Genomic DNA, 58853 nt, shown 5'->3' with positions numbered 1-58853 from the left:
ACATGTGTAGCTAAATAAAAGTTATTTTTTACTTTTTAGTGTTTGTGGTTTTTGAAGTCGGTTTTATTTTGCTATTCAATCAGGACAGTAGTTTTATTTATTTGTGAACTTGGTTGTGGGTAAATACTGAATGTAAATAATATCATATTTCGATATTCGGAGTTGATATTATCACAGATTAGGTTAGTTACTTGATTTTGTAGATTTGTGACGCGCATATTTGTTATTATAGGTTAGGTACATAAATTGTATTGGTCTTTTTGGAAATGTGTGTGTTTGTGTGGTCTCATGATGGAACCGGGTGGGCATAGTGGATTATATCCAGGGTCTCATGATGGAACTGGGAGGTAGCCATAGGAACCGAGTGTCTGTTATAGCTCCGGCGTGCTTGGAGCTTGGGTTGTTCGATTTTTGTATTAGTTTTAGCCGTGATGAAGGCTAAAATAAAAACTCGTTATTAAAACGATTTTTAAATAGGTAACTGGGTAAACTTATCTACTTTTTGTACCTTCTTGACATTTCTTTATCATTCCAATTGTTTTTAATTTTGCATAAATACGTAGGTAGGTATAGGTACCTAGGTATTTAGAGTAAAATTATTACCATATACTATACGTCTTTCGGGATTTCTTTATTGTCATGCTTTTTAGGGTTCCGTATCTGAACCTGAAGGGTGCTAACAAGGAATACAGAATCTATTATTTATTTTTGTGAAGCTTGTAGGTACTTATTGAAGTAAAGGTTTACAAGTGCCTTTGAAATTTGTTGGTACTAGTATATCGTGTTAGGTACTATTTTTATTACTTGAGTGTTATTGAAATGGAGACCCGTGCTCAGTAGTGCGCCGGCGATAAGTTCTCACTTCTTTTTGATGATTCTTATAAAAAAAAATAATGAAAAGAAATAATTTAAGTATAAAAATACAAAATAAAAATTATTTGTTTTTTTAAAGTGATATAATATATTTCTACAGAACCTCCTCCGACACCTCCCAGACGTCGCTTTTAAGGTGGTAATCTGTATAATGGTTCGCTAGGGGTGAAAGCAACAGAAAAACAGGTGCAAGCGATTCTCGACCTTATTGACGGTAACGAGAAAGTTGTTATTTTGTCATATTCTTGCTCAGTATCATTCATAGATTGCTAATATGTGGTTTTCTGAAATATGTCAATAAGGTTGAAAATCGTTTGCATGCAAGTTTCTGCTTGCGGCTTTTTTTTTTGATAGTTAATATATTTTAACGTAAAAAATATTCAATATTTTTCTGTAACAAACATTAATATTATGATATAGGAATCTAACCATATTTGACACCTCTAAAACGAACCGGCACCCGCCGCATCCGGGAGGGGCGGGAAGCGGGGTGCGGCCTGGGTACTATACAGTCGGATTTAGCCATAGCTTGTTAGGTACTACCCTACCGGGAAAGCTGTGCCGCCAAGCAGTTTAGGAATAATATGGGTGCCATACACCTTACCCAGGTTAACCCAACCAGGTGAGATCACAGGCAAGGCACAGAAGGGCTAATTTGCCATAAAAAACTTATAAAGATGCATAATATTATACTCACGTAGGTATATGCCGATAAAGAAGTAGGTACAAACATCAGTATCCTAAGTATAAAAATATTACATTCTGTGACAGTATTCAAGTATCAAACAGTACTTTGAACGATACGCAGTTATCTGCAGATATTTGTAAACATACATAGTGATTTTTCATTTTCACAAACCATTATAATATTATTATGTGCGGACGGAAGCGTTAAAATGACGTGAGTTTAAATATAATTATTTATATTAGAATTAGAATTATTCATATTAGATGATGTCGCGACTTCGTTATCGTTCGGTATTGTAAATTGAATACTTGAAAAGAGCAACCGCCGAGTTTCTTGCTGGTTCTTCTCGGTAGGAACGGCATTCCGAACCAGTGGTAGATTATTTTGATGATTCAAAAGCACTTGTAAAAGTTTAATTGAATAAAAATATTTTGAATTTGAATTTGTAGATTTAAGTTTTTAAAATCCAGTCGAACTCTTTGATTGTCTGGGATAAAATAGCGTGATATACCACTCTCCAGTGGGGTAATACGTTAAGTGTCCATTCAACACTAAAAGACACCGAATGATAGCCACCGAGTTTTTTCGTTTTGATATTTGGTTGGTTCTACATTAAGTACCTACTACATTGAGTGATATTAAAATATTTCTTATACAAAGCCTAGAATAGATTAAAATTAAATATCAAATGAGCTCGGTGAACTTACACGTTTGATCCGTTTGTTGCTCCGTCGCGACGTGATTGGAGAACAAACCAATGACCTTTCATAGTAGATGTTTACAAAAATCAAAACATGACAATTAGTTCAGTAAGCGGCAATTTGGGTATGTTGACTGATAAACTTGCCCTTGGTAGTGATAAGTGTTATCAAGGTGGTTGGTGGCAAGTGACAGTCGGATCACGCAAAAATTTCAAAAAAATACTGTTTACTAGCTGAAGTTGTTTTTTTCTGTGATATAAACACAAATTCACGGTTTTCGGATTTATTCCTTTACTTGTCCTATAGGAGCTACCTACCTGCCAAATTCCATAATTCTAGGTCAACAGGAAGTACCCTATAGGTTTTCTAGACAGACACCACAGACGGACAGACAGACAGACAACAAAGTGATCCTATAAGGGTTACGTTTTTCCTTTTGAGGTACAGAACCCTAAAAAAAGTTTTACTTATTTGAATATTGTTTCACAGCTAATGATGATTTTCCTAATATGGACCGCCGTACTTATAGCGGTGCTAATATTATACTTGCGCAAGAGTTATTCAAGATTCAGTGACTATGGCGTCAAGAACCCTGATATTATTCCGTTTCTTGGAAACATGTCCAGAGTATTCTTCGGGATGGACAGTTTTGCCACAGATCTAGATATGTACTATAATAATTTTCCTGAAGAAAGGTGAGTATGTTTAAAAATATTTGAAATCATCATCATCATCAACGTCAACCGATAAAGGTCTGCCGCTGGGCATAGGCACTAGGTAGGCACTTACCATACGCCACGGTCACCACGCTAAGGTCGCTCTTTGTTTTTAAGTATATCAGAGCCTCAATAACTCAATGGTTGAGGAGCGGACTGAATTCCGAATGGTCGACGGTTCAAAGTTCAAACCCCACCCGTTGCACTATTGTCGTACCCACTCCTAGCACAAACTTTACGCTTAGTTGGAGGGAAAAGGGGAATGTTAGTCATCATTGATATGGCTAGTATTCTTTAAAAAAAAAAGTATATCCTGTATTTTATTCTTTGTCATAGTATTAAGCAATAAAGATGTTTAAATATTAAATAAATAAGTAAATAAGAGCCAGCGCGTGCCAGACCTTCGTTATTTTATAAAAGCTGAAGGTTTAATAATAGACTACAGGCCCATGTTCAAAAATGGATGGGTCATATGAACCACCAGGTGACGTATACAGGACGATATAAGAGCATAAAATAATAAGATTCAGCACTATGCCGTCACTTGTAAGCTGTCCAACAGAGTGCTGGTGAGAATTCAAAAGTGCAGGTAGAGTGAGTACATTTTGGTCATATATTTTTGTACGGCATTTTTACCATCGATAGATCCATGAAAAATAATAAGAAAGCGCGCAGTGCCGTAAAAAAATGGTGCGCCATAAAGTCAGTAAATTTTTTGATTTTCTGACAATTTCCAGGATAAATTTGGTCATTTAATTCTGTACGGCATTAGTTTCATACTGTTTCAATACAGCCTCTAATCCATTATTCCGCAACGCCGTACAAAAATCATGCGACAAGGGGAAAAAATTGAGGGTAGCAACCCCCTCTCTTTCCGTGGTCCGGGGGATGATTTGAAACAACATAAAATTAATTTATTTTGAAAGTGTTTTATGCATAGATAATATTTTTTTACATGCCGTACATTTTCGTTGGTCCAAAGGTTTGTAGGGGATGTGGATATTATATACACACCCGTTCACTTCAGTTAGACGGCATAGTGATTTTATCATATTATTGCTATATTTTATTAATCTATGAATATTTAAACTTTTGCAATAATTTGAAAAATTTCAGTTTTTGTATTTCTCTATAATTTTTTTTAGAACAGTTTCTTTTGAACGGCAATACTATATAACAATAGTATTTTACACTATCATGTTAAAAAAAAAGTTGCCGTACAGAGTCAAATGATTTTACAGCTTTAAAAGTCAAGTATACCATGAAATTAAGATAATTATTGATACACATTCAAATGAACACTAATTTTTTGACGGCATTATTTTTAATAGTACTTTTGAGTGCTAGATAATGTTTTGGAACCAAAGCCGTACTTTTTCAAATCACCCCCCGGACCACGGAAAGAGAGGGGGTTGCTACCCTCAATTTTTTCCCCTTGTCGCATGATTTTTGTACGGCGTTGCGGAATAATGGATTAGAGGCTGTATTGAAACAGTATGAAACTAATGCCGTACAGAATTAAATGACCAAATTTATCCTGGAAATTGTAAGAAAATCAAAAAATTTACTGACTTTGTGGCGCACCATTTTTTTACGGCACTGCGCGCTTTCTTATTATTTTTCATGGATTTATCGATGGTAAAAATGCCGTACAAAAATATATGACCAAAATGTACTCACTCTACCTGCACTTTTGAATTCTCACCAGCACTCTGTTGGACAGCTTACAAGTGACGGCATAGTGCTGAATCTTATTATTTTATGCTCTTATATCGTCCTGTATACGTCACCTGGTGGTTCATATGACCCATCCATTTTTGAACATGGGCCTGTAGTCTATAAATTACAATGGAAATTCCTAGGTCATGAATGGAGAGACATGAGGTCAACTCTGAGTCCTGCGTTCACCAGCGCGAAGATAAAACTGATGGTTCCCTTCATGGAAGAAGTTGGGGAGCAGATGATTCGCGCACTGAGAAAGAAGATAAGTGATTCTCCCAGTAAGAAATAATAAGAGTACTATTAACTTAAGGAATTTTAATTAAAAATTTAATTGCAACTGTGAATATTAGCATTTTGGCTAAACCGAATTTTACATGCTACAACTAAAGCTACGAATGTTCCAAACCAAATATACAAACTTGGAGTCATTTTTAAGCCAATTGGTCTTTATTCTACTAAAATATTGAGTCTAAAGTTCGTAATTTCGATCAAAACGGTATACCTAACTATAGAAAAGTTTTAGAAGCTTTCATTTAGCTTCTAAATAGTACAATTACACCATTTTGTTCGCCAGCTATCGTTTTCTTGATATGAGTAAGTAAATAATATTATTAAAATTGAAATGTTTTTATATTTGTAGGAAATATTGACATCGATTGCAAGGATTTGACGACACGCTATGCTAGTGACGTCATCGCTTCCTGCGCCTTCGGGCTGAAGGTGGACTCCCTTGCCAATGAAAACAACAAGTTCTTCTTAATGGGCAGAAATGCTTCAGCCTTCCAGCTCAGGCAGATTATCATCTTCTTTATTATGTCTGCTTGTCCTATCGTTGCAAATGTAAGTTGTAGTTTTTTCTGCAACAAGTTAGCTATTGCTGCAATCTTACGTCATGATAATGGTGATGCAGTCTAAGATGGGAGTCTTTTTCCATTGGTTCTGAATATTGCATCGTTGTCTACTTTTCCAGAAACTAAAACTCACTTTTTGGCCAAAGAAAACCCAGGACTTTTTCATCGACTTGGTGTTGAATACCATGAGAGACAGAGAAGCGCGGCACATTATCAGACCAGACATGATCCATCTCCTTCTGGAGGCGAAAAAGGGTACGTTTTTATGGTTTTTGTGATAGATCCATTTATGTACAAGTTTATCAAAGAATTCAAAATAAAAATTAATTAAGTGCAGTTGTTTATTTTTAATGAAAATAATACCTGATAATAAAACAAGTTACAGAAGTTTAAAAGCGGATTTCTTTAGGTAGACTTTCGCATGAAGATAAAAATGGCTTCGAAAATAGCAATAATGGTCGGGATGCTGGTTTTGCAACCGTCGAAGAATCGGACGTGGGCAAGAAGAAAACACATAGAGGTTGGCTTTCAGAATACCTTATACCTAGATTATGTTCATAAACATATATATAAATAATTATCATTATTAAGTGTGTTTCACTGTTCGTTTTTCTGATTGCTTGTTTTTTCAAAAGCTAACTCGTTCTGTTTATGGAATAGAACAGGTCACAAAATATTCTGTTCATAGAACTTTTAGACAAGGATTGAATCGTCAATTGAATCTGATACTAGTTCTGAATATCCATCCTAACAAGAAGAATCTAAAATGACGAAAATAAGAAACTTGGTTGTTGCTCTTTTCAAAAATCCTTGACAAAACTATACCTGCGAGTAATAAGACGTTTTTGAAAATTCTTCATTTTACGTCAATTTGGGACAATTTTTGCGGCTTATCAAATAATTTTTTTGTCCCTTGCCAAAAAAAAAGTCGCGATTTTCTTGATAAATAGGTAACGAATTTATGCACCAATCAAACACATAAACACTGGTAGAGATCTCTTATATTATAAGTGCTTCCCTCCCACTTTTTCTTTCTTTTTCTCTTTAATATGGTCTACTACTTTCTGGTACAAATAAAAATGTTCATTTGCCAGTGTGGTCCGACATCGATCTTGTCGCACAAGCAGCAATTTTCCTAATCGCTGGCTTCGAGGGGGTGTCTATTGGCATGTCCTTCGCGTTACACGAGCTGGCTCTGAACCCGGACATCCAGGACCGACTGCACCAGGAGATCAAGGAGCATGACAGAAAGAATGGCGGCAAGCTCAGCTATACATCTATACAGGACATGACATACTTGGACATGGTTGTCTCTGGTAATTTTAGAATTAAATCCTATCCACTTAGAATATAGTTTAAATTTAATTGCAGCAAACTCAAAAGAGTTTAAATCTAAAAAAGCATTTGCAAAATAATTGTGTGATAACTTGCCCATAAAAATTGCACTTTATTCTTTATATAATTTTTTGTTCGTAATTTTGATTGAGTTGCGAGGGAATTTTCCCATCGCCAAACCGTTGAAGGACACACATTCTCCAATTTTCAGTGATATAATCATAGAGATAGAAATAAGTACCTAAATATGATATTTTATTTGTTCATGAACGAAAATTATTGAATAAATGAAATACCTAATCTTTTTATTTGCAGAAGTGCTCAGGATGTGGCCTCCAGGTTTTGCCATGGACAGAGTCTGCGTCAAAGACTACAACATGGGCAAACCTAATGCCAAATCCACCCAAGATTACATTGTACGCACAGCTATGTATAACAAATTGGCAATATTTATGACATGAATTAGTTTTTGATATTTTTGAAAAGAATATTAGCCATACTAATCATAACTAATAATCCCCTTTCCCCTCCAATTAAGCGTAAAGCTTGTGCCAGAAGTGGGTACGACAATAGCGTAACGGGTGGGGTTTAAACCGCCGACCTTTCGGAATTTCGGTGGTATCCATGAGGATTTCCCCACGAAAAAAGGGCTCTCTCTGTTACGTAATCCCATACAAATGACAAAGACAAAAACTCAGTGGGTGTTAACCATTAATCTATCTCGCTATCTATCTAGCTATCGATCCATCTATATTATGCGTATATTGACCAGTTTTTTTTAAGTATAGGTACGTAAAGGAGAAATAATCTGGGCTCCAACGTGGTGCTTCCATCATGATCCTAAATATTTCCCGAACCCAGAAAAATTTGACCCCGAACGTTTCTCGGATGCCAATAAGCACCTCATCAATCCCATGGCGTACATCCCTTTTGGAGTGGGACCGAGAAATTGTATCGGTAAGCAGCAAAAAAATAATAAAAAATAAATTCGAACTCTATTAATATAATTTGTATTTTTATGTGGGCCAATTTGTGGTGCTTATGCTACGTCAAGACTTTGTCAATGATTCCGAAAGCAGATTATATCTGACAAAATTACACTTATCAAAAAACACGATTCAAATAATATATAAAACGAAAAGCAGACTGACTGACTGATTGGCTGACTGACTGGTCTATCAACGCACAGCTCAAAATCCTGGACGGATCAGGCTGAAATTTGGCATGCAGATAGCTATCCACGCTATATTAATGACGCGAGTAACCGCAACAAAGAATTTTTGAAAATTTAGCAATTAGGAGGGTAAAATAAGAGGTGTAACGTGATGGAACTTCGTCGCGTCACTTCACCGCTCTCGTTCTGACAGGTCTATGGGCGTCAACAACTATTTATGGCAGTTAACACTCCTACATTGTTTCCTAATTTTTGTGCATCGGTCTCTCTGTGGTTCTGTGCGCTCTTTACAAAGGTAGGAAAGGCGCATTTGGAACCCTAGTACCTTTAAGTTTACAAAATCAACTTACAGAGGTCAAAATTTGTGTAGTCCGCCTAGACGAAATTGCGGCCATAATGTAATGTTAAAAAGGTATTAATGTTAAAAAATAATATAATTTTTGTACTTTCAGGTTCAAGATTTGCTCTGTGTGAGATAAAGGTGTTCCTATACCAGATCTTGCTGCACTTTGAGGTGACGCCATCAGTGAAGCTCCAGCTGCCAGCGAGGCTGTCGGTGAAATCCTTCAACCCTCGACTTGCGGGCGGCCACTGGGCAACCTTCAAATTAAGAACTTGAGGATGGATATTATTATTATTATCTTATGAATATAGATATAATATGGTAGAGAAGTAAATTTTGACCCATTTCAGGGGAAATAATCGGGGGATTTAATTTTTATCTCCTGCCCATGCTAGCTTGTAGTTTCTTGTATTAGTATTTGACCGATATATTTATAATATAATTGTAGACAATTGTAATTTATTTTATAAACTAGCTGACCCGACAGACTTCGTCCTGTCAAAAAGATTTGTAATGTGGCAGTTTTTGTGCCTACGTATTTTAAAAATTCTCCTGAACAGAACCGTCACCCTGGTGATAGGGCGTTGTGAATAAAAAATAATTAAATAAAACATATATAAGGAGTTAGGAACACACCTACATTGCTTAGACAACAGTGAGTGCTTGTAATTTAATATGAACTTTATACCATAGCAATAAAGCTCAAATTGACTACGTTTTAGTTAGAAATCATTTGTATGGGAAAAAGAAAAGGTCTATTTTTAGGGTTTTTCCAGCAATAATTCTAATTTTTCTCGCCGTAAAAACCATCCTTGAACTTCAACGAACATTTTAAAAAAAGATTTGGCCAAATTGGTCCAGGCGTTGTTGAGTTATGCGCTTACCAACACATTTTGCGATTCATTTTTATATTATAGAGAAGATATATCCATTGCCATGTTTTAATTCGACTGTCAGTGTTTTAATGCCTACAAGGGTTGTAACCTTTATAGTAATAGAATCCGTTATATGAGTGTGTGAAGAAATAAAAAGGTAGTTCCTAATAATTAAGACACATAGTTCAAAAAAAAAAAAGCCGGCCAAGTGCGAGTCCATACTCGAGTATTTTTCATTTCGCACGATAAATCAAAAACTATTATGCATAAATATAAATGTACTTAAATCTGTTTTAGAATATAAAGGTTTTTTATTTTGATTTATTTATTATGATAACTTTTATTATGATACCTACTAGTAATTAGGTATTTGTTCATGAACACATTTTATTTTGTGATCTAACCACAACTTCACGTTTTCGGATTGATTCCTTTACTTGTTTTATAAGACCTATCTACCTGCTTTTCATGATTCTAGGTCAACGGGAAGGACGCTTATAGGTTTTCTTGACAGACTAACCGACAGACAACAAAGTGATCCTATAAGGGTTCCGATTTTCCTTTTAAGTTACAGAACCCTTACAATGATAGACATTGGGGTCGCAAGGTGCTAAAATGGCGACCTCGCACCGGAAAGCGCAGCGTTGGAAGACCCCGCTAGGCGGACAGACGACATCAAACGAGTCGCACGGAGCTGCTTGAATGCGGCGGCGGCAGCGCGAGACCCTGGCGAGTGGAAGTCCCTACAAGAGAGCTATGTCTAGCCGTGGATGTCTATCGGTTGATGATGATGATGATCATCTTCCTGAGTGACATATCATTACCTATAACTCATAATCTTGCAGCAGGTTAACCAACTTCCACTTTAGATTGCATCATTAAGTGAAATCGCAAAACGCTAACTTGTAAATTGTACCTTATCCTATTTTTAACCCCCGACCCAAAAAGAGGGGTGTTATAAGTTTGACGTGTGTATCTGTGTGTCTGTGTGTCTGTGTATCTGTGTATCTGTGTATCTGTGTATCTGTGTATCTGTCTGTGGCATCGTAGCGCCTAAACGAATGAACCGATTCTAATTTAGTTTTTTTTGTTTGAAAGTTGGCTTGATCGAGAGTGTTCTTAGCTATAATCTAAAAAAATTGGTTCAGCCGTTTAAGAGTTATCAGCTCTTTTCTAGTTTTCTTGTAGAAAAGAAGGTTAGATAACCGTTAGGTTCATAATATTATGTCAATAGACAAATGTCAAGCTGTCAAGATGGACGTTGCCTAAATACATAATTATTTATTTGAAAATGATGTTTTGGAAAACTCAGATACTTTGGATCGTCGGGGGTGTTATAAATTTTTAATTTACACTTGTATACAAATATTATAAACGCAAAAGTTTGTATGTATGGATGGATGTGTGAATGTTTGTTACTCTTTCACGCAAAAACTACTAAACGGGTATAAATGGCTGAAATTTGGAATGGCGATAGATTATACCCCGGATTAACACATAAGTTACTTTTTATCCCGAAAAATCAATGAGTTCCCACGGGATTTTTAAAAACCTATATCCATCCACGGGAACGAAGTCGCGGGCATCAGCTCGTCGAATATTAAACATTCTTTTGTTTTTCTTACTTTAACAACATTGCAATCCTAATAATTATAATTGAAAATTACCTTTTATGGTAAAAAATATACTTACCTAAAGTAATATTCAAGGAAGTGGTGTAATGTTTATACTACAGAGATAAATATTAAATCAATTCTGATTCAAAACAGGTTTGCATGGCGCTTGTAATTATTATTTATACTTAGTCTAACGCGCAAATTGTGAAATCACCTACTAACTAGTGTTGTAACTAAAATTATGTACCTACCTTGAATTGTCAATAGCGTATTTGCATACGTCTAATTTAGTAAAAAATAAAACCGACTTCAATAACCACAAACACTAAAAAGTAAAAAATAATTATTGTTTCTACACGTGTAATGTATGTATGAAGTCGAGCGAGCATAATAAAAGAAACTAGAATTCCAAGTGTGAAGCTCGCCCGACTTCATACATACATTACACGTGTAGAAACAAAAATTATTTTTTACTTTTTAGTGTTTGTGGTTTTTGAAGTTGGTTTTATTTTTCTTTTCATAATTTTTTATTTCACAATTTTTAGTGGCCCCAACGTACTATAATATCCATTGAGGAGTTCTGTTCTCCATCTCAGAAGATATTTATCAGATCTTCACCAAATTTATATGGGACCACCTGCAAAGTCCCTTTTAAACAAAAAAAATATTTAAAATCGGTCCAGGTGACTTAGAGTAATCGGGTAACATGCATGATTCAGACGAATTGAGAACCTCCACCTTTTTTCGAAGTCGGTTAAAAATTATCTTTCATTTCATATTCTAGCGTGAATTTGCGTGAGATGGAAAGCACATCCGTTATAATATATTTGTTGGACCCAACCAAACCAAGAGTTCCAAGTCGACAAACCAGATTTGATTTCAATTTTAATTTATTTCAGTACTGGTACTTTCAACGCATTTTTTATTTTTAGGGTTCCGTACCTCAAAAAAAAATGTGTTTAAATTTTCAAAGTAAGATAATAAAGGTTTTTAGCTATGATTTTATTATTTGTTTAAAATGTTCATGTAAAAAAAAAACAGGGTTTTTCTTCTGAATGCTACCAAAATTATTCGATAAATGTAAATCAATAATGATACCAAATTTTACCCAATGGGGCTTACCTGATGAAGATATCAAGATCAGACTAGGGCTCTCCGCCTACCCCAAAATTTACATCTGGATCCTCTACTTTTTAAACAAGTCATGGGATCAATTCTACCAAAGGAAATCTCTTGTTCACGAAACGATATATAAAGTACCTACGCTAATTATAATTGTGAAAGAATTGCACAAATTAAGTAGTTGTTTACCAATGTGCAATGAAAAACAACAACATAAATTATTTGTCAGATAAAAGACTATTTTTAGATAATTTCCTAGTAAAAATTTCATTTTTAGATAAGTGACTTGTATATTTGGAAAACACAATAATATTACCTATTATCATAATAGGTATTTAAATGATAAGCGATTGAAGTATTTTGATAATTATCACACGTGCATACGTATAGACATCCTGGTATAGTACTATGCGTTCCAATTTTGAAGACCAAAATATCCATATTTGAGTTTGAAACTACATAATATATGATACTCGTGAAGTCCGCGTGGACTTAGGAGTAAAAATCCAAGGGAACTATTTGAATTTCCGGAATAAAACGTAGCCTGTTACGTTCCAGGTCTTTAACTTAGTACCTTTATCATGTAAATTATCGCTTAGATAAAAAATAATATAAAAAAAACAGACTTCATTATTGAAGTCTGTTTTTTTTTTGGTTATCCACAAACACTAAAAAATAAAAATCTATTTAATTTATTACCGAATACATTATGTAAACAAGAGTTACAATATGGTTGTATATTAACATTTTTTGGAGTCGGTGCTAAGAGATGCCAATGTGGAGTCTCAAACAATATGAAGAGTTCGTGCTGTTTTTTTTTTTTTTTTAATTAGTTTTCTTTAAAAATAGAATTAGGAAGTCAAATGCGATAAAATATTATATCTAAGTACTTAAATGGTATAAGTTTGACAGGTACACAAGAGTAGAACTTACGAAGTACCTACCTGTCCGATGTTCTTCATATTTGAAACGCATAGTACATAATATTTCGAGTCATACAATGTGCGTAGTAGATATAGATGTTGTAAATTGATATAAAACTTCATCCTCCGTCGAGAGGTGACGTACTCCACAGTAGTGACAGGTTTCTAACGGTTTTTTGTATATAAAGTGTGTATATTGAGAGCTAATAAGTTATAATAATTATCATTTATATTAGTTTACTGTAATAGAAGAAAAACTAAGCAAAGTAAGTTTTTTAATTTTATTTATATGTGGTGAAACCAGTGTATATTTTTTCGTATTTATAATGGAATAATCACTTATGTAATTGATTTATAATTATTTATAGACAGCGTTATAATAAAATAAAATTTTTGAAATAAGTATAAAATATGACCTTGAGTTATTAAAAATAATTTAAAACACAAATGTTTTATCACTATGGACAATAACGTTTATTTCAAATATTTTATCAAATAATATCAGTTGTTATGATAAATAATAATTGATAATAATAAATAATAACACTGTTAGGATAATTATTACAACCTAAATTACATCATAATCACAGACAACAAAGAACCGTGCTATTCAAAGTTCAGCTCTACGCTGTAGACTTTATGGTAGAATTTTAAACTATGTATATTCTAAATTTATATGTATAACTTCAGTCTTCAAATGTTTGCTATTTACTTTTATTTTTTCCGTACCTCAAGGACAAAACGGTCTAGTGCGAGTCAGACTCGCGCACCGAGGGTTCCGTACTCGCGTATTTTTTTCGATATTTTGCACGATAAATCAAATATTATTATGAATGAATAAAAATCTATTTTACAATGTGCATGTAAAGCCCTTTCATATGATACCCCATTTGGTATAGTTCTATTTTTATTTACTAATTGTTTGTTCATGAACACATTTTAATATTTTTTTTTATGATGTGACTACAAATTTCTGGTTTTCGCCAGCCACCCTATTCCTGCCAGATTTCATGATTCTAGGTCAACGGGAAGTATCCTATAGGTTTTCTTGTCAGACACGACAGACGGACAGAGAGACAGACAACAAAGTGATCCTATAAGGATTCCGTTTTTCTTTTTAGGTACGAAACCCTAAAAACATATTATCACTGACAGACCGTTGAGAGGATGTAAGGTATTTTCGTTATTATTCAATGAACTGAAATAGTCTTACATTTGTAGTGTCGTAAAAATAGCAAGACATCCAAATATAATCGCGTTAAGATTATATAGAATATTATTTGAAGCCATTATCATAATCATAATCATATATAAAATACTATGTTTCTATCTGTGTTTGCCATAGAGCCCATCCAACCGATGTGCTCCAAACCGGTTTCATCAGAAAGTCAATAATGCGAAGTTTTTTAATCGTAGTAGCACACACCGGATATCCGCTAGTTATACATATTATTATACATATTTATACACAGTAAACAAATATAATTAGCTGAAATATCAAGAAGCGAACTGAAATCAGAACGCTACGAAATATTTATTTTATTTATGTTATAAAACTAAATTAAATTACAAACTAATTATAGGTAATTTAAAACTAAAACAGAAACATTGAAAGGACGTGCGTAAGGATAACTGAGATTTCCAAGAATGTGAGAACAAAAAACTTATATTTTGTCACAGAGGAAAAGGAAATACATAAATTCGATTCAACAAGCTTATATTCTTTAAAAAAATTAGCCAGACGTGTCAGTCGTAAGAAACTCCTAATTTCAAAAATAAATAACGAACTTTATGCAAGATATCCATATTATAAATGCGAAAGTGTGTCTGTCTGTCTGTCTGCTACTTTTCACTGCCCAACAGTTAAACCGATTCTGAGGTTTGGTACAGGATTAGCTTATATCCCGGGGACGGTCATAGGCCACTTTTTATCCCGGAAAATCAAAGAGTTCCCACGGGATTCCTAAAAACCCATCCACTTAACCGATTTGTATGAAATTTGGTACCGCGGTAGCTTGCGTCCCTGTAATTAACATAGGCATTATATCCCGGAAAATCAAACAGTTCCCACGGGATCTTTAAAAACCTAAATCCACGCGGACGAAGTCGCGGGCATCCTCAAGTCACTAATAGATAGCCCTCTGAGAAGGTCATCTATGAAAAGCCAGGGCAATGAGCTAGTGTGATATTCTAAAGGATAGTTATTATTACAATGTAGAGTAGATAAGAAGATTGTTAACTTAATTATAGTGCTTCGCTTATCAAAGTTATAATAGAGAACAATAGAATATATCAAGTACGAACTTTACTAGATTCTGTTAAAAATACGATTAAATGAAAATATTAGATTACAAGTACTATAATTTGATATCACTAGTGGTAGAGTGAACTACTTTACTGTGGTAACAACGTTACGAAGATCTTCTATGTAGACATTTTCTCATAAGAAAAATCTTGCTCAAAATATGTAGGATTTTAAGAATTGCCTAGGTACTACAAGAAATACTAAAATTTTATTTAAATGCCAACAATTTGACCTCTTCAAGACCTGTATTTACGTCCTAATATCACAAGGTCATCGGTTAACTATGACCACTTTAGGCCTATTAAATCCGGACACTTTGATCTTGGTAATGAAAAATGAACTTGATTAGTACATCATTGCTATAATAAATCTAAATTAAATATGTTTATGTTCACATTGATACGGCTTTCACTATCATTTAAATAATAACTTCGGAGGGTTTATAAATAATAGGCAGGTACGTCTAGTTTACTTAATATGGAAATATGAACCATCCATAGTGCTGTTTTTAAAGCAGTCGGTAAAAGTTTTTGAACATATCGAACCATTGCACGATTGAAGATGAAGACCCACACCATTTTTATTATACCTCTTGTTTTGTATTTGTTACAGAAAATGATTCTCTTAATATGGATAGCCGTCTTTATAGCGGCGGTGCTACTATACTTCCGTCAAGTCTACTCCCGATTCAGCGAATATGGGGTGAAGCATTTCAGACCGATCCCATTCTTTGGCAACATGGCAAGGCTTATTCTGCGCATTGACGGTTTTAGCGTTGACCTGGACAGGAGTTATGATTCTTTTCCAGAAGAACGGTACGTCAAAGATCTATGTTTTGAAATTGCTTCATTCTCGTCTAATTCAACCGATAGATGTCCATGATGGTCTTGAGTTGCTTAAATCTTCAACACCACCAAATGATTTAGCATTCTGGCATGCTGGGTGGAAATTGATGAGGGGAAAACTGTCAGATATGACAGTGAGTAAGGGGACTTCTAAGTTAGCCCTCTTCCAAAACTACATCTCCCAGATGAGATCAATAAAAGAAATGAAGCTGAATTTTTTTTAATGATGCAATTTAGCTAAGCCAGATTTTTTTAATGATATAATTTTTATTCTTTTTAAATGTTTCTATTTTCTTAAAGATTCATCGGCCGTTATGAGTTCACGAAGCCAATCCTAATGATTCGAGATATCGAACTGGTGAAGAAGATTACAATAAAAGATTTTGAGCACTTCCTTGATCATCGTAATTTTACTGATGATAAAGTCGAACCGCTGTTTGCAAGAACTCTATTCTCTTTGAAAGGTGAACTTTTAAATAATTTTAGTGGAAAGAAGAAAGAAAAATAAGCCGGTTTTTAAGCAAACAAGCAAAAGTGAATTTGATTTAACAATGCCATCATACCAGTAGCTATTCTTCTTGCAAAAATGCATTGTAGAGCCAATAGAGAGCGACCGTCAACCAATCAGAGGTGATTGCGATCGTGGCATTGTAGCTGTCATTTTATAGCAATCGAGCTGCTGATTAATGATTTGTTTATTTTTTATTATTTGAATTCGCTTAATCATTTTTTACCTTGATAAAAGGTACATTTGAGGTTATCGGCTATCCGAGAAGAAAACCACATATTCAGAAGCATTAGCCGTTCTAGATCAGAGATTTGAGTATATCTCAATTTATCTGTAATACAAAACTTTTTGAAATTTTTAGGTCAGGAATGGAAAGACATGAGATCAACTTTAAGTCCAGCGTTTACCAGCTCAAAGATAAAACTGATGGTTCCCTTCATGGAAGAAGTTGGGGAGCAGATGATTCGAGCGCTTAAAAAGAAAATCAAGGAGTCTGAGCGTAAGTGGTACATTTTTATTCCTGAAATCACAACTGATATTCAGAACTTTGTAATCTTTCAAATATTACTTGCTTTGAGAGGGGTCTCTCCGTCACTCGCTCCATACAAACATAATTCGTCTCTCAATGGATTACTAACCAATCATACTCAATGGAATTTTGTAGAAACGTTCCAGGTACTAATATCTATGCCTGTGGTTTTCCAGATTTCCGTTAAAATATTCGGTTTCAAAGTTACGCGGTCTTAAAAATTCACATACAAATCTTTGAGTCCCTGTAATTTGAAAACTACATATTTTTAGAAAAATCTAAAACACCACAGGCACAGATATTAGTTTCTAAAATATGTCTGCAAAATTTCATGGACTTTGGTTGGTTAATATTCAAATTAAATTGGGGCTACGATTGTATGGAGTAAGTGACGGAGAGAGCCCTGTTAACGGTGAAGGAAAACATCGCGAGGAAAACCGCATGCCTGAGGGTTTTCTATAATATTCTCAAAGGTGTGTGAAGTCTGCCAATCCGCACATGGCCAAAATCCTATGGCCGAATCCTTCTCATCAAATTTTTTCAGTAATAGATTATGAATAATTAATGTAAAGATATAAACATTGAATACGTTTTTAATCCTGTACTTGTTCAAATGTTGATGCAAATATTAGTGGTAATGAACTTTTTAATCTGGTTTCATTTGCTGTGCGTATTTAGGTATTTTGTTGTCATGATGATTTTCAATTTTTGCTTACTGGTTTATTTTATTATTCTTTTGATAAAACATTATTTCATTATTTTTAGGGTTCCGTACCGCAAAAGGAAAAACGGAACCCTTATAGGGTCACTTTGTTGTCTGTCCGTCGTGTTTGTCAAGAAACCTATAGGGTACTTCCCGTTGACCTAGAATCATGAAATTTGGTAGGTATGTAGGTCTTATAGCACAAGTACAGGAATAAATCCGAAAACCGTGAATTTGTGGTTACATCATTTGAAAAAAATTAAAATGTGTTTCAATTTTCAAAATAAGATAACTATACCAAGTGGGGTATCATATGAAAGGGCTTTACTTGTAAATCCTAAAACAGATTTTTATTTATTTTTATGTATGATAGTTTTTGATTTATCGTGCAAAATGTTGGAAAAAATACCCGAGTACGGAACCCTCAGTGCGCGAGTCTGACTCGCACTTGGCCGGTTTTTGTTTGATACCAATGTCTTTGTTTTCGTAGCCATTAAAGCATGTCATTATTTCATGTTTTTATACTATACTAATTGACGTAAGCGTGTACAGAGTGCCGATATCAAAACAACACTTGAATTCTTAAACGGTGTTAATAAAAGCACTAGCAATTACCATATTATCATTATCTCATATTTTTGTACTTTGCCAATTTACATAAGCGTGATATAGTACAGATTACCGATAATATCAAAACAACACACTTGAATTCTTAAACGGTGATAGTAAAAGCCCTCATAATGATGATAAGCGTAAAACGATATAACCACAGAATTCGAAATACTGTAAAAGAGACTTGGGCGCGTTTGGAACCCTCGTAGCTTTAGTTTTAAGTTACGTAATTAATTCTAATCACTATATCGTACAAATTTAACAATTTCGACCATCAAAAAGAGTACAATTGTACCTTCTTTGAATAAATGATTTTGACTTTGACTTTGACTTTTGTCTTTCAGATGGTGTTTATTGTTTGTAAAGTTCAATTGAATAAAGACATTTTGAATTTTGATTTTTTTGGATTTTAAATTTTTAGTAATGGAGGTTCTAGTAGGATCTTCAAGTGGTTTTATTCCCATGGTAAAGAGCAAATTGCTCGCGATCAGTGTAATAGCTTAGTAAACAGTAGGGGTTTAACTGGACATAGCATGTTATAGTACAGTGGGGCCACTAAAAATTGAGAAATAAAAAATTTTCAAAAGAAAAATAAAACCTCTTACATCTGTAGTGCCGTAAAAATAAAAAAAATATTTGAAGCCATTATCATAATAATATATAAAACGCAAAAAATGTTTCTATCTATGTTCGCCATAAAAACTATCCAACCGATGTGCTTCTAAACCGGTTTCATCAGAAAGGCAATAATGCGAAGTTTTTTAATCGTAGTAGCACACACCGGGCATCCGCTAGTTATACATAATATTATGCATATTTATACACAATAAACAAATATCTGAAATAGCTAAAATATCAAGAATAGCTAAAATATCAAAAAGCGAACTGAAATCAGAACGCTCAATCGACGAAATATTTATTTTATTTATGTTATATAATTTACAATTTACAGATTACCGATATCAAAACAACACACTTGAATTCTTAAACGGTGATAGTAATAGCCCTCATAACGATGATAAGCGTAAAACGATATAACCACAGAATTCGAAATACTGTAAAAGAGATGGTGTTTATTGTTTGTAAAGTTTAATTGGATAGAGATATTTTGAATTTTGAATATTTTTTTGAATTTCAATTTTCAGTAATAGTTGGAGGTTCTAGTATGATCTTCAGGTGGTTTTATTTCCATAGCCGGGGCAATAGACGTAGACTGCAAGGATCTAACGGCGCGCTACGCGAACGACGTGATCGCGTCGTGCGCCTTCGGGCTGAAGGTGGACTCCCACAGCGACGAGAACAACCAGTTCTTCGAGATGGGGAAGACGGCTGCCACCTTCAAGTTCAAACAGATGCTGATGTTCTTTGCTATGTCTGCCTGTCCAGCACTTGTTAAGGTAATTAGGGTTCCGTACCTCAAAAGGAAAAACGAAACCTTTATAAGAACACTTTGTTGTCTGTCTGTCTGTCGGTCCGTCTACCGTTCCGTTTTACACTTTACCCAAAAACCAAAAGTCCAAGATGATACAATTGAGTTATTGATATAATACTTAATAATAATAATCAAACAATACTGGTGGGTAGATACCTACTAGGTAGTTACCACGTAATGCTGTGAGTTGCAAGGTGAAGGTCAAAGTGAATCAAACCCCTAATTTGAAGCACAACTTTGAATTAAAACGCAATTACATGCCTGCTGCCACTCGTAATTAGGTACCTACCTACTCATATTGTAATAAAAAAATCTGATATAGGTACAATACTTTATACCTAGTATATACATTTTGAACATAACTAGGTACACGACCTTAGGCCAAATCGACGCACCTAATAATTATATTAATGACAGGTATATGTTATTTTTGTATCATATTATTATTATTTAATTTTTGAAATAGCTGTCATAAGTAATTATAACACAGACTGTTTTAACCGGTCAGTACCTATCTACGTAATAAAGTCATTCACATAAGTAAATTCATGAATCATATAATCAGAAAATTGTTTAAAGTTTTTATCTGCCTTCCATTGTGGTTATTGCTGTCGTTTGGGATTTAAACACGAGATAATTTTACGAATCCGATGCTCAATGGCATTTGAAGGACTCTGTAAAATCACGTGTCTACTAGGAATAAAACTTGCAACAGTTAGTTTCCAAAGGAAAAACTTGCAGAAATCACAGTTTACCTAAGTGTCTTCCCAATACTGGCTTCAGCAAATTTTATTGCTAGCGGGCGCTTGGCATAATAACACTCACTAGGCAAAAGCACCTGCAAGACATACCTAACAATATGGTTGACATTTCCTCTACACGCACGACGCCGACGTAATGATTTGCGGCATCAATCTTCATACGCATGGCTAGAGTTTCCTACCAATTATAATTCGGGCATCTTTAAAACAAGAGTGGAATAGGCATCTTCTAGGTAACGCTTCCCATCTTAGGGTACATTATCTTTTTCCATCAGGTGTGTGGTTTTGGTCAAGTGTGTGATAATGTATAAAAAAAAGAGTCGTATATACCTGACACCCGGATTTCAGTGGATACAATGTTCTAGTACCTACTGTGTATGATTTGAAGAGATACAAAACTTAGTCAAAAGTTGGAAAGTTCCACAACGAACATGATAAGAATCTTTTTTCTCTTTCCAGAGATTGAAACTAACTCTGTTCACGACCCAAACCAGAGACTTCTTCGTAGACCTGGTGATGAGCACGATGAAGGACAGAGAAGCCAGGAACATCATCAGACCAGACATGATCCATCTTCTCATGGAAGCCAAGAAAGGTATTATAGCTCACTTTAAATTCTATGTAATATGAATTGAGGAGGAATTGGTATCATTAATGACTTTAATAATTTTGAAAGACGTGTGGTGAGTGGTCTAGTTGCAAAAGTGTAAACGTATACTCAGGTCAGTAACTGGATGTGTGACCGATTTTAGAGGTCCAAAAAACTATATATCAGCGTCATTCATCTTGATCATTATTTGCTATTATAAATCTATACTAATATTATAAAGAGGAAACCTTTGTATTTTTGTATGTTTGTATTGAATAGGCTCACAAACACAAAAAAAATTTCTTTTACCATTACTTAGAGGGATTCTTCCGAATCCGTATAGGCTATAATTTATCCCGGAACACCCGTGCGAAGCCGGGGCGGGTCGCTAGTAGTTAAAAATAATTCACGTAGTAAACGAGTGCAAGCGCGCAAATTGAAAAATCACTCTTCACGAATAATCGCCTAGGTATGGCATCTGCATAAAAATAATAATTTCACCACATGAAATGATTTAAAATAAAATTAGCGATCATGCCCATCGCTAATGACTTTAATTACAATCTAAGGTATCCATCGTACATCTTGTTACTGCAACTTGTTGTAGAATATACCATTGTATTAGTAACAGTATTGTACACTGTTTACGTTTAGTTGATTTGCAAGTAAAGATAATTTGCGGTTACGTGTTTGTAGTGCAATTAAATACTATTTACTTAAATCTTTTACGTCTATTTACTTGCTATTGCAATAATTAACAGAAGATATTATGTTTGCAAAACGCGTAACTGGCAAATGCATAGAAAACTATGAAATATTATATAATTATTTTTATCTCTTAGTAATATGAACTTAGGTATAAATTACACAAGGTTGAAACTGATACCATGTTATATTGTTATCATAATATTAAAATGATAAAATGGAAACATACAGGAAACAGGAAGTCTACATTTTTATTATTTTTTATAGAGCAAAAAGTAGCCAAGTAGATTTTTTATTTGATGTTTTAGTGTAGAGAAAAAATTCCTAAAGATCAAATCCATACATCATAATTTTAATTACAAAAATGAGGACGTAACAAAATCAAACAAAATGCGTAAAAAAAATGGAAATGAAATTAATGTATTTTATATGTAGGTCAACTTGTGATATTTATGATTTGTCAAGATTGGTTCAGAAATCAGAAAGAGCCAGCAAGAAACTCAGCGGCTGCTCTTTTTAAAAAGCTAAATGATATACATACGAGTATACATTGACAGCCTCCCTAGCGCAGTGGTAAGCGCTGTGTTCTTATTAGTGGGAAGTCGCGGGTTCGATTCTCGGCAGGGGTTTGGAATAATTTCTCTGGTGTGTTACCACCCTACCGGCAAAGCCATACCTCCAAGCGATTTAGCGTTCCGGCATAATGCGGTATAGAAACCAAAGGGGTACATGAGTTTAATTGTAAAAAACTGTCATACGCCTTCCAGGTTAGCCCGCTTACATCTTAGACTGCACCATCACATACCACCAGGTGAGATTGCAGTCAAGGGCTTACTTATATCTGAACAAAAAAACCTACATTAATATTACAGTTATGATTAGTTTGCATGTGTATTGTGATGGTCAGAAAATCGTTCCGATCTGGAATAATATTCTGCAGATTGCAGTTTGTAGTTTACACAATATTTGTAGATGGTCTTTGATAAGATAGCTGGAACACAAACGTAGTCTGGTTATTGCACAGACCACTATTATTGGCAGAACTAAAGACTCCATCCAATATTGAGGTATATGTCGGCTCTCCGGAGTTGCGAATTCAACGATACCGGGCAAAATCTGTGATTAACACGAAATAGCATAGCATTTACAGCAGCATTGTAACATACGGTCAGGTCTTACCGGATTGAACCTAGTAATTGCAACCGCAAACGTTTAGACCAAGAGACCATAGGCAAAAGCAAGTCATATTTTTAAAAAAACCGACCAAGTGCGAGACTCGCGCACTGAGGGTTCCGTACTCGGGTTTTTTTCCGACATTTTGCACGATAAATCAAAAGCTATTATGCATAAAGCTAACTAAAAATCTGTTTTAGAATTTATAAGTAAAGAGCCCTTTGATATGAAGTGGGGTACCATTTGGTATAGTAATCTTACTTTAAAGGTTGAAAATACTAATTATTATTTGCTCATGAACACATTTTTTTTTTGTGATGTAACTACAAATTCATGGTTTTCGGATTTTCTCCTTTGGGTATGTGATGGGGCTGACATGTACAGAGCTATTGACCTTTAAAAAATAAAGCAGAAAAACTTATAGGTTAAATATATAATAGGTTTACCGTATTGTTAGTTGTCAATAAAAAAACTGTTACACAAGTAACAAAAACCGTTTATTTTTGTTACAAAAAGTGTACAGCAAAGAAATAGAAACCAGCCATTTCTCGTTTGAAAAGCTAATTCACAACGCTCTATCAATAGAGCTCGTCAAAAGACTGAAAATACGGCAGCAGGCAGCTGCAGCCAATTTTTGAGTACACGGTTTCCATGTACTCAAAAAATACATTTTGTGACGGTCGTCTCTCGAACAAGCGAATTCACAAAGTGCAACGATATGTAGGAATTTCAGTTCTGTCAGGATGCATTTACTGAACTGTGCAATCGGCATGTGATTAGTTTTGGGCCTGGTTGTAATTTCGATGGACCAGTTATTTAATGACTGACTGATCCGGCCTGATCGTTTGAAGAAGCCATCTAGTTTTCAGCATCATCACTATCAATCTTCAAGGTACCTTCGAGTCAAGGCTGAACAGGCATCTTCTACACAAGCGTGCTCCATCTTAGACTGCATTGTCACTTGCTAGCAGGTCTGATTGCAGCCAAGCACTTCAAATTCAAATTCAAATTCAAAATATTTTTATACAATTAGACTTTTACAAGTTCTTTTGAATCGTCAAAAGCATTTACCACTGGTTCGGAATGCCTTTCCTACCGAGAAGAACCAGCAAGAAACTCTGCAGTCTAGTCACTAGTCTGTAAATTAAAAAAAACCGATAAACGTATAGAGACATAGCTTTCTTTTGTAGGGACTTCCACATGCCTTCATTTTACGCTGCCTGAATCCAGCGGTACCCTGTAACTCGTTTGATATCACCTACCCACCTGGTAGGTGGTCTTCCAACACTGCAATTTCCGGTGCGAGGTCACTATTGTTGCACCTAAAAACCCCAACATCTATCGGTTTTTCGAACTATGTACCCTGTCCATTGCCACTTCAGCTTCGCAACCAGTTGAGCTATGTCGGTTACTTTATTTCTCCTGCGGACCTCCTCATTTCCGATTTGATCATATTATAGAGAAACTGCAAGCATAGCTGTCCATCACCCGCTGAGTGACCATCTAGTATTAATTAAAACTATTTCCTTCACTCAGGTCAACTTATTCACGACGATAAAGTGACGACAGAAGATGGCCACGGTGACCAAGATGCTGGTTTCGCGACCGTTGAAGAATCTACTGTAGGGAAGAAAAATACTGATCGAGGTGAGATAAGTATAAGGCAAATGATTATTATTGGTATTGGATAGTGTATTTTTAACCCCCGACCCAAAAAGAGGGGTGTTATAAGTTTGACGTGTGTATCTATGTATCTGTCTGTGGCAACGTAGCTCCTAAACTAATGAACCGATTTTGATTTAGTTTTTTTGTTTGAAAGCTGGCTTGATCGAGAGTGTTCTTAGCTATAATCCAAGAAAATCGGTTCAGCCGTTTGAAAGTTATCAGCTCTTTTCTAGTTACTGTAACCTTCACTTGTCGGAGGTGTTATAAATTTTTAATTTACACTTGTTTCTTACACAGTTTGGTCTGACACCGACCTCATCGCTCAAGCAGTCCTTTTCTTCATCGCTGGCTTTGAAACCATCTCAACCGCGATGTCCTTTGCCCTGCACGAGCTGGCTGTCCACCCAGATGTCCAGGACCGCCTGTACAAGGAAATACAGGAGTATAACGAGAAACACAATGGCAAGCTCAGCTTTAATGCTATTCAGAACATGAAGTACTTGGATATGGTTGTTTCAGGTAATACAACTTTATTATTTTGTTAATAATGCAGAAAGAGAAACAAAAAAATTTTGCATTAAAAAAACTCGAAAGTCTAATAAACAATGGGACAATTTAAAATTGATTGATTGAAAAAAAACCGGTCAGGTGTGAGTCGGACTCGCACATGGGTTCTGTACCATCGTACAAGATATACACTAATATGACATATTATGTAACACCTTTATATAGAACTCTGCAAGTAAATGACGGTCTGCGCCATCTATATCTTGATTTAGTAATTTTTTTTATTGTGATCTGAGATGAAGATTTATCACTATCCACGCAGTATTGTTATTTATCTAAATCTTACCTAAACGTAGCATTGGTGCAGGGAAAAGTGCTAATTCAGCACTACCACAAAGCTAAAAAACATATTTAAGAGAAGTAGTATTTCTCTCGAAAATTATGGTGATTTAAATTTTTTCCTTTGCAGAAGTCCTCAGGCTCTGGCCCCCAGCTATGGCCTTGGACAGGATCTGCGTTAAAGACTACAATTTGGGAAAACCTAATAGCAAAGCAACCAAGGACTATATTGTAAGATTTTCTCTTGTATTCCCTGTATTCTATTGTATTCCCTACCCTCCTGTACTCTATTGCATTCCCTTCCTTTCTTATTTAACACCTAAATAGACCCTATTAGATGGACAGATACTATCAGTTCAGTCATAAACAATTTCTGTACACAAAAATGAAAGTACGGAATTTCTTACAAAGTTCTACGCTCTGTAGTGAATTTAATTGGCTGAGAGTGCTGAGACGATGGCATTATTTCGATTTTGGGTTCATATCCTAAGGTAGCATTAAATTTTTAATGGTAAAATCACTTGCCCACAAAATGGTAGATCTGAAATTCCCCTATTACTCTATAAGGTTGGGTGAATTTACTGAGCTATAGAAGTTAGTGTGGTTTCTTAGAATCGGGAAAGATAGGCTGATCGTTAAGGGTAGTATAGTAGAACCTAAATAAATAATTTTCTGTTCCCCTAGATTCGCAAAGGAGAGATCCTGTCAGTCCCATCGTGGTGCTTCCACCATGATCCGCAGTATTTCCCAGACCCCCAAAAGTTCGACCCTGAACGCTTTTCGGATGAGAACAAGCACCTCATTAACCCTATTGCCTATATGCCATTTGGACTTGGACCTAGGAATTGCATAGGTAAGACGAGCAGATATTTATAATATTATGATTTTTAGCAAATCATCTGTACCTATAAGTTGTTCTGGACGATCTTTGTGACTAAATTGGTAAGTTATGGGCTGGGCTGACCATAACTTACCAAACTTATAAAACTGATTTTGTGATTTCTAAAATATGATCTACTAGCGAATTACCCGGCAAGTGCTACTACGCTAAAAAATAATTCTAAAACCATCTTCGCATTATTACCTTTCTAATTAAACTGGTTTGGAGAACATCGGTTGGAAGTCTATAACGGACATGGGTAGAAATATTTTTTGTTACAAGGTACTCTATAGATTAGGCAAAAAAGTGATGATAGCGTTGGCTTTCTATTCGGGCAGTCAAGAGCTACTGTATATCGAGTAAACAACAAACTTCAATGATAAACATTCGATATCAAGGCGGATAAGATATAAAGTTATTTAAAACCGCTTAAGATAAGGAAAGTCATTTAGACATTGAGGAAAAGCCTGTGTGGATAAGGTATTGCCCCGTGAGTTCATTGACACCTAATTACATGATAACTTTATAATTTCGACCGTGATGACTTCCCCAGCACAGTGGTGAGCGCTGTGGTCTTCTAAGTGGGAGGTTCTAGGTTCGATTCAATGCAGGGATAATTTAGGAATTCATAATTTCTAAATTATCTCTGGTCTGGTCTAGTGGGAGGCTACGGCCGTGGCTAGTTACCACCCGACCAGCATAGCGCCGATAAGTAATTTAACGTCCCGGTACGATGTTGAAGAAAACTGTCATACATCTGCATTTTTGCGCTGGATAGCCAGGTTGATCCTTTGCGCAAAAATGAGCCAGCCAATCACCAGTTGAGGGTATTGACCGCGGTGAATTTCTTGTCAATTTTTTAGCACTAAGACTCTATGGCCTCAGGGTCTCTATGGCAAACGGAACAAAACTTTCTGCTGTGACTCCTGGTCTTGATGTTGTCTCCCTTATATAACATGGGGTCAATATGTCAACGCACGTTGCGTCCCACATTAGGTCCTGTCTCCGTTCCCAGGGAACCAACGTCAATCCATCAGGTCTCTTGACGAAATTTTCTAACTTCTCAGGTGTCAAGAAGTTTGAACCTACTGCATATTACTTTTCAATGACAACATGAAGCCGATTACATATAGAGAATTATGTAATGCACTATGAATTTGTCATATATTTGGTTTGAACGCGGCAGGCAGGCGCAGAGGCGTCAAAACACATATTTGGTTAGGCGCCTGATTTATTGCCTCAGATAAATTTCACAAGTAAAAACCGGCTGGCGTGCGAGATTTATTTGTGTGAGCAATTTATTTCAGTCTAGATAACTTTTGTAGTTTTTGAAAAGCTAAGGTGCAAAGGGTTGCTTTGTATTTCAAATGAAATGGACGTCAAGAATAATTTTCTGCATGGCATACTTACTATGTTCTAATTAAAACTGATGTTGCACGTACACGTATTAGTAGGTACGGGACAGGTCGAGATGGCAATCGGGGTACGAGGTGGGGGCACGCCCCGCACACCCACACATCAACCGAGTTTTATCTTGTATATTTTTCAAACCCGCATTGTAGGTAAAACTCGGGTCCAACTACGACGCAGCGTTGATTTCGAGTGGCCTATTTATGGACTGTTGACCTCTTGCGTCAGTCAGATGTTTTATTTGCAATATGTTGTGAACTTTAAAAAAAACAGGTTTAAAAAAAATTGTTTTCGTAATTTATTTTATGGTGTCTTATCAGTAATCATCAGTACTTAGTATTTAGAAAGTACAGGATGTATTTAGAAAATTCTAAATACACCCTGTATTTTAGAAGTCCACAAAACAGGACAGCAGAAGTTGTTATATATTTTTTTTATAACTTGATATGTTTCTATCACCAGGTTCGAGATTCGCCCTCTGCGAGCTGAAGTTCCTGGTGTACCATATTCTGCTGCACATTGAGGTGTCGCCATCAGTGAAGACCCGTCTCCCTGCGAAGCTGGGCTCGGAGTCATTCAACCCTAGACTTGAAGGTGGTCATTGGTTGAAGTTTAGGCTACGCGCTTAGGAAGTTAAATTGTTTATTTTTTAAGCAAGGAATAAAATCTTAATTTGCTATAATAATCCGCTGAAAAAGGCAAAGTATGGTACAATATGCAGCAAGTGACATGCACCGCCCGCCCTTCCACTGCTAAGCATGCAGGAAAAGCCAGCCACCAAGCAAGCCTCAAGTACCACCACGCAACACCACACAAATCCACCAGAACACACTCGATGCACGTTTCTGGTGGATTTGTGTGGTGTTGCGTGGTGATACTTGGGGCTGGCTTAGTAGCAATTTATGGTTTTTATTCCTTGCTTATCATGGACTTCCGCAAAGTAACGCCTGCTTCTATGCAATATTTTTTAAGAAATATTATAATACCATTTACTGTATCAAACTATAATAAACCACCTAAGATTATTCTGAGTCAGAATTTTTACATTGTTTAGTTAAGTAATTGAAGGGAGATTATTTTATAATGATAATATTTTAATTGAAGTTTTTAAGATACATTTAGGCAAATTGGTTTATATATTATTTAAAAATAATTATTTTTGGTACACGTAGGTACCTACCTATTAGAAAAAATAAGATAAGTAACATTATATTCACAATACAGCATTTTAAAATTAATCTAATTGTAAGGGTTTCATTTGAATAGTATTATCGATAAGGCTAAATTGCAGTTTGGATTGAATGTGTCAACTATACAATCTGGAAAGGGTAGGTATAGCATTTTTCTTAAGACCTTAATCCAATAGTTATAAGATTATTCATCCAACCGGGGTGAGCGCGGGTGACGTACGGCTGTGCAGGGCGCTGCTTCGCCTCATGCCTCGCCTCGATGGCCATCTCAATCAACTATACCTACCTAACTAATTACGTTCTGTGACAATATTGTCTTTCAGTATTAATTCAGTGGCTTCCACTTATTAGATAAATGGCGAGTTAGGTTACCGATTCAGTAGACGTTAAGTGGACTTAACTGAAGTTTGTAACTTAAGTCTCTGGGTAGTTACTTAACTAATGTGTTCGCGCATTAGTCAACAGTACCTATCGCAATGGATTAGCTTAAGCTTATTTTTAAGCAGTATTTTGTTAATATTTTAACCTTTATAATAATTTAAAAATTCCATACTTAGTATGATAATATATTATTTAAATAATAACACAAGTCATCTTTGAAGCGTTCGTCAAAATCAGTTGAACGAATGGGGCGTGAAAAAGTGACAGATTCGAATTTATACCTATTATAGCTAAATCAGTAGATTTTTATTATGGATGGATAGATAACACTTATTTTTTTAAAGATTTTTAAGAATTAGTTTATACTTAATTAGATTTTAGTACCCAGTAGGGCTAATTAATTTCATATTGTTTAATATGAAATTAAATAGCCCTACAATTATTTTCAACTTCGTACACAACTTCAACAATAGAAAGTCGGTAAGAGCCATGAAGTTCATCCTATGATAGATTTCATATAAACGGGGTAATGTCGTAGATTTTAGAATGTAATCAATAAAATACTACTTATAATTTGACGTGAATCTTTACTTTACCTCTTCTACTCGCGTCGGTTCCTCAATTTTGAGGAATCCCTTGAGATATCACATTCTTCACGATGTAGTGCCCTTTTACCCTGTTAGAGGCTGTGCGGAAGACATTGGAGAAGGATGTGCCGACCGCTTCTCTGATCTGGCCGGACCAACATCTCTGGCTGCGATCCGTAGGGTCTCTTTCCTCTGATCTTGCCAGTGACCAAGAGTTTCTACATGCTACTTCGTGTTTTTCCTAGCCGGCCGTCCAGTTCGAGCCCCATCACTAACTTTCAGGAGTTATGTGCGTTATTAAGCAATTGCTTGAGTATTGAGTTGCTTGAACGGTGAAGGAAAACATCGTGAGGAAATCTGCATGATCTCCTTCACTTATCTCCATAATGTTCTCAAAGGTGTGTCAAAGAATATGCCTAACCCTTTTCATTCTGGGAGGAGACCCATGTTCAGTTATAGGAACCAGGGATGGGTTGATCATGAACAGATACTGCCGATCTGATGCCAAACTTCTATCTCGTTTTATTAATGGAAGAACACGACATCATTCCAAAGCACTACGCTAAAGGAAGGTATAAAATTGCGGGAAGATTTCCGACGGTCCCAACCTCAATTTATCAACCTCAGCTGTCAGATAGGCGGGAGGGAGCGGGGAGAGGGGAGGGAGGGGATCTGTCACTGGGGCCGTGAAATTTTAAGAGTTGGACATCCGGATGTTTAGGGCAATTGAATCTATATTGATTTAGCCGTTTAAACTACTGTGAGTTATCACTACTCATATTACAAATGCGAAAGTGTGTTTGTTTGTTGGTTTGTAAGTTTGTCCTTCAATCACGTTGCAACGGAGCAACGGATCGACGTGATTTTTTGCATGGGTATATCTCACTATGTAGATAAATCTCAAGAAAGCATCATCCAAACCTGCGCGACCAAAGCGATTACGAAGCGGATAATTCAGCCGCGTGGCGTCGCCTCTCACGATATGAATAATTATGGTGCCAGGCACATGCACACCTACGCGACTACATAATATAATATTACAAAAGTAGCGTTCATTATGCGCAGGTGTGGCCATAGCTTGAGTACCTACCTAGCAAATTATTATTCTGACCTAACAGCAATAATATATTGACATGCGGCACGCATCAACGGCGGCATGTGAATGTGGTAAAAGGATGCAAACCGTTATACAAAAGACTGCCAAGTCCACATCACACATTCCGAGATCGAGCATCTAAGGTCGACATCTATAGAGCGCACTTCGGCTTTGCTCAGACTTAAGCTTCAGTTAAAATGAGACGGTTCTATGTCAGCAGCATAGCGCTGTCTCGTTTTAACAGTGTGTTAAGTCTAAGGAAAGTCAAAGTTCACTCTATAGATCTCAACCTACGCATGGCAGCTAGAGTGCGACGATCGCACCTCTGATTGGCTGACAATGGCACCGATTGTGATGTTTTTCTCTGAACTAAAACGGTTTGAACATTTTGTATGCAACCTGGCTTAACTAGGAGTCCGCCATTTGAAAAAAAAACCTCGTTTCGTCGGCCAGTGTTCGTCGGCCAGTGATAAAACATAATATTATGTCCAATCGATAGACTAAATTATTTATTAAATCAGAAAGTGTTTGCCGCTGGTCGTAAGTAATATCTTTCTGAAATATTTGTGTTTCAAACCGTGGAAATCAAAGTATTAACAATTTTCAATGCAAGTATCTCGGCCCGGAACTCTACTTCACAATATTATTCAAAACTTATTAGAACTATCAAAGCTCTGTTATGCAACTCATTCCCAAACTTTCTTATGATCATTTAAATAATTCTTTACATTGTAATAGATAACATTTTATGAAAACTTTCGCTAACACGTGCTTACGTTTTGGTCAGAACTCAAAGTTCAATCTATAGATTTCATCCATGTGAATATGGAAGTGCGATCTTAATATCGTGTCGTACGATCGGATGGTGTAACGCAATTTCGCACGCACGTAGAATAATCGTTATATTTTGATCAGTTAACTGAATAATGATAATGGTTTTCCCGTGGCAAACTTAGTTGCATCGCGTACGTTGTGTAGTGACGACTTTAGCGTGTTTGGTGATTAAAAGGTAATAATTAATGAGGAAGTGCAGAAGTTACCTTATTAACCCCCGACCCAAAAAGAGGGGTGTTATAAGTTTGACGTGTGTATCTGTGTATCTGTCTGTGGCATCGTGGCGCCTAAACGAATGAACCGATTTTAATTTAGTTTTTTTTTGTTTGAAAGGTGGCTTGATCGAGAGTGTCCTTAGCTATGATTCAAGAAAATCGGTTCATCCGTTTGAAAGTTATCAGCTCTTTTCTAGTTATTGTAACCTTTACGTGTCGGGGGTGTTATAAATTTTTAATTTACACTTGTTATTATTGTAATGAAAGGCTTCAAAAATTAAACAAACAAACAAACAAAAATAATTGTTATGTCATTATTCATTATATTTTATATTGCGTAGTAGGTATTTGTATTGTGAACATAATATAGTATTATGTATTTAATTAAGTATTAAAACACTCGTGTGATAAAGGTTGTATAGAAGCAGGCGTTATTTTGCGGAAGTCCATGATTGATGAACCAAAAGCTTAATTTGCTATAATCTGCTAAACCAGACAAATCTGTATGATGCACCAAGCAAGCAACACGCACCACCACCAATTGCAAAGAATGCAATTTGGCCTAAGAATTTGGCATTGAAGCTCTACATCTCCTGAGGGCTCTGGTGTCGGGGCGAAACGTGCGTCGAGTAGTTTGGGATTTGTGTGGTGCTGCGTGTTGCTACGTTCCGTTAGTCCGTTGCGACAAACTATTAAACAACAAACTACAACTGCAAAACAAAACAAAAAACTAATATACAAGGAACCAAAAGCTTAATTTGCTATAAACCCCTAAACCAGACAAATCTGTATGGTGCAACATGAAGCATGCTATACCGCCCTCCCACTGATAAACACACAGGAAAAGCAAGCCACTAAGCAAGCGATACGCACTACCACCACGCAGCTCCACACAAATCCCAAAACTACTCGACGCACGTTTCACCCCGACACCGGAGCATCCTCAGGAGATGATCTATATGCTCCATGTTGCAATATACAGATTTTTCTGGTTTAGCGGATTATAGCAAAATAAGCTTTTGGTTCCTTGTATATCATGGACATCCGCAAAGTAACACTTGCTTCTATACAACAAACTAATAAACAAACATACTTTTACATTTATATTATGTTTGTATCATTTGCAAACGCACAAGCAACATTGTACCACTTTATGGAGACGGACCGTTTCCACTTCCCACCATTAAACACACGGGTCGCTCTTGACATGCCAATGCAAAAATGCGCAGTATTTTGTGCTAAAAAAGGCAATCTAATTATGTAACGAGACGTCCCTCTTTCTCAGTTAACATGAGTTATAGTGAAAGCATGGAGGCTGTTGGCCTCTATGTATCAGTAAGATAACGTGAATCCCCACTGACAAAAGATTTTCATAAATTTCTTCCAAGCGAAGCCAAGGCGGGAGAGTTAGTTGATTAAATAAATTAAATCAAATTTCTTTATAGCAAATATGGGTAAACGATGGAGGTGTTATAAAAACAAAAAGGGTATACAGCCAAAGATGTATCGAATTTAAAAAATTGCTCCTATTGTAGCAAGTATACAAGCCAATAGCGATAAGACTATCAAATTCATATATCTCCTGCCTACGCATATCAAACTTGCAGAGATTTAAACTTGTTCTTCTTATTAAATTCCGTTTTATTTTCGTTTTTGTGTGATAAGCCGAAGGAGAAGGCACGTAATCGCTCTTTCAATACTATGAACTCACGTGTATCTGCTATTAGAAATTAAAGACGTCTGAACTATTATCTTTGACAAAATTGCTAATATATCTAATAAATAATAATAATGCATCAAGAAGGTCCTACTTTAAACTACTATTTTACATATTTAGTAGTAGAGCAGCGGTGAACAGGATCCAGTTAGCCTAATGATTGTCAACCTCCGATAGGAGATGGCAGATGAAGATTTAGTAGCACTGCGATTTCTCAAACCTTTAAACTAGTGTGTGTGTGTCGGCGGCATCAATCAATTACTCTGTTTGCGTCCGCTGCTGGGCATAGACCTTAACGAGAGCGCGTCACTAGACATGGATCTCTACCTTTCTTATCCACCCACTTCTCGCTGCGCGCTGGAGTTCTAAATACATCCGCCCAGCCGTTGGATTTGCGACAGTACGGCCTATTATTATAGGCCTAATATTATACTAGTATTACCACTACAGCTTGCTAATTCGTTGAGCTATGTCGATTACTTTGGTTCTCTACGGTTTCCTCGTTACGGATTTTGTCCCTCAGAGAAACTTCCACGCGGCTTTAAAATCCAGCCTTAGCCCTTGTAAGAACTGTTTACTTTTTTAGAAATTTTTGCTAAGTAAATAAAAAAGATTCAGATTTTTAGCTCATTTCGTCTACGAGCTAGAGACCTGTGATTTGCACCTGACAGACAGACGGATACGTAGACAGACAAACAGCAGAGTGACATTAATAGGGCTCCGTTTTTACCCTTTGGGTAAGGAATTCTAAAAATACGCATTTATAAAATGTGGTAGCATTTTTTTGTGTTAATTTATTAAAAGTACGAATTTTAATGTACAGAGCACAGCTAATATTTCTCCAACAACAGTGGCGTTGAGATAAGAAAGTCCAGACTTAGCAAAGCCCAAGCTGGCTTGGGGCTGTAAACGGTTCACGAAAGAATTGACATAAACTGTGAGACCGGCACAACAACCGAATCCTATTAATTTCATGGTTTATTAACGATTAACTTTTTATTTTACAAGCACAATAGATATAATTTTAAACAAAACAGTGTGTAACATAATAGACTGTCATTTGTGTTTTGTAATGCAATAAAGTATATACAATATTCATACATACATACTATTATCTAAATCCCTACTTAGTTATTATATAATTTTGAAATGATAAACCTGTCGTCATACGAGTAGTTCCTTATCGGATAAAAACAATATAATATTGATAATATTAAGGCATTTTATTTTATTATGTTGCCATTGTAATAAAAATGGAAAACCGTTCATTCTACTTTAGAAATTAGTTAAGTCAGCTACAGTGAACATGGCTCGTGACGTGAAGGGAAAAGTTGTGGTTATAACGGGAGCAGCCGAAGGTTTGGGGCTGGCTATGACCAAAAGCTTCCTACAGAAAGGCGCCAAACTAGTGATAAGCCTCGATGTCAACGAAAAAGATGGAAAAGAAGCCGAAGCATCTTTGAAATTTGAATATGGAGACGAAAGGATTGTTTTTTACAAATGTAACGTCCAAACTGATCTGGAAGCTATTTACAACAAAATCATTGCTGAATACAAAAACGTTGATCTCCTTATCAATAACGCAGGTGTACTTGGTGACATCAGACGTACAATAGAGGTGAACACCATAGCCCTAATGGAGTGGACTGTGAAGTTTTATGAACACATGAGGATTGACAAAGGTGGAAAAGGTGGTACTATCATAAATGTATCATCAATTTTCGGTTTCAGAGTCCTTCCCTATAGACCTTATTACCATGCATCTAAATTCGCTGTGGTTGGATTCTCGAGATCTCTCGGTCATGAGGACAATTTTAAAAGATCTGGCGTTCGGATAGTCACCCTGTGTCCTGGACTGACATACACAAATTTGGCTAAACATTCTAGGATACAAGAAGAAGATATGATACCGCAGTATAAAGAGTATTTGTTGGCAAATGACTGGCAAGCTCCTGAAGATGTCGGTAGAGGCACAGTCGAGATTTTTGAAGAGGCTGATACTGCTACCGTGTGGCTCGTAAAAGGTGCAAGACCAGCCGAGAAATTGAAGTTATGATAATTTACTTCACAAAAGGATGTATTTTGTAACTGTCTTGTGATTGTAAGCGTATCGATTTAGTATTCTGAAGTGTTTAGTTATTCGTTTTTGAAAGTTTTGCTTATAAATAAAAAGAAAGTGTACATTTATAAAATATGATAGCATATTTTTGTGTTGATTCGTTAAAATTATAAAATACTAGCTGACGCCCGCGACTTCGTCCGCGTGGATTTAGGTTTTTCGAAATCCCGTGGGAACTCTTTGGTTTTCCGGGATAAAAAGTAGCCTATGTGCTAATCCAGGATATTATCTATCTCCATTCTGAATTTCAGCCAAATCCGTCCAGTAGTTTTTGCGTGAAGGAGTAACAAACATACACACACATACACACACACACACACACACACACACACACACACACACACACATACAAACTTTCGCCTTTATAATATTAGTGTGTTAAGAATAAGTAAAACAATCGTTTAATAGATATAATTTATCGTCATTATGTTTAATAAAGTTTTATGTATAATACAGGAGGTGGATAAAAATATTCCAAAAAATTTTATTCAATTAGACTTTTACAAGTTCTTTTGAATCGTCAAAAGCATCTACCACTGGTTCGGAATGCCTTTCCGACTGAGAAGAACCAGCAAGAAACTCGGTGGTTACTCTTTTCAAAGATTCGATATACAATATTATGCCATGTATAAAAGCAATTGAAGTCCCGGGCATTGCTGGAGCGAATTGCAGGTCAAATCCACGCTCTTTTATTAACCCCCGACCCAAAAAGAGGGGTGTATCTGTCTGTGGCATCGTAGCGCCTAAACGAATGAACCGATTTTAATTTACTTTTTTTTGTTTGAAAGGTGGCTTCATCGAGAGTGTTCTTAGCTACAATCCAAAAAAATTGGTTCAGCCGTTTAAAAGTTATCAGCTATTTTCTAGTTTTCTTGTAGAAAAGAAGGTTAGATAACCCTTAGGTTCATAATATTCAAGTGCCAATTAACAAAATAATGTCAAGCAGTCAAGATGGACGTTGCCTAGATATACATAATTATTTATTTGAAAATGATTTGTCGGGGGTGTTGAAAATTTTTAATTTACACTTGTCATTTACATAATCTTCGATTTCATAAAATGCTTTTCTCAGGAGCATATTTTTAATAGATTTTTTGAACCTGTGTAAAGGCAAGTCCAAAATTGATTGAGGAATTTTATTATAAAAGATTATACCCATTCCCACAAATGACTTTTGGACCTTCCTGAAGCGGAGCGTAGGAGTTGCAAGCCTGTTACGGTGTCTAGTCAGCCTGTTGTGTAGATCGCCAACTCTCTTGTAACTAAGAATGTTTTGTTTTACAAAAATTATGTTGTTGTAAATACATTGAGAGGCTACTGTAAGGATACCCATTTCCTTAAATTTTCTCGAAGTGAATCGCGTGGTTTTAAGTTATAAATTATTATAAATAAATTATATTAGTTGGGTTTATATTTTTAAGTCCAAACTCTCTACCAACACTGACGAAAGAAGACGGAAAACATTAGGAAGAACTATTTCTAAAAGCAGTAAATGAGACAAATGTAGTCCAAACACAATACAATAATTTAGTGAGAGAAATAAATAACGTTGTAAAAGACTTTTCTGATAAAAAGACAGAAAAACTATCACAAATAAGTGAGCACACACATCAGCTTCTAATAGAGAGGAAAGCTTTATATCAACTAAAACGAACACGTAAAATAAGAAAGGAAATAACAGTAATAAGCAAGAAAATAAACAAAAGCATATCTAAAGACAAAAAATTACACAGGACAAAAACATTCGAAAAATTTATTGAAAAGTCAGGAGCTATTAAAAAGGCTTACAAAGAATTACGAAGTACAACAGAATGGGCAGCAAACATAAAAAGCAAGACTGGCAAACAACTAAGTAGACGTCCAGACATTTTAAGGGAAGCGACAGATTTCTATGTATCGTTATATTCGTCGGAAAAAGATAACTCCCTTTGGGAAGAGTATACCGATTACGTGAGATATAATCAAATTGACATTAATGACATCTTACTATCAGAAATAGAATATGCAATAAGCACCCAAAAAAAGGACCAGACTCCGGGTGAAGACAATATAACCAACGAGCTCTTAACATCTCTCTGTGAACCCTTAAAACCAGCATTGAAAGTATTATATGATAATATATTAAAAACAGGAAAGTCTCCAGAACAGTGGTCGAAATCAACAACTATTCTTCTGCACAAGAAAGGAGATAAAAGTGATTTATCTAATTATAGACCGATCAGTTTAATGACAAACTTATATAAGGTATTCGCAAAACTCATACTACACCGAATCACGAGAACCCTTGAAGAAAACCAACCTCGTGAGCAAGCAGGATTTCGTAAGGGTTGGGCTACTACGGACCACATTCAAGTTGTATCCCAAATAATAGAGAAGACAAAAGAATACGGAATTACTTTATACATCTGCTTTATAGATTTTACTAAAGCATTTGATACAATAGAACACTCAGAAATATGGAAATCACTTAAACAGCAGGGTATTGAAAAAGAATATATTAAAGTACTATATAGCATATATAGAAAAAGCTCAGCAAAAATTAGACTAGAAAAAATAGGACCTGAATTTCCAATTAAAAAGGGTGTAAGGCAAGGGGACCCGTTATCCCCGAAAATATTCTCGGCAGTAATGGAAACGATATTCAGAAATATAGACTGGTCTAACAGGGGAATAAAAATAAACGGCGAATATCTGAGCCATTTAAGATTCGCGGATGACATCGTACTTTTTTCAGAGTGTCCTAGAACCCTAAATGTTATGATATCAGAATTAGCTCGAGAAAGCAAGAAAGTAGGGTTATCACTTAACAAATCAAAAACAAAAGTAATGACAAACGGTGACAAGCAACATCACTTTATCATAGAAGGGGAAGAAATAGAAATTGTCAACGAATATATTTACCTTGGACAATTAGTATCATTTGATGACCGAACGGAGAAGGAAGTGAAAAGACGTATCGCCCTAGCTTGGAAGAAATATTGGAGCCTAAAAGAAATAATGAAAAATAAAGACATAAACATTAGGATAAAAGCAAAACTATATGATGTCGCCATACTGCCATGCCTAATTTATGGCTGCCAAACATGGGCACTCAGAAAATCAGACGAGGAGAAAATTGCGGCGTGTCAAAGGAAAATGGAGAGGAGCATGTTAGGTATCAAACTATCAGATAAGATTAACAACCATAAGATCCGAAAGAAAACGGGAGTTAGCGACGTCATCACGCAAATAAGGTTACTAAAATGGAAATGGGCTGGCCACATTAGCCGAGCGAACAATAGCAAATGGACAAAAATACTTACAGAATGGCTACCACGGAATGGAAAAAGGAAAAGAGGAAGGCCCAGAAGACGCTGGGCAGATTTGTTTGCACAAGTCATGGGACCGCTATGGATGCGGAGCGCACAAGAGAGACGGACTTGGAGAGAACTGGGGGAGGCCTACGCCCAAGGGCGACTTCTACCATAAAAAACATATTATACTATCTCACCTACGTACACTACAATATTTGTTATACCACTTTTATAAATACACTGACAAACAATCATAAATAAATATAATAATGACATTAAATAACATTGTAACATGATATATAGTAATACTTATGATATTGTTGGACTTTTCTTATAATAATGACGACTAAATTATTATGACTATCTAAAATATTAAAATGTTTTAAAGGAATAAAAATGTTGCATGTAATTAATTTAAAAAATGTAATGAATAAATTAATGTAATGAATGGTAGTAGAATAAATGGCTATTTTATTTTTATTATTTTTTATTATATTTTTAAGTGAAAACGACTTGGTATTTTTATAATTACTATTTTATCCACAAAGAATGTTTACCTTAATGTTTATATTTTCGACGCGATGTAACTTATTTACTAATTTTATTGTGTGGAGCACAGATATTCCTCCCACATCAACGCGGGAGTTAGAAAGTCCGACTTAGCAAAGCCAAAGCTTGCTTGGGGCTGTAAACGGTTCATGAGAGAATTGAAATAAACTGTGAGAAGGGTACAACAACTGAATCCTATTTATTTCTTGGTTTATTTTACAGGCACAATATTAATAGATGCAATTTTAAACAGACCAGTGTGTAGCATAATCACTATTATCTAAATCCTTTCGTAGTTATCATATAATTTGGAAATGATAAACCTGTTGTCATAGTTATTCCTAAACCTTATCGGATAATATTGATAATAATGATGCATATTATTTTAGGCAACCATTGCAATAAAAATGGAAAACCATCCATTCTATTTCAGTTATCAGTTTAGTCAGCTACAGTGAACATGGCTCATGACGTGAAGGGAAAAGTTGTGGTTATAACGGGAGCAGCCGACGGTTTGGGGCTGGCTATGACCAAAAGCTTCCTACAAAAAGGCGCCAAACTAGTGATAAGCCTCGATGTCAACGAGAAAGCCGGAAAAGAAGCCGAAGCATCTTTGAAATCTGAATATGGAGACGAGAGGGTTGTTTTTTACAAATGCAACGTCCAAACAGATTTGGAAGCTATTTACAACAAAATCATTGCTGAATACAAAAATGTTGATCTTCTTATCAACAATGCAGGTGTACTTGATGAACTGAATATTAGACGTACAATAGAAATCAACACCATAGCTCTAATGGAGTGGACCGTACAGTTTTATGAGCACATGAGGATTGACAAAGGGGGGAAAGGAGGAACGATCATAAATGTATCATCAATTTATGGTTTCAGAGTCTTGCCCTACAGTCCTTATTACCATGCATCTAAATTCGCTGTGGTTGGATTCTCGAGATCTTTGGGTCATGAAGATAATTTCAAAAGATCTGGTGTTCGTGTACTTACCCTGTGTCCAGGATTGACACACACAAATATGGCTAACGATCCTCAAATTAAGGAAGAAGCTATGGTGCCGCAGTTAAAAGAGTGTTTGTTGGCACATGACTGGCAAACTCCTGAAGATATCGGTAGAGGCACAGTCGAGATTTTCGAAAACGCCGATACTGCTACCGTGTGGCTCGTAGAAGGTGCAAGACCAGCTGAGAAATTGAAGTATTGATAATTTTCTTTACAAAAGGACTATTTTGTAACTGTCTATTGTTAAAGAAATTAAAATTTTGCGTTATGAAATATTTTGATGTTTGGTTTTTTAGTAATTTTCCACTCGGTGAAAAAAATTGTGCATTTATAAATGTTACCAACCAATCACCTACTTACCTATGTATAAAATTAACTTAACTCATTCAAAAAACTTTTTTTAAAGAGTTTTTGTTTTAGTTTGTTTTGGTAAAAAAATATTGGCATTTGTAAAATGTGAGATCCTACTTTTAGGACAAACAGGTACATGTTGTACAGCAATCAATTTTTAAGAGAAGAACAATTGATTTGCTATTTTCGTTAACACTATAACAACAAAAATAATGTGTAAAGTTATATTTTCTACGCTATGCTTAGTAATTTAATGAGTGAAGTTAACTCGGGAGTTAAAAATACCAGACTTGGCAAAACATAGCTCCAAGCTTGCTTCATATAGAAAGCTTCATTATTAAAGACTAGCGACGCACCTCTGTTACGCACGGGTAGCTTATTACAATTTTCATAGGGATCTGTAATTTTTTGAAAATAAAATATAGCCTTTATTCTCAAGAATAAAGTAGCTTTTTACTAGTGAAAGAATTTTCAAAATCGGTTCAGAGTTCCGGAGATTATCGCCTACAAACAAACTTACCAGCTTTATAATGTAAGTATAGATGTAGAGCCGAAAACAGTTTATTTTTTATTTTTGTGAGTCTGTCTGTCTGTGCGCGCATCATGCTGCTATTGCTGAACGCATTTCAATAGAACTTGGCTATTTAATTAGCTAAAATTTTTTCGAAGGAAGCAATATTGTCGATAAAATTGCTTTCAAAACTTTATTTTTAAATCCTTGTCTGTCTGTCTTTATGTCTCTCTTAGAAAATGTTATTGTAATTAAATTACTGTTTTGATAATCAAGGGCTATAGGGCTCTCTATCACACTAATATTATAAAGGCGAAAGTTTGTATGTGTGTGTGTGTGTGTGTGTATGTTTGTTACTCCTTCACGCAAAAACTACCAGACGGATTTGGCTGAAATTTGAAATGGAGATGGATAATATCCTGGATTAGCACATAGGCTACTTTTTATCCCGGAAAATCAAAGCGTTCCTACGGGATTTTGAAAAACCTAAATCCACGCGGGCGAAGTCGCGGGCATCGGCTAGTTGGTAATAAATCTTGCATATAGGACTGCAGCAGTAATTTTCCATAAGCGTTATCTTTGATATGTTTATGGCTTATTCTTTTATTACAATGTGTTGGTTGGTCGACCAGGTTTTCTTCCATCGACAGGGTGCCAACGCCACTTGGCATTCGTAAGATTATGTTTGACAATTGCATATAGACTTTTTCTAAATAGAAACTTGTGCGATTGATTTTGTTGCCGTAGCATCTTAGGTTGAGGTAACTCGAGAGATGCGATCGTAACTGATTTGATTAGATTAGTTGCTTTATTATTCGAGGAGTAGTTACCTTATAGTGTTTTATGTAAATAAAGTAGGTCATTTAAGTTTAAGGCTGTTAGTTGTACATAGTAAAAGTATGTAATAATAAGTAGATATAAATAATTTAAGTTAACTTAGCTATCGCATTAGGTTAGCCTGTAATGATAGTTTTAAGTGGTCAAAAAAAAAAAAAAATGTGCCGCCAGGTTATGCTTACCACAGTTTTGAAGACAGTCTAATCGATATAAATAAATATAAATAAATAATTGCACTTTTTATTGCTTCCAACTCACGTGTACACTTACTTATCTGCAACTACGTAAGAACATAAAGTACGTGTGAAGTATTGTCCTTGACTTGACTTGATTATGAAAATGTTAATTAATAATGTATCAATACTTTACAATTATTATTATTTACATAGTATCAAATACTCGAAATTTTTCAGTACCTTTAAATTTGTGCCTGAGTCATGAGTATTGGGAAATATTATTATAATTTTAGGTAATTTTTACCTAAATCCTGTTATTTGTTTGTTACTATAATATAATATTTGGAAACAGTTTGGTAGTTAACATTAACTATCGCAGATAAAAACGACATACTATATTTATGTATTTTACTTTATCATGCTGTAAAGTTAATCATTAAATATATAAATATGAAAAATGTTTACTCTGCTTCAGTGATCAGTCAAGACAGTTATAGTGAACATGGTTCGTGACGTTAAGAGAAAAGTGGTGGTTATAACGGGAGCAGCCGACGGTTTGGGGCTGGCTATGGCCAAAAGCTTCCTACAGAAAGGCGCCAAACTAGTGATAAGCCTCGATGTCAACGAGAAAGCCGGAAAAGAAGCAGAAGCATCTTTGAAATCAGACTATGGAGATGATAGAATCGTCTTTTACAAATGTAACGTACAAACAGATCTGGAAACTATTTACAACAAAATCATTGCTGAATACAAAAATATTGATCTCCTTATCAATAATGCAGGTGTATTTGACGAACTGAACATCAGACGTACAATAGAAGTTAACACGATAGCTGTAATGGAGTGGACTGTGAAGTTTTATGAGCACATGAGGATTGACAAAGGTGGAAAAGGTGGTACAGTTATAAACGTGTCATCAATTGATGGTTTCAGAATTCTTCCCTACATTCCTTATTACCATGCATCTAAATTCGCTGTGGTTGGATTCTCGAGATCTTTGGGTCATGAAGATAATTTCAAAAGATCTGGTGTTCGTGTAGTGACCCTGTGTCCAGGATTGACACGCACAAATATGGCTAACCATCCTAAAATTAAGGAGGAAGATATGATGCCGCAGTTAAAAGAGTATTTGTTGGCACTTGACATGCAAGATCCTGAAGATGTCGGTAGAGGCACAGTTGAGATTTTCGAAAAGGCTGATACTGCTACCGTGTGGCTCGTAGAAGGTGCGAGACTGGCAGAGAAATTGAAGTTTTGATAAATTCTTTTGTAACTATTTTGTAACTATTTTTTAAGAAATTAAAATTTTGCGTTATGAAATATTTTGATATGGTTTTTTAATAATTTTCCACTCGGTGAAAAAAAAATTTGCATTTATTAATGTTACCAATTACCTACCTACCTAACTATGTATAAAATTAACTTACAATGTGAAATCCTACTTTTGTGACTAGTTAGCAAAAACAGGTTCATGTTGTCCTGCAATCAATTTTTAATTACAACAAAAATAATGTGTTATATTTTCTACGCTATGCTTAGTCATTTACTGACTGAAGTTAACTCAGGAGTTAAAAATACCAGACTTGGCAAAACTCAGCCCCAAGCTTGCTTGGTAATATATTATAGAAAGCTTTATTATCGACTAGCGATCCACCCCGTCTTCGCGCGGGTAACTTATTACAATTTTCTTAGTGATCTCTCATTTTTTTGAAAATAAAATATTACTTATGCCACTCAGGAATAATGTAGCTTTTTAGTGGTGAAAGAATTTTCAAAATCGATGCAGTAGTTCCAGAGATTACCGCCCACAAACAACCTTACAAACTTTACCTTTCTTTATAGTAAAAATATACATGTAGAGCTGGAAACAGTTTTTTTTTTTAATTTTTTGTGTGTCTGTCTGTCTGTGCGTGCATCATGCTGCTATTACTGAACGCATTTCAATACAACTTGGCTATCTAATTAGCTAAAATTTGTTTGTAGGAAGCAATATTGTTGATTTGTACTGTCCTTGAGTTGATTACGAGATTGTTAATTAAAACTGTATCAAGATTTTACAATTATTATTATTTACATAGTATCAGATACTCGCGATTTCTCAGTACCTTTAAATTTGTGCCTGACTATTGGGAAATATTATATTACTAGCTTTTATAATATCATGTTGTAATTTTTTATCTAAATCCTGTTATTTGTTTGTCACTATATAATATTTGGAATGGAAACAGTTACGACATACTATAGTTGTGTATTTACTTTATCATGTTGTAAGGTTCCGTGAAATATTAATCATTATATAAATATGAAAAATGTTTACTCTGTTTCAGTTCAGTTAGATCAGTTAAGTCAGCTACAGTGAACATGGCTCGTGACGTGAAGGGAAAAGTTGTAGTTATAACGGGAGCAGCCGACGGTTTGGGGCTGGCTATGACCAAAAGCTTCCTACAGAAAGGCGCCAAGCTAGTGATAAGCCTCGATGTCAACAAGAAAGCCGGAAAAGAAGCCGAAGCATCTTTGAAATCTGAATATGGAGATGACAGAATCGTCTTTTACAAATGTAACGTACAAACAGATCTGGAAACTATTTACAATAAAATTATTGCTGAATACAAAAACGTTGATCTCCTTATCAACAATGCAGGTGTACTTGACGAACTGAACATCAGACGTACAATAGAAGTTAACACCATAGCTGTAATGGAGTGGACTGTGAAGTTTTATGAGCACATGAGGATTGACAAAGGTGGAAAAGGTGGTACAGTTATAAACGTGTCATCGATTTATGGTTTTAGAGTCCTTCCTTACATTCCCTATTACCATGCATCTAAATTCGCTGTAATTGGATTCTCGAAATCTCTCGGTCATGAGGACAATTTCAAAAGATCTGGCGTTCGTGTCATTACCCTGTGTCCAGGGTTGACATACACAAATATGGCTAACCATCCTAAAATTAAGGAAGAAGATATGATGCCGCAGTTAAAAGAGTGTTTGTTGGCACATGACTGGCAAGCTCCTGAAGATATCGGTAGAGGCACCGTCGAGATTTTTGAAAAGGCTGATACTGCTACCGTGTGGCTCGTAGAAGGTACAAGACCAGCAGAGAAATTAAGATTTTAATAAACATTTCTTCACAAAAGGATCTATTTCGTAACTGTCTAATCTTTATAAGATTCTCGATTTTGGCTTCTTAATTTTTTCCCGTATTTGTTTTAGAGTTTTTTTTTGCTCAGTTAAAATTATGCATTCTATTTTACATTATCTTACTATTAAGTCACCTGTTACTTTAAGTGATGAAATATCTTTTTTTGAAAGAGTTTCAACAGGGCTCTCTCCGTCACTTACTCTATACAACCGTAGTCCCAATTTCATTTAAATATTAGGCAACCAAAGTCCATGAAATTTTGCAGACATATTCTAGAAACTAATATCTGTGCCTGTGGTGTTTTAAATTTTTCTAAAAATATATAGTTTTAAAATTACAGTGGCTCATAGATTTGTATGTGAATTTTTAAGACCGCGTAAGTTTAAAACCGAATATTTTAACGGAAATCTGGAAAACCACAGGCATAGATATTAGTTTCTGGAACGTTTCTACAAAATTCCATTGAGTATGATTGGTTAGTATTCCAATGAGGGACGAACTACGTTTGTATGGTGCGAGTGACTCCTCTATTCGAATATTGTGAAGTTTATTTTTAAGAAGAAAATTATACTTACTTGTTATATTATATACACTATATGTTATAATTTTTTTACTCACTATTTAGCTTTAAAATGAAAATTTATTTTGTAACGTTTGTTACTTTTTTATTTATAATCCCAATCCGTTTCTAGTCCAGTACTGAGACAGATCTCTTCTCAAAATGAAAAGACCATAATCTACCAGACTGCAGTGCAGATTGGCAGGTTTAACACCCTTTGAGAAAATTATGGAGTACTTTCATGCATGGAGGTTTTTCACGATGTTTTCCTTTACCGGTTAAGGAATTAATATTGCTACAGCTCTATTCTTAACTATGGTTATTTTGAGTTAATTTAGGAGTCATGGCTCAAAGCTTGCTTGTAGATAAGACCAATACGAAGGGTTGCATGAGATAATTGAGTTAAACTGTCAGGTGGATACAACAACCAGGCCCTGTGCTTCATTAAGAAATTGCATTGTCGTAAATCCCCGGTGAGTGTAGTACTCTTGCCAGGGTTGTACAGTGAAATGGGCTATTGGGTGGGATACTGTACGTGTGCGGACACTACGTAAGATATCGGACGCCTACCATAAATTACAATGTCTCACAAATTGAGATTGACCGAGTTACCTTTAGTAGTCTTTGATAGATGAACCCTACAAATTACCTTACTTACTTAGATTTAGATAGTGTCGACAGTTATTATATAAATATTTATAATTGAATTTAAATTATAATGCCTGAAAATATTAGGCTTCCTCTACATGAAGCCGGGCCGCAAGTAAGTGTAAATAAATAAAAACCGTACTGGCTCAACCATAGACATACAATTTTCGCTTAGGCTCAACGGCGTCATTTAGTGCATTCCCACTACACGCGGATAGTATCATGGTGCCAGCGCAAACTTTACTCATGCATTCCGCAAATAAAGACTATGGCGGTCGCCACAGTTGCAAAAAGATGGCGCTTCCCAGTCAAATAAGCCTCTTTCGTCGAGAGTTACATTTTTGATCTGTTTACTGTAGAAACTCTGGCGCTATAGTCTTAATTCTAAAAATATCAGGTGAAAAATTAGGACGACTTATTTTATGCTCAAAGGATCAGCCTGGCTGTTCGGTGTAAAAATGCTATAATATAATTTATTATATATAATTTATAAACAAAATAAAAAAGCATACGCTTTGTAATAACAATAAGTTCAATCTTCCAATTAAACTTATTCAATAACAGCAATATGGCAGTAGGTTATGATACCATTGTTTTGTTTCCGATAAAATTCAGATAAAAATGATAAAAAGTTGCTTTTCGAGGATTGTTTCATAATAAAGCGAGTTATGAAATAATAATGATAAAATTAATTAATCAGTTGCTTACCTAAAGTTGTTTCCAGTGCCAAAAATACATCTATTAATTAAAACTAAGTAGGTAGGCACCTACTTACTTTACATACTAAATAATGAACTTTCAAATCTCTGGCCGTTATTTTTTCTACCAACTAAGTCATAACCGTAAAATTTTAATTACATTAATATAGGTTTTCTTATTCAGATACCAGTTAGCCCTTGACTGCAAACTCTACTGGTGGTAAGTGATAATGCAGTCCAAGATGGAAGCGGGCTAACCTGAAAGAGGTATGGCAGTTTTTTCTTTTACGCGATGCGCCCCCTCGCCTCGTACCCTGATTTCCATCTCAATCTGTCACGTACTATACCTACCTATTGATAAAATCGCGTACCGGTCTATCCGAGAAAAATATCTTCGTATACGTAACGCCTATATCATGTCAATCTATAATTTATGGATCAATATAATCACTTGCATAGTAATTTTGCTAATCACATTGTTGTTTGTTGGATTTGCACCGTTTGTATTAAGACGCATTAAGTTATTACGATTGTTAGTAAACACTGGACCGTCGATTAAAATAACCACGACTTATCTCAACACAGCGTATATAAAGACTTTGGTAGCATTTCATCTGCATTTATAACAGATTTTCGTTAGATTCTAGTCAATCTTGAATCGCGGTTAGCGAAGTCAACATGGCTAGAGACTTGAAAAATAAAGCTGTTGTTATCACCGGTGGTGCAGTCGGCATCGGGTTGGAAATTGCTGACAGGTATTTACAAAAAGGTGCCAAAGTTGTTGTTCTCCTGGACATTGCTGAAGCTCAAGGATTGGAAGCTGCGAAGAACCTCTCCACCAAACACGGCGCAAACAAAGCAGTATTCATAAAATGCGACGTTACAAGGGACCTGGATACCGTATCAACTAAAATATTAGACACGTACAAAACTGTGGACGTGCTGGTCAATAATGCTGGAATTTTAAACGACCAGCTCTCCAAAAAGACTATTGACATTAACGTTCAAGCTCTGATCGATTGGTCTATGAAGTTTTGGGAACACATGAGGACGGACAAGGGAGGAAAAGGTGGAACCATCATAAACCTGGCATCGATTTACGGATATAGAGTCGATCAGTTCCTCCCAATCTACCAGGCTTCGAAATTCGCAGTGATGGGTTTCACAAAGTCCTTGGGTCACATCTATAACTATAACAGATCTGGAATAAGAGTCGTGGCGATTTGCCCAGGATTTACGGAGACCAAACTGACAGCAGACCCTAAGACCTGGGATGATGATAGCATAGCTAAAGATTTTGCTGCGTTCGTGAAGAAACAGGCCTGGCAGAAAGTGGACGCGGTCGGCAAAGCTGCTGTGGAAGTTTTTGAGAAGGCCAACAGTGGGACAGCCTGGCTGATTGAAGGCGCTAAGCCTATTGTCGAAGTTTGAGGTTATATGTGATTGTAAGGGAGTAAAAGCTGTTATACCTATTGATTATAATATTATATTATGTTGATATGTAATATAAATATTTTTTACTTTTACGGTGGCTTTTTATTTTTTTTCTGAGTATTACTTTATAATAACTGAGATAATGCTATATTTTAATATTTTTGAAACATACGTAATTTAGTCATCATTTATCTATGAAAATTGTGATAGCTGACTGTTTATTTTGTTTCGTATCAAAACCACTGTGCACCGAACGGAGCTGTTTTAGGTACTTAAGCTTTAAGTTCAAAAGAAAATTTTAGACTTACACCTAGCCACGCTCGTAAAACCTGAATTAAATAATGATCCGAATTTCATGCATTTCATTTTTAAATGCAACAAACTAGCTCTTGCCCGCATCTTCGTCCACCCTACATATCATGTGATTTATAGTCTTTGTTACTTCTGAATTTAGTAGCTTTCTAATGGTAAAAGAATTTTTAGAATCGGTTCAGTAGAGTCAGAGTTATCGACTACAAAGACACAAATTTTTCCGCCGCCAAGCGATTTAGCGTTCCAGTACTTAGCCGTGTAGAAACTACAACTACCATATCTTTTACAGGTTAGCCCGCTTCCATCTTAAACTGCATCATCCCTTACCACCAGGTGAGATTGCAGTCAAGGGCTAACTTGCATCTGAAAAAAAACGCTATGCATATGTATGTCGTAAGTACAATTTTTTTAAATATCACCAAATAGACAAAGATGCTAGCTCAAAAAAAGAACCAACAAAGCTTTGAATTCAGGACAATACAGTCACCACCATTCCTTTTAACGAGTGAAATACAAAAACGACGAGAATAGAATTTATATAAAATGGGTCAACATTTTCGACCCGCGCTAAGACTCTTAAAAATATTTCAAAAGCGTGAAAATTTGTAGTCGCAATGAAATGACAAGGTGGCTCAGCGCACCTCCGCTTGAAGACTTAAAAGCCGACCTTTGCGAAGGGTGGGTATTTCTGACGCTGCCACCTCATTAACTCGACGGTTGTTGAACGTTTGATGATTGAGTGTTTCTTGGAAATGATTCTTATTATTCTTGTTTTTTGGAGCCGTGTATCTTAGTAGTGGTGAAGGAAAACATGGTGAGGAAACGTGCATGCCTGAGAATTCTCCATAATGTTCTCAAAGGTGTGTGAAGTTTGCCAAACAGCACTGGGCAGGTTTGGTGGGCAATTTTTTCATTCTGAGAGGAAACCCGAACTCGGCGATAGGTTGATGATGATTTTATCCTGACAAACCCATTACCAGTCCGTTGCTGAGCATAGGATGTAAGGACGGATAGGGCATATTAATAGGACATACCTTCTTTTTATAACTAAATGGGTTTGAACTTGACTGCAATCACACCAAGTAGGAGATGATGCAGCCTAAGATGGAGCACGCCTGCCCAGAAGTTGCTTATTCACTCTTGACTAGAAAGTGCCCATATTTAGAAGAGAAAACTGATGCCGGAAGGGCGTTCCATATCCTAGCGGTTTATATTAGAAACGAGGAAGCAAATCGCTTCGTACGTGTCCGAGGAATTTCAACTAAGTACGGACGCAGACCTTGAGGATGCCTTGCAGTACGATGGTAGAAAGGTGAAGGAAGAACCAGGTCAAAGAGAAGAAGTATATCTTTTAAAATACCGATAGACGGGCAACCTTGGGCTGATGCTCCAAACTTTGAAGTTTAGAATTCACCAGTGCTTCGTCACCAATGAGTCTTACGTGCTAGCTACCTAGAGAGTAGAGACACGTACTCGTAAGGTACAAGTAAGCTTCTGTTTTATACAAATTAGCACAGCGATATATCTTTGCTGGCGTAACCGCGTAATGAGGTATGGTAGCGGCAGGTGAGGGGGAGGAGGGGGCTAAAAGCTTTGTAACATTAGTTCACATCAACTGTGCTTCAGACTTAGCGGGTGGGTTCACAGGGGAAGAAAAACCACCAAGCATTCTACTATTATACAGCTTATTTACGTAGTTAACCTGCCCGACTTCTAAAAACCGGCCAAGTGCGAATCAGACTCGTACACGAAGGGTTCCGTAACTTATAATTTTCATGGCGGTCATTTCGAAATTCTTATTATTCGTTCTTATAGTTATAGTGGCAATAGAAATACACATTTTCTGAAAATTTCAACTCTCTGCCTGTCACAGTTCACGAGATACAACCTGCCAGCAACGGAACGAGACGTGTGATTGAGGGACAAACCAACAACCAATAAACCAACAAACACACTTTAGGTGATAGGTAGTGATATAAACTTGATATTAAACTGGATATTTCTAGTTGTACAATATTTTCAATAAAACAAAACGAAAAATAAGATAATGAGATGTCGCGAAGGTCATATTTACAAGACTTTTACATTTACGTAAATAAGTACGTCTTCAATTACTTATCGCTGGGAATTATAAACATTGCGGATACGTCAAAAAAGCTTAAACTCGTGTAAAATAATGTTTTGTAAAAAATGTTTTGTACCTCTACTAGGTACTCTCGAAAATTTCTGTTAAAAAACAGGGTAGAAAAATTGCTATTGTACCTAGGCACCAGCGCACTAGGTATTCTGAGCCTAGGCGTCCTATTCAGGGGGTCCAAGTTCAATCCCACGCTCGCACCTCTAACTTCACGGAGATATGTGCATTTTAAGCAATTAAGTAGGTACCTATCACTTGCTCTAGTGAAGGAAAATAAGTGGGGTAACTTGCACGCCTGAGTGTTTTCCATAATGTTCTCAAAGGTGTGTGAAGTCTTGCGATTCGCATTTGGCAAGCGTAGTAGACCATAACCTATGGCTTTCATTATGAGATAAGACCTGTGCGGTGTGTGGACCGACGATGGGTTAAGATGACCTAAAGAATTTTAGAATTTTCAGAGAAGCGTGGGCCGTTCAGCTAGTAAGGGATAAACTACATTAATATCAAGTGAATACCAATTAGTGAGGTCAGGGTCAATTGATAAGTAACGAGTCAACCTGACCTTGATTCGACGTCCTTGATAGCACTCAAGGTTATAATACCTAATTATAATTATTATTCGAAGATTATTAATTATTCGATGATTGTAACATTGTTACAATCTTCGAATGCAAATTATTGTGTTATTAATTATTTAGGTATCTTCTTCAAGAGGGCTTTTGTTACTTAAAATTCCTTCAAGTAAGTTTGGCAAGCCTAAGTCAAACCTTTAGTTCTGGTAATGACCAAATACTGAACTAAGGAGTTGTAGTCAATTTCTAGAGTGCCTGAACTAAAAGAGAAAAATTTATCGTAAACTAGAGGATGCCTGCGACTTCTTCCGCGTGGATTTAGGTTTTTAAAGATCCCGTGGGAACTGGACATAGGCATTTCATCCCGGAAAATTTTGATTTTCCGTGATAAAATGCCTATGTCAATTACAGGGACGCAAGCTACCTCGGTACCTTTCATACAAATCGTTAAGCGGATGGGTTTTTAGGAATCCCGTGGGAACTCTTTGATAAATCTGTCTCACTTTTACTCTATCTTAAGTTTGATCCAAGTTAGAGATTATACTTACGCTCTATAGACTTCAGTATTAGTGAGTTTTGCTTTAGAAATATAAAATGTCCCTGCTCCGACTCTGCCCCCGTATGTTTTCACACCCTAAGGCGCCTGTTACACCGAAGTCGCGCTTACACTTTTATTACGCCTGCGTAAGTGTGCCGTGGGATTTTTGCCGTAATTCTAAACTTATACAGACGAGGACATTAAAATTATATTTAGATAGGACAAAGTTATAAAACCGTTTCAACAAAAGTGTATGTTGCTAATGATAACACACACATGTTGTGTCCCGGCCACGTAGATTTAGCCACGATCAACGTACAACGGCATTCACAATGCCGTTTGGCATTAGACGATTTTAACTCCAATTCAATTGACATTACGCGTTATGTTCAAGTGTGGCCACTCAGTTTAACGCGTTGATTATCGCGATAAATTATGGCGTTGTAGGCATTGACGTTAATCATAATGTGGCCCGAGCAATAGATAATAATGTATGGAATAACATTTGTGTATCTGTGCTCGTACGTGTCTGCTATGTAAAATGTCTGTAGATATATTATGAAGGCACCACAAAGCCGCTTTATTATTTAAATATCCCTGTAAACAAACCGACATTAGGGATGGCGCTAAGTGGACGGCTTTACTTTGTAACTGTTAGGTACAATGGATGTGACATTTTCATTACCCTCTGCCCCTAAGTTATATTTGTTCCTCCCTGACTTTTTATAACTCTTTTTATACTTTTGGTTTTTAGTAACAGGTGGTTTAAAAAGGTTTGTTCACCCGACTGAATTATCTCTATCTCACTCGCCCTTATAAGTAGCAATATTAAACCGGTAAAGGAGTGGACTGAAACCCGAAAGGTCGACGGTTCAAACCCCGCCCGTTGCACTATTGTCGTACCTACTCCTAGCACAAGCCTGACGCTTAGTTGGAGAGGAAAGGGGAATATTAGTCATTTAACATGACAAAAAAAAAAAAATGAAAACATGTCCGCGTGGAATAGTGCCAAGAATACTGACCGCACTTTCGCACTGGACAGCCAGGCTGGTCCTTTGCCTAAAAAAATGAGCCAACCAGCACTTCTGTCGGCAGATGAGGCTATAAACCACAGTCAAATGTCTAGTTCGTTTTTTAGCACGAAGACTCCATGGCCCCAGGGTCTCCACGGCAAATGGAAGAAAAATGTACCTCTCGATTGAACTTTATTTCTTAGTTGTATACATTATCATGTTATTAAGAAGTTTTCCGATAGCAAGAAACTCTTTATTTTATTAGCAATTGTCTTAATCGTGCGCGATTCGATTCGAAAAGTTTTGCCAATCTCCCGAGTTGGGCCAACTCTACCAGGGGCAGTTATCCTCAAACCGGGTCAGGTGTAGATCAGGAGCTGGTGGAAATTTTAAAGAGGTTAAAAACATACCAAAAAATCTAGTACTTTGAAAGCGGATCTTCACGAAAGAGTTGTGAATTCATATTTCAAATAGGTGACTCTAAAAAGCCAGCAAAAACCTTTGCTGAATATATTTTACTTAAAAAAAATATCAACTTTTTATTCCAAACAAAGCCATTTATTTATTTCTAAATACATAGTTTAAAAGCTTTTGGTTTGAAGTGTTGGGAAAAACACTTTCATAAAAATTATAAACAGTTTGATCCATGCAATGAGACTAGACCTTAAGGTCTGTGTTTGTATAAAGTGGCCCTGAGCCATTTCGGTCAGAATAAAATAATCTGGCTAGTTTAAGGTATCTGTAAGTACAAGACCGGTAAAGGGGGTTGGCCCCCAGTTTCTAATTCGAACTGCTAGGATATGGGAACGCCCTTCCAGCATAGTTTTCCCCTCCAATTTTAATATGGATACCTTCAAGTCAAGAGCGAATACGCATCTTCTAGGCAAGTGCTCTCCATTTTAGGCTGTATCATCACTTGCCAGCAAGTCTGATTGCAGCCAAGCGCTAGTCTATTAATAAAAAAGTCTCGAGGCCCAAAACCTGACAGATTTAGACCTGCCGAGGAGAATCCATGACTAAGTTTGCTTTAGGTAATACGTAAGGCAAGGAGCTATATACTACAAATTCAATGTTTATCAAGTGACCCCTAAAATACCCCACAAGCTTTCAAGCTAGGTCCCCCGTCCCTTAATATCCACATTACCACGGATTTACGCGCTTTCTTTTACTTGTTCGCAGTGATTTAGATACGGCCTTCAAGGTTTATGTGAGAATCGATTTTATGTGTATCTTATATACTTACAGTTGATGTAAGACGTCGATTTACCAACTGGTATACTTATTTGACAATTCAAATTAAATCATGACTAACCCATCGCTGGCCAACTACTGAGCACGGGTCTCCTCTCTGAATGGGAAGGGCTTAGGCCATTGTCTGCTACGCTGGCTCAGTGCGGATTGCCGATTGGTAGACTTCATTATGGAGAACTCTCGGGCGTGCAGGTTTCCTCATTATGTTTTCCTTCATCACTAAGTTCTATTTCATTACTAGACTTCTTTGTACTCTGTAAATGTGTGATTATGAGTTTTTTTTTTAATTTATAGACTAGCACTTGGCTGCAATCAGACCTGCTGGCAAGTGATGATGCAGACTAAGATCTTGCCTAGAAGGTGCCTATTCTTGGTAATTGGAGGGGAAACCAGCTGCTGGAAGAGCGTTCCATTTCCTATCAGTTCGAATTAGAAACCAGGAGGCCGTCTTATCAGATCAGGTGCATTTAGGCGTATTATATCTGTGGGCTAGGGTTATAATTCAGAGGGTAGGCCGCTAATGTTGTAGTGACAGTGCATTAATCATATTATAACGTCGCCGTCGCGAGCAGGCTGACATGCGTCATCGGGATAACAGGGGTAGATGCTCCGGCATCAATGGAAGCGACGCAGTTTTGTAGTTCAAGTTAAAACAGAACAATCAGAAATGTTTAAAGTACATTATGGTATAAACATCAGTCATCAAATGACTTGATTTTGATTTTATCAGATAGGTATCAGAGGATGCCCGCGACTTCGTCCGCGTGGATTTAGGTTTTTCGCAATCCCGTGGGAACTCTTTGATTTTCCGGGATAAAAATTAGCCTATGTGCTAATCCTGGATATTATCTATCCCGTAGTATCCAATAGTATTTGCGTGAAGGAGTAACAAACATATACACACACACACACACACCCACTCATACATACACACACACACACACACACACACACACATACACATAAACTTTCGCCTTTATATTATTTTATAATATCAGATATATCAGATCAGTATAGAGCTGCTCTCTACATCGCCCTATCTACGTGATAAAATCAGGAATGAGGAGATCCAAACAACTAAAGTAGGTAGCTCAACGGGTTACGAAGCTGAAGTGCAAATGGGCGGTGCACATATTATTATTTCGAAGTCCCTTGTCACTGGGGTCCCTACGTGCTCCAGTGGCAACCTCGCACCGGAAGTACAGCGTTAGCAGATCCCCTACGTGGACAGATGACGTAGTTGAGAGATGGACTTATAACAAACAGATCAGAGACAGATTAATGTTACGCCACGCCGCCACAGCCAGTCGCAACGTGCCATTCAAACCAGCCGCTCCGAGCTAACTGCCATGACAGCCAATCATAGCCAGTTACCGCCATGACAGCCAATCATAGCCAATTACCGCCATGACAGCAAATCATAGCCAAATACCGCCATGACAGCCACTACTACCGAATGCCTTCGGTGGGGATAACGCCATATAAAGCCATGCGAGCTCATTTTTAGTGTTATTATTGTATCATACGCATTATAAGCTGAAATACTGCCGGTTTGTGTAAATAAGTGTAAATTAGTAACAAATATATGAGAGTAATTATTAGTGTGTTGAGTGAAGTGATAAAATAAATTAGTGCGATTATACTGATTTGCTCTTTTTATTTAAACCCACTGTTTCATCAGAAATAATAAATACCCAAATAGCCAGGAATGGAACCCTGGACCTTCCATTTACAAGACAGTGCTCACTACTGAGCTAGGGAGGTCTTCATAATATTTTAAGTAGAGAAACTAGTTCGCGCTTTTCAAAATTAGGACTTTTGAAACAGATTGTCGGTTTACTTAATTTGTTACCTAATTAAGATTTTCACCTCGCCAATTGAATTCAACCCGTCTCGAGAAGATTTTAAAAGGCTTTGGCAATTTGTCTTCAGCTTCAGTAATTGATTACCGCGGGCAATTGCCCTGCAAATTTCGGGATGGAAGGAAATTTATGTGATGCTACTCTTACTTTGAGCATATTTTTGTTTATGTTAAACTTTTTAATCTAGGCGTCTTCATCCTAGGCTGTTTTCTTTTGATTAGGTTGTTTTTAATGGCTTGACGGCTCACTACTAAACATGGGTCTCTTTTGGGGTTGGCTTTGGGGATAGGCCATGCAGGCCAAGTGTGGATTGGCAGACTTCACACACCTTTGAGAACATTATGAAAAAATCTCAGACATGCAGGATTTCGCACGATGTTTTCCTTCACCGTTAAAGCAAGTGACATTAATTATAGCTCCATAGTTGCATGTTCGGAATTGAACCCGCGACCCCAAGAATAGAAGCCAACGTTTTAACCACTAGGCTATTATCACCCAAGTAAAGATATAATATTCTTAAATGGAGATTGGAGCCATGACTGTACGATAAATATAGATAAATGGAGAGTGACAGCTTAATAATATTATTATAGTAGGTATAAACACCACTGATATCTATCTAATAACATGTCTATTTATTTGCATAATTGCACTTCTCATTACGTTAAAATAGATTGTTTACGGTAAATGAGAATCACGTCTACAATCCCAACTGTCATGATTAATTGATTTTTTAACCCCTGGCCCAAAAAAGAAGGGTGTTATAAGTTTGACGTGTGTATCTGTGTATCTGTCTGTGGCATCGTAGCTCCTAAATTAATGAACCGTTTATTTTAATTTAGATTTTTTTGTTTGAAAGGTGGCTTGATCGAGAGTGTTCTTTCTTAGCTATAATCCAAGAAAACTCGGTTCAGCCGTTTGAAAGTAATCAATCAGCTCTTTTCTAGTTACCGTAACCTTCACTTGTCGGGGGTGTTATAAATTTCTAATTTACACTTGTTAAATCTTTTATTTATAGGCTTTAATTGAATTTATAGTAGGTATAATACGTGACAGGTAGAGATGGCAATCGGAGGGGCACACCCTGCACACCCGCACAGCCCCCGCACACCCGCACAGTGACAGACATCTGTTTTATACTTTGAGTACGGAACCCTAAGTAAAATAGGTACCAACTTCGCAAACTCACAAATCACGATCGTCTCCAGGATGCTGCAATTATTTTTGCGTTACGGAATTCGATAGCCGAGGAAATGAGCTCACGGTACATTAAGATAAGCGTTTTCCAATCTCTTGTTTCGTTTCCACTATCTATCCTTACTTAAACTTGTTTTTAATTCGCTAATTTAGGTGACTTACTATAAAACTTTGACCTGGTTCCTCCTTCACCTTTCTACTATCGTACCGCAAGGCAAGTTCTGCACCCGTACGTAGTCCAAATATTAGGGTACGAAGCGATTTGCCTCCGCATTTCTGATTCGAACCGTTAGGATATTGAACGCCCTTCCAGCATCAGTTTTCTCCTCCACTTTTACATAGGCACCTTCAAGTCAAGAGTGAATACGGCAAGCAAGCGCGCTGCATCATCACTTGCCAGCAGATCTGATTGCAGCCAAGCGCTAGTCTATAAATTAAAAACATACATAAGTCCATAGACTGCTAAAATCATAACCCTTCCTTTTGGCTTTGGCGCAGTCGGGTAAAAAAAGGTATCATCTGGACAAGCGCGCTTCATCTAGGCTACATCATAACTTGCCAGCAGGTCTGATTTTAGCCAAGGGCTAGTTAAGAAATTTAAAAAAAAGAGTCGGCCCAGTTAAAAATCATTGAAAACCAGATATGACAAGACTTTATTCGACTGGGTATCTGTTTTGCTAGGTATCTTTTCGTCGAGCGTCAATCTCGGTTATTTGCC

The 58853-nt window shown here is 36.3% G+C and overlaps 2 protein-coding genes and 1 pseudogene across 6 annotated transcripts; all 3 read left to right on the top strand.

Annotated features, from left to right (window-relative positions):
- Window positions 1-1660: 1660 nt before the first annotated feature.
- Window positions 1661-30051, top strand: LOC123872094 (annotated as a pseudogene).
- A 1916-nt stretch (window positions 30052-31967) lies between these two features.
- Window positions 31968-45947, top strand: LOC123871808 (15-hydroxyprostaglandin dehydrogenase [NAD(+)]-like). 5 transcript variants are annotated; one of them, XM_045915770.1, is made up of 4 exons: window positions 31976-32164; window positions 32871-32880; window positions 35204-35508; window positions 45414-45947. In XM_045915770.1, exons 3-4 carry the CDS (start codon window positions 35229-35231, stop codon window positions 45887-45889), a joined length of 756 nt encoding a protein of 251 aa, XP_045771726.1. In that variant the 5' UTR covers window positions 31976-32164; window positions 32871-32880; window positions 35204-35228; the 3' UTR covers window positions 45890-45947. The 5 variants fall into 5 exon arrangements, with proteins under 5 accessions (XP_045771729.1, XP_045771726.1, XP_045771725.1 ...); XM_045915773.1 differs by lacking the exons at window positions 32871-32880; window positions 35204-35508 and adding an exon at window positions 43248-43998 and having other exon boundaries at window positions 31968-32165; window positions 45858-45947; XM_045915769.1 differs by lacking the exon at window positions 32871-32880 and having other exon boundaries at window positions 31977-32165; window positions 35202-35508.
- A 2471-nt stretch (window positions 45948-48418) lies between these two features.
- On the top strand, window positions 48419-49345 carry LOC123871809 (15-hydroxyprostaglandin dehydrogenase [NAD(+)]-like). Its single transcript, XM_045915774.1, has one exon. It carries the CDS (start codon window positions 48498-48500, stop codon window positions 49248-49250), a length of 753 nt encoding a protein of 250 aa, XP_045771730.1. The 5' UTR covers window positions 48419-48497; the 3' UTR covers window positions 49251-49345.
- Window positions 49346-58853: the final 9508 nt, after the last annotated feature.

Source organism: Maniola jurtina, chromosome 14 (genome assembly GCF_905333055.1).
Source record: "Maniola jurtina chromosome 14, ilManJurt1.1, whole genome shotgun sequence".
Taxonomy (NCBI): Eukaryota; Metazoa; Arthropoda; class Insecta; order Lepidoptera; family Nymphalidae; genus Maniola; species Maniola jurtina.
The sequence above is the reverse complement of the archived record's forward strand: the minus strand, read 5'-3'. Positions and strand labels throughout refer to the sequence as shown.

Excerpts from the sequence above, each read along its gene's own strand:
- LOC123871808 (XM_045915773.1), top strand. The coding sequence starts at position 43,275 with ATGGTTCGTGACGTTAAGAGAAAAGTGGTGGTTATAACGGGAGCAGCC. Across the intron at positions 43,999-45,857 it reads TACCGTGTGGCTCGTAGAAG|GTACAAGACCAGCAGAGAAA; the intron begins GTGCGAGACTGG and ends GGCTCGTAGAAG.
- LOC123871809 (XM_045915774.1), top strand. The coding sequence starts at position 48,498 with ATGGCTAGAGACTTGAAAAATAAAGCTGTTGTTATCACCGGTGGTGCA.